The following is a 71,529-nucleotide window of genomic DNA, read 5'->3' as shown; positions in this document are numbered from 1 at the left end:
GAACGATCATCTCTCGGCTCACGCCTGGCATCTCGGCGGCTGAGTACGCGAAGAAGTCTTTGTTCTTTCTCAGCAGGTCCAAGAGGTCGGCTCTGAATTTTGGCTCCAGGCCAACACCGATAGTTACGGTGCGTCCTGGGTCAATTTCTATTTGTTCGGTCTCGGCCCCCTCGACCATGCTGACGTTGTTGGTGCTCATCGGATCACCCTCCTATCGTAAGGATGGGCTCTTCCCCTTCTCTGATTTCTTCGCCACTTTGACGGATTGCATGTTACACCCTCTGGCAGATATTTGGACATTGACAATTTCGTCTCTCTCGTCCTTTGAGACGAGCTTTTGTGCCTCCCCCCGGTCCGAGGCATACATCAATGTCAGGGCCCGGATGGACATTACAGCATCGGCCTCGCTCAAAGTAACCCGGCCTATTAGAACATTGTAGGCAGACGTACCATCAATGACCACGAACTCGGACCAAACGTTCTTGGCCGCATCGGCTTGACCAAACATCACCGGTAGTTTGATTGACCCCAGGGGAACTAGGCCGGCCCCAGAGAAGCTGTACAGTGGGTTGGTGCAGGGACTCAATCTTCAGACCGAGGTTGAGGAAGCATTCCCTGAACATGATGTTTGTGTAGGCGCCTGTATCAATTAGGCACCTCTTAACCAAGTGGTTGGATATGTCCAGGTGGACTACCGGCGGGTCATTGTCATTTGTGCGGGGCTACGACTCCTTCGTAGTCTTTCTTTCCGATGGTTATATCGGGGACGGTGGAAGCGGGGATTGCTGTGGTGGGCACAAAGTTGATGGCTTGGTAAAGCTCATTTAGGTGCCGTTTGTGCCCATTAGCCGATCCTCCGTTCTCGTTTCCTCCGATAACCACCTGGATCGCTCCCATCCTCGGAATACCGATTTCTGTTCGCCCCGTCGAAGCTCGTTTCGGGGCCCTGCCTACGTACTTTGCCGAGGGCCCCCTTCCGGATCGGCTCCTCGATGGCGTTCTTGATCGCCGATCGTCGGTCTTATGGCCGGGCTGGCCGTGGTAATCGCAAAATTGGTTTGCGTCGCCCTCCGCCCTCGTCTTGGGGGTCTTGCCCACTCTCGCCCTTCATTCTTGCTCGGGGCATAGACCTCGGCCGGTGATTTGACCGGGGGGTGAGACCGTGATACCTCTTTCCGGGTGTATGGTCCCGAACTCCCCGGCGCCCGCCGAGCTCATTTCTGTTAGATCTTTCAGGCCGTGACCTATTCATGTCACGGCGACCTTCATCGATATTCTCCCGGCGGCTCCTCCTTTCCCGGTGCCCGGACTTCACGTGGCCTACCAGGTCTTGTGGTAATCCTCCTCCTTACGGCTTGGTCCGCCATCTTTCTCGGCGGAGTCTAGGTTGAGGACCTCGCACTTGATCGGCTCATTTTTGAGCTCGCCTTTCGGGAGGCCTTTCATCAGTGCGAAGGCCGCCGGTTTGGTGTTCACTCACGGATCCGCGAGCTTTTTGCGTCGAACCTCTTCACATAGCTTCGTAGAGACTCGTCCTCCCCCGTCGGATAGTGAGCGGATCCGATGTCTCCACGGCCCTTCTCCGTTGCGGGCGTCTTGGGCTATGAAGTTATCCCTTAGGTCGGCGTAGCAAAGATACCGAACCATTAGGCAGCCCCTTGTACCAACTCGGGCCATCCCATGCGGGGTTGTTGGGAAGACTCGGCACCATACCTCATCAGGCTGTTCCCATACCGACATGTAAGACTCAAAAGCCTCGGCGTGGTCGGTAGGGTCACTGTCCCCTTTGTATGATAGGGACGACAGCTTCAGTTTGGTCGGCACGGAGACTCCGAGGACATAGGCACTGAGGGGCTGTCTGACCATGTGTCGAATGACACGCGGCGATCGGCTCCTCGCAACCCTTGTCCGGCTTCTCTCCCCGTGGCGGGAAGGGCTTCTTGTTGTCGAACTTTGGAGAGTCGGACTTCTTTCTTCATTTCTTCGGGGTGGCCTCGTTGTTTTTGTTGCGCGACGCTGTCCTCCCGCGAGGTGGGGAAGGACTTTGGTCTGCCACTGACACCACGGGCACCGCCGGTGTCCTTGCATGCTCAGCTCCTTGTATTGCTCCGGTCAAGTTGATCGGAGTCACTTTATGGGCCCTGGTTACCTGCGGGTGTGCTGCCGTCACCGTCGTTGCGGCGGGGGTGATCGGCGTATTACCCATCAGGTCCAGGAACAGTTTTTCGTTTAGCGCATCGACCACATGTCCCATGATGTGGTGACTTGGCGGTGGGCGGCGGTGTTTCTGGTAGTATGGGCATCCCGTACGCCGGTTGAATGACCCGGCCGGTGGGGGACTGCCCAATCTCAGAATTATGGACTGTGTCATCCTGATAGAATGCAGTTTCGTCGCTCACAATTACTTCTTATTGTTTTGACATCTTCTTAGCTTGTTGGGTGGGTTTTGTTTTGTGTAAGGGATTTGACTAGCTTTTAGTATTGATTCCCCACAGACGGCGCCAATTGTTCCGGGTGTAATTCCAGAGCAGATTTGTTACCACGTAAGCTTGTAGAATGATGCCTTTGCTTGACTCTTCCTTTCGGCCTCTCCTGAAACAATGAACAAACTGAGGGCTCGGCTTGGTACCGAGCGAACTCACTCCGACGCTCAAGTCAGTAAACTTAAAAGGGATTAAGTTGTGTGTTACTTGGCACAAAGTATATTGTAGAGAGATAAGAGAGTTTATACCAGATTAGTGTGTTTAACTGATTCTTTTCGGATCCTTTACTCAATGAGGGTTGAGGAGTATTTATAGACTTTCACCTTTTGTCACGTAGTGGCCAAGTGGCCAAGTGGCTTTAGCAGGTGGAAAGACTGTTCTATCCTCGGCCGAGGGACCCATGCCGGGCCGGCTATCAGAGTTGACTCCATGCCGAGGGGACTGGATGTGAGTACGCGGATATGTCTCCCGGCTGGCTGGTTTACCTAGCCGAGGCCCAAGTGACAGGCCGACAGGCTGCGTCGGTTAGGCTGTCTAAGACGTTGACTTGTTGTGGATATCTTTGACCTTGCTCAATATGTTGACTCGGTCAGCGGGTGCAGAATATGCCCCATCACTACTACTATTATAATAATATATATTGTGGTTAGATATTTACTATTGGGATAATTTTAATGTGTTGGCAAGATAAGTATTAAAAAGGAATTCTTACCCATTTACAAGACAAAACCCATTTGACTACCCTATACTCACCTCATTTGCATGATTGTTTAACCGACTTTAAAGGCTATAAATAGCCATCTCAAGTAACAAATTATGGTGCACACCAACATATAAGAAAGGTCAACGGACACCTTCCTAAGTATTTGCCATTCATAACTACCTATATTAGTACTATAAGGTATGATTTCGGGATCCTTCATCGTAGAAATAAATAATAATATTGTGTTTATTGTATAGTATTATCGACCATATAATGTTATATTATCACTATGTTACTCACATGTTATATTAACTGTCTTTATATGAAAATGTGACTGTCATGTCAGTACTTATATTATAATGTACTATTGGCCAATGGTATCATTCGGGATACGATTACGGAGAGGGAAGACATTACAAATTTATCCTGTGTACATGAAAGGGGGCACGTCCCCATGTGAACTACGGTTCTGATTATTACTGGTGAAAGTGTCAGGGGGTTTACACGGGTCTTAGACCTGGGATCCTGTGTACATGGAGGAGGGCTTAGCCTAGGGGAGTTTATACCCCGTACGTAATGTGTCTCACTTCAGTAATGGTAGACCGGTATAAGAGTGGAATGAGTGTTGCATGATGAAATAAGAACCTGATAGCTTACTTCGACTGTATATAATTATCCGAATGTGTTCATATGATCTATTTTTTCTATACTTGTGAGATGTGATTTGAGTAAATTACTAAAAGCAGGTAAGTAGGGCCGGTGGAGGTGATCGGAGTCATACTCAGTCTGTGGTTGGTTGATTCTGTTACTTTCATTCTTTTTCAGGTACAAGTCTTGGAGAAGGTCAAGTGTGAGGAATTTTAGATAGGATGAATGACCTAATAGGATGAATATGTAAAAGAGTTATTAGTTTTTAACTTTAACAAGTGTATTTATCTTTATTCTTGTAAAAAACCTTGTATTCTTCGAAGGGGGAATACGGCGGTAACGCCTTGTAATTTCGCTGCTGTCTATTAATAAAAAGAGCTATTTTGAGCTGAATGTCTGCTTTATCCGGGGTGTTACAATAAATAGCTTGTATATCCCTCTCAATGTACATTCATATACATCAATACAATATATCTTACAAAAGGTACTTTGGGTAGGCGAATAGCCAACAAAGATACACGGTTTAGAGCGGCGGGGTTCAAGTTTGTTGGTTGTATAGGGACGAAGCCATGGGTAGCAAAGACAGCAAAAACTTCATAGTTTGGTGTAATTTAGAGGTTGGTCGAATAATTTGAGGAAAGGCGAGGAGTAGTCGAGTGTCGGTGTAGGTAAGCGATTAATGAGATAGGTTGCGGTGGTAAAGACACGGGGCCAAGATGTTGGTGGTAAACGAGCATGTGTAAGGACAAGCCCGGTTTCAACAATGTGACGGTGTCTTCGTTCAGCGTACCTATTTAATTCAAGGGTGTGAGCCATCGAGAAATTTGAAGAGGTCGTATCCATGAAGAAGCGACGATACTTGGTCTTGCCATTGCATGTATGTCAATGGAGTGAGTTTGTCGACAATTGAGAGATTGACGACATAGAGAGGTACATTGGGTTGATGAGTGTTGGTGTTGTTGGAGCCCGACATTGGAGGCGGTGGGTTGGAACGAAGGATCTTCGTGGTGGTTTGTTGCTAGGATTTTCGAGAAGTATTAGGATCGAGAAATTCTTTATACCATGTAAAATATATATATGTGAATGGTTATGATTATTATTGATATGAAATTACAAGGGTTACATATGTTTATACTTTATATAGTAATTACAAGAAAGATCTAGAAACAATATTTACCTAAACTCGCTAAGCTAGAAATATGAAAATTACAATAAGATGGAATATTAACAAAGATGTATTAACAAAGTTATAGAAAGCCGAATATTAGGAAATAGTCTTAACATAATCAAAACTTGCTCATCCTTAATGACTAATGAGATGTGTAAAATCCATGGCTATCGAGCGCACTTCGATTAATAAAAAGTTTAGTTAACATAATTAATGATATCTAATTCGGAGTATAATTTTTTCTGAAGATAACAATGTCCCTAAATTCAGAAGTAAAAGTAAACAAACTCTTTATAAAGATTAGGAGCATCTGTATTGAAAAAGATTGACTATCTTCTTAGATGAAAGAGTACTAAACGAACATTAAAATGTTCGTGTAGAATTTTAAACAACACAAATTCTTATTTCAGACCGCCATATCCGTCTGAAATTGTCAGACGGATACCATTTCCTCTCATAAAAAACCCATTTACGGTGTGAGTGGGAAAGCACATGGGGTGTCCCACCACCTATGTGCTTATCACTTGTAAGAGGTTTTATTGCGGTCTGAAATAAGGCGGTCTGAAGCAAGACGGACTGTTTAAACAAAGGTTAAAATGAAAAAAACGTGTACACGCTAATCACGAAAGTTTGTTGACAACTTGACGTCTTCACACCAAGGTCACCAACAATTTGTACAAATGTAGGTGAACAAATTTATAAGAGTGTGTACTATGCTTGGTTATATTGAGTATCTTTATATTGTTTGGCCTCAATAATCTTGGCTCATATATATAGCTCCGTGCTTGCACTTCACTGACAATGATCCATCATTACGTGGTAGTTGTAGGAAAATTATATTCTAGCACAAAATTATTTGTATATTCAATCAATTCTCAATTTAGCAATCATATTGTAATATGATAATAATGTCAATACAAATGTGTACTGACAAGTGACAATGTAGTCATTTAATTGAAACTCAATCAACATAAAAATCATGAAATTAACAATAAAATATACTCCTTATTTAAGAGATTTAAGGATGAGTGTATCCTTTGAATAAGGATACTCTCTATTTTTGAGAAAAATGAAGCCTTTATTTGCTTTGAATGATCTAGATTTAATTTTGTGGTGATTTACGTTTTAATTACTTGAAAATTAATAGAAAGAGAAAAATAATATAAAATTGTCCGTGAGATATAATTAATCAGTTCACTTCTTTCAGGAAATGGAGAGAATCCAATTTCGATGGAAACATGATTCTAGCATATCAATTTTTCATATAGAAGGTGCACCTTTGACATAAGTGTTTGATATTGATAAATGATAACATACCAGGTACAACAATTCATCAAAGACAATGTTATAATACAAAATACTCCCTCCAATTTTCTTATATCTTCTCCTTTCTTTTGGGCACAAAAATTAAGGAAGGGGAAGAAAGAAGGAATAAAGTAAAATAAAGTATTATAAATTGTGAAATTTATAGGGGAGAGAAAATAATAAAGAATGAATAATGAATAAATAATAGATAAAGTAATGAGAGTTGTTGATTTTTTAGGAGAGAGAAATTAATAAAAAATGAATGAAACTTACCAAAAAAAGAAAGTTGGAAGATAATCAAACTTGTGTGAAAAAGGAAAGAGGGAAGATAATAAGAAATTGGAGGGAGTACGTGATTAGAGTAAAATTTCAGATATATTATACTTTATTTTCCCAAAAATGGAAAAAATGTGTATGAATAAGACAGATTATTTATAAATTATACTACATAAGACTACTTGTTAAAGGTAACTATTTTATACTTGGAACGTTTTAGTATAATATACTCCGTAATATAAATAATATAATTATACTGATAGCTTAAAAGTTTAAGCTACTCTCAAGTAGTATAACATAATTACGTTTACTTTTAAGTGATCTCATGATAAAGACGATTCTACGCTCTAACGTTCCTACAATAAAATTTGTAAAATCTTTCTTTGGCCAAATTGACAAATTGGTAAAAAAAGCAAGGGTTAGTGGACAAATTGGTAAAAAAAGTTTCTTTTTGGACAAATTGGTAAAAAAAATGGAGGATTGGACAAATACACAAAAAAAAAAAAAAAAAAAATAAATAAATTGTAATCCAATTAATTAGCACAAATTATCATTTAAGACGGGTATGTCCGTATTAAGTTTAATACGGGTCAAATAGTACGAACAAAACAAAAACAAAATGCATGAGAAAAACGCAACAAATTTGTCTTATATGCACACGTGAGATATACTCGACCCGTTTTAATCTTAAGACGGATATAGTTGTTCATGGGTTCGGGCCGAGTCGGTTAGGGTCGAGTCAATTTCGGACTCGTTGGTTTCGGATCGGGTTATTTCGATTCAGGTAATTTTCGGGCCAACTATTATCAAGTTATTCGTGGATAATAACCCGTTTGACTCGACTCGGTGTGAAAATGACCCAAATTTTCTTGACGAGTAAATGACCCGACCCGAAATGACCCGATCTAAGATCACCCAACCTAAAAAATGAGCCGACAAAATCTAACTTTAATTTAACCAAAAAAAACTTAAAATGACTTTTTTTATCTTAATCATTGACCCGAAAATGGGCCGAAAAATATATCGCACATACCCGAAACCAAAAATGACTCGACACGAATTAACCCAAAAAAAATGCGAAACCGAACAAACTTGACCTGCGCTGGCCTGACCCGTTTGCCAGATGTACCGAATAAACCCAACCCGAACTCGACCCGTCACCCGAACTCAAGCCCCGAAACCCGAATTAACCCAACCCACCGTAACCCGACTCGAATATTTATTGTTGCAAACCGGTTGGCCCGAAAAGGACCTCAACCCGAGATAACCCGGCCCGATCCGAAACTAGTAAACTCGAAAGTGACTCGATCTGAACCCTTAAAAACGGGTCGAATATATCTTATTGCATTTTTCTCATGCATTTTGTTTTTGTTTTATTCCGACTACTCGACCCATATTAAACGTAATACGGATATACCCGCCTTAAATGATCATTTGTGCTAATTATTTGGACAATCATTTCTTTTTTGGTGTATTTGTCCATCCCTCCATTTTTTTTTACCAATTTGTCCAAAATGAAACTTTTTTTACCAAATTGTCCATTACCTCTTACTTTTTTTACCATTTTGTCAATTTGGCCTCTTTAGGTAAAATAGATCCTCAAAATATTTTCAGCTTGTGTTTTTTCCCACTTGACCAAACAAGTTTTTTAAATTATAAAATTTGATGAACACGTTATGAAACACTCACATTATTAGACATAAAAATTAGGACAAAAATAATTGGAGGGTAAAATCGCGTGCAATACGTGTTAGACTATTGGTATGAATTCTGATCCTTTTCTGGCCCATCCTCCTCCTACTAAAATAATCAAATAAATCATCGTATTTTATCAAATGAGGAGGATGAAAATGTATTGTTCAAAAATGAGTTTATGTAAAATGTTTGTTTTCTTATGTTTGGAGCAAAGTCGATAATTAGAGGCAATTCGCTACAGAAAGAATTAATTATACAAAGGCCGGGTCTAAGTGTCCTCAGGAACAATTTTGTGCAAGTTATCACATATAATTTTTTTATACATATTTAAAAGATTTACTCACACTTATTTGCGCACCAAAAATAGCGATTACGAGTATTAATCATTGAAAAAAATTATACAGATGTCACTACTCAGCAGGGAGAGCAAGAATTGGTTACATCGTACGTGAGTGCGTCCGTACCATCCTTAGTTGGTACTACTACTTGGTAGGCTTAGTACAAATATGGATTAATTTTGGGTGAAGGAAATGGTGGGTTTTGGGGATTTATTATTGTTTAAATATGGTATGTGTCATGGACTCATGGTTGGTGGGTGAGGGTGAAAAATGAGTAAAATTAACTTATTTTTTTGAGAATTAATTTCTCTTTTCTACTTTTTTTTTTTTTTTTTTTTTTTACCTTCTTCTCTCACAACCGATTAAAATATCGGTTATTTTGCGTTATTCACTTATTTTCCGACCCCACGCAATATATACTAAATTAATCGATTATGAGAGGGTAAAAGGAGAAGGTTGGAGGAAAAAGACGTCTGAAATATAATGTGAGAACTTACGTTCATAGGAATTTTTCATTTCCCGTGTTTTTTCAATGGTCTTTTTATACAATGTTTAAGTTTAATTTTAATAATCTTTAATTATGGAATAAAATCAAAATATCTATATAATGGACGGATGGAACTTGATCGTTTTAAAGGTCCTATTTTCCTTTACTTGATCGTAGTAAAAGTCTTATTTAAAAATCAAAACATATAAGCTCAATTAAATTTTAATTTTTGACATTACAAAATCAAAATATAAATAAAAAATTATAAAAACTTAAAAAAAAAAATACATATAAACTCAGTTAAATTGGTTTTGGTTATACAATGCTCTAGTACAACCAGTTGTATAATAGTATTTGTGATTTTTATATATTTTGGAAAAATAAAACTTTTTACGAGTAGGTTTTTATATCACAGACGAATCAGATGAAGTTTTTAAAGTGGTGGACAGATGTTGGTATTAAAGCTTAACTCGATGGAACTCGATACTTATTATCCCTACTTGTCATTCTTGGGTGGCTCACCTAGAGGTGGCAATCGGGTCATTTGGGTCGGTTACGGGTCGGTTCGGTTCATGTCGGTTCATCTTCGGGCCGGGTCATCAACGGATGACAAGTCGGGTCGGGTCATTAGCGGGTCAAAGTCGGGTCGGGTTCTTCGGGTCGGGTCAGCATTTGCCAGCTCTAGGCTCACCCGATGTACTGGTTTGTAGGCTATTATGTACTTGAACATCCCCTTAAACTAAAAGAATAAGAGATTCTCAAATTTTTCCGCCTAAATGAGTTGTTTTATATTGGGTTTTGGGCTTTATTATATCCCACCTTGTCCCCTCTCCTTTTTTGTGAGAAGTCACAAGCTTGTGACGGGAAGGTGTAATCATATAACAACATAACTAGTTTTGGAGCCCGTGAAAATCACGGGATCGTTAATAATTGATTGTGTTTAAGTGTTTAATTTGTGAATAACTTATATGGAGTAGTCCCCCTCTCAATCATTTGTTTAATTTTAATTAAAAAACCACACACAAATAATTAAAAAAAAAAAGTAAATAAATAAACACGACTGGGGGAACGGTATTTTAAAACAAAAGTTTAATACACCAAATTTTTGATTCTGGATGGTACGCAAACCAAAATGTGAATAACTTGGTTGTTTTGAAGTGAGGACACAATCCGTCAAATTGAATTTTCGAGTACTTCTGGTCTTATGGACAATCTTGACGCCATAGAAGTATTGGAACATGAAATTGCGCTCCATTGTCGTCCCTTGTTTTCAAAGGACGGGTAATGTTGGTTTCGACAACCTGGTATCAAATAAGACAATATGAATTGGTATTTTGATGAGATTTTATAGAAAGAAAATCAATGACTCTCAATTTTCTCGTTTTAGTTGCTAATGATTCTTCAATTGTCTGTTCAATTAATGGTTCTTCAATTGTCTCTTTAATTAGCGATTCTTCAATTGTCTCTTTATTATTTAACCATTGATTTGACCGGCTTAAAGATTATAAAATATGAATGGTTTTTTTTCACCAACAAACATTGCATTTTGCCTCTTTATTGCTTGAATGAAGATACTGTTTTTATTGTCGTTTTGGTGCATTTTAAAGTACTTGGCCCTATGTTTATCTTGCAAAGAAACGGCCGTGAACTTTTTATGTGAGCAACTTTAACAACTATTCCAAATAATTCCAAGGAAAGATTACATATATTTAAAATATCCCATTTTGTGTTATAATAATATACTCCGTAGTATATATAAGATTAGATATGGGACAAAAAGTAAGAGAGTAAAGTAAGGATCAAAACTTTATAGGTGAACTCTAATAATTATTATTATTAGTATAAGATGAGCAAAACTAATTACACATTGAAATTAAAACAATGAATTGGAGAATAAGAATCGTTTTCTAACTAATTACTATTTATGCATATTATAACACTATGATAAGATCAAATTGACATGTGTATCGTAATTTGGCTAAACAATTTGATTTGTAACCTGTTTGACAAAGTAAAAATAAAACATAAGTGTTACAAAGGAGACTAAAGTGTATGATAGAGTGAAGGACAATAATGCAACAACATGTCAACAACTTATTAAAGATTTTTGCTACCATTCGATATTTCTAATACACCATTGTAGAAAAATGAAAAACTGACAAAAATGAAAGAGTCATCCAAACCAAGAAAAAAAATCTGTAAAGAAGATCCATAGCCATTATTTCGAATCTCGTGCATTGTTATTGATATGTGAGTATGTCATCCTCTTATAATATTAATACAAACACACATAAAAAAATAACTAATAAAATTCTAATTAATTCAAAACATAATAAAAATAAAAAGTGCAACAATTAATTTAGTTCTCATTCTATAGTTTACCTACCAATTTTTTGAATAAAGTTGAAAATTCATTCTCCTGCAATATTAATATAAACACAAAAAAGTAACTAATAAGATTCTAATTAATTCAAAACATAATAAAAATAAAAAGCGAAATAATTAATTTAGTTCTTTAGCTATACCTTACCTACCAATTTTTTGAATAAAGTTGGAAATTCATTCTCCTGCAATATTAATACAAACACAAAAAATAATAACAAATTAATACAAAACATAAGAAAAATAAAAAATGAAACAATTAGTTTACTTTTCTATGTATACTTTAGGTGCTATTTTTTGAATAAAATTGAAAATTAGGGTGAATATAATAGTTATATATATGAAAAATTCTATTACAAATTCTCTCAAAATTTTATGAATGAAAGAAAAATAAAAAAATATGGTACATAAATAGGAGTATATATAGTAATGATGAAAGGAAAGTTAAAAGGTCATTTCATTAAATAAAGGAAATAAGGGTTATTAAATAAATAAGGTAAATAAATAAATAAAAATTATGAGAGGAGATCAATGGTTTACAATTTTTTTTTTTGTGTGTGTTTATCCCTTATATTTTTTTTAACTTTTTTTACCTTATATTTTTAATTTTCTTAAATTGGTAATCCATATCACTTTTTTTTTACCATGTCACATTAAAAGTTGTCACATCACAATTAAACTTGCAATGTCACATTTTTTTGTTAGCCTTTTAATAAAATTTTATAGATAGAAACTATTATAGGTTTTATAGCCATTATACAACCATAAAATCCAATATATTAATTTTATTTTTAATTTATTTTATGGTATTATTTAATTAGATAATTGATTGTCGAGAAACTCAAGAGGTGAATTAAATAGGAAAAAATATTAATGAAAATTATTGGTGTTAACTGTTAAGTAATATAAAGAGTTTCAGTCAGTTGATTAACATATTATATTATAAAAATTGATTAAATAGAAAAAAAAATTAATTAATTTGGTGGGTGTTAAGTATTATGAAGAGTTTTAATCAATTTATTTCCGTGTTTAATTAAAAAAAATGAATTAAATAGGAAAAAAATGTTAATAAAAATGGTGGGTGGTAAGTAATATGAAGAGTTTTAATTAATAAGTTTTAATTAATTTATTAACATGTTTTATTATAAAAATTTCAATTTTAATTATAAATTATAAATTTTATTAACATGTTTTATCACAAAAATTTCAATTAAAATGTCAATATTAACTATAAATTATGAAATTTTGATGTAATTTCTAAGGTTACATAAATTTGGGAAAACAATATATTTAATATACAAAAATCATTTAAGAATATAGATAATATCTTTTAATATTATAGATAAGTGAACTAAATTAATTTATAGATAAATGAATTAAATTAATGCCATGTAAATAAATTAATGCCGGTTAACAAAATGAGCGGAAAAAGGGGGATTGTCGTTGTCGGTAGGAACAGTGATGATAAGAGACGGGGTAATTGGGTATGAATGTGTATGTGGCATTTGGGTTATGGGGTGCGAGGTGGGCTTCAAATGTCTGCGCGCTTTTTTATCCTACGCGTGGCGTTTCACGTGGGACTTAATTGAACATTTTAGGTTAGCCTTTTAATAGTATTTATAGATAGAATAAAAGGCACACGAAATAATTTAACCCGTGAGTCATGATATAAATCCTTAAATTAGTTTAGACCTAGAAAAAACGTTGGAATGCAGGCGAAAGAAGCCACCCATGACCCACCCCATATAAAAATTAAAAACACCCTTCCAAATTTCTGTTACTCTGTGTCTCTACCACAAGTGTGTGTATATTAATACACTTGAACGTCAACATTTGTGTGTCTTCTGATAGTATAAAGTTGAACCACGCCTCTTCTTCCTTTGTTTACTACTCTTCCTTGCCCTTTCTTACTTGGAGCTTTCTATTTTCTTTTGGTAAAATCTTCCTTCCTCACCAAATCTTCTTGTTTCTTTGATTTTTATACATTATTTCATACTATATATGTCTATAGTTTGATACTTCATACATCTCATTCATTTGTTTGTGGGCGGTATTTAATTAAAGGTAAACAAATGATTTTGACGAATAGAATACTCTTTATGCCATTGTTTCATACTCAATGTTTCATACTTTTTATATGTGTCATAACTTTGGTAGTGCATGTAACTTTGTAGAGAAATTCTTGTGTGGGTCTGGTGTATCACGTCATCGTATAACCTTAGTCAATAAGAAAATTGAAATTAACCAACATTGCCTAAAAATAACTAGGCATAATCTAAGTAAAATAAAAAATAAAGGAGATTTTTTGTTGGTTACGGTGTACGGTGACATGGTAAATTGGAATACCCCTTTTTGCATCCATGATTACTTTGTGGAATGAGAATTGAAGTTTTAGTTAATGCTGCAAAAGAAGGTGTTTTGGGTGTTTTGAATCTGTTCATAAAACTTTGTATTAATTGAGAAACGGGTGTCTTTTTATGTGTAGTTATGAATGTATTTAATTACCTTTGATTATACTCCTCCGTCCCCATCATTTATTTGCCTATTTTATTTTTTGGTATCTCAGTAAATTGTTTAATATATTAATGGGAACGCGCTAAATTGCTGATCTTGCTTTAGTAGGTAACCTGTGATTTGTCTGTGTATACATTATTTGTATATGGGAATTTATATTTGTTTTGAATTATACCTTTTTCTGTGATTTGATCCGGTTTGTTTTAGTGGAATAAATTCTGTAGATTTCCCCAGTTGTAAAAAAAGATCATTGCTAAGAAAAAGTTGATTCCCTTTTTATTGTGTTTTGGGTGCTTTAATGAAGTGTCAATCATTTCTTTGAATTCTCGACACAATTTTCATTAAGGTCGTCCCCAGACAACGCTTTTTGTATGTTCAACAGTTGAGTAAGGTTGCCTATATCCAACCCTTTGATACCGATGTTGAGTTGTTGATGATGTAGATAGCGCTTTAATATTTTCATGAACTTTTAGTTCTATTTTATTTGCAATCAAACATTCCATTAATTAATTGGTTCTTTAGTCTTTAATCTTGATCTGTTTTATGTGAGTAAATCTTCAATTTATTTACACGAATCGAAACAAAAACATAGTATTGGCTGATTGCAGTTGAGTGGTTGATCTAAAAACTTTTAAATGGGAATTTTGTTTGTCTTCTAATTTGTGTGTTCTTTTTATAATTATCTTAAAGGTGTGTGGAGCTTTCTGGAGATTTCTTCTGCTCACATCACTCTGGCCGAGATTTTATCGACCTCTCCTCAGTGGAGGGTCTATAGCGCTGGGATTACACTAGGCTGTTGCTTTACATTTGTCTGCAAAACATTGGTTTCCCGCTTGCCCATCGATTATGGCTAATGTCCCTACATTACCGTCTTCTTAAAGTATTAGAGATGTGAACTTCTATTGTGCTAGTGAATGAAGTGAGGTATTACAATTTACAAAGGAAAAAAAAAGAGAAAAAGAGAAAAAAAAAAAAAAAGTCTGTCATCTACATTTGGAAGTCGTCTTATATTCGTGATTTGAGTATTGGATTAAAAGCAGCTTGTCGATATGGCATTATTCTATTGCTTTGGGATGAATAAGAAGAAAACCAAGGTAAGGATTTGTTATTCTGTGATGTTTTTCCTGTTTTGCAACATGGCCGACTAATATGTAATAACATTTTCTCGTACGGGATGAGTAGTATTTTATTGAATTAGTACATTTGGTATTTGTAAAATTTGAGGCCTGCGCTTGATCTTACGTTTTGATTAGCGACTATCAAATCTATTAGTCGGCCCTGTTTGACAAGATGCATACTTCTGGTCGTTCTGGAGTATATCTAAGCAAATGATGTGCTTTTATGTAGGTTGATGTGAAACCTTTACCCGATGTTGAGAAGAACAATGTGATGAGAACTTTTGAAGTGAAACTGGAGAATCCTGTGAAGGCTTCAGAGCAGCCAAACTCCTTAAGTCTACCAGTGCTATTCAATTTCCCGGAGAATTCTAAGTGCAAGGTCAAATTGTTGAGCCCTAACATTTCGGCTGAGAAAGAGTCTTTCGAGGTGGCATATGAAGGTGAAGATGAGCGTGATGACAAATCGCCAATCAGCCGAGATAACTCTGACTGCAACCTTCAAGCCCAAGATATTGACTCCTTTGGAAGTGCGGTAAATGTCGAAAGTAAAACCAAATATGGAGAAGCTACTGATGAAAGGGTGACTGATTTTGCCATGGTCCAATGTGGGCATGTTAGTGACCCTGGAATGGCTCGGGAAGAGCGATGGGCCCCACCACAGCTCACACGCTCTTGTTCTGCCCTGGATACGAGAGAACTAGCTGAGAAAGTAAAGGGCGCTGATGTTTTTAAAGGATCTCCGTGTAGAAGCCAGTCGTCGGTATTAACTCACAGGAGTGCTGATAAAGTAATGTTAAAGAAGCATTCTTCCAGCCAAATTCTTCCTTCTAGAAGCAGGAAACTCTGGTGGAAATTATTTCTTTGGAGTCACAGAAACTTACAGAAACCACTTAATGCTGATAAAACTAGGGTCTCTCATCTGGTTTCCCTTAATCAGCAGGGCGGCTACTCATCGGACCCCCTTGAACCCAGTAGGGTCCACCAGCTAAGGAAACAGGAATCAGCTGGCTCATCTTCAGAAATATGCAGCTATAAAAGTCGGGATAAGGACAATACTGATGGATTTGAGGGAAGAGTTTCAGGGTTATGGCCTCAAAATCAGTGGGTGGCTTTCTCTAGGGTAGAAGACTGGGTTAAGGATATTGACATCCAACCTGATGCACCGTCGTTTGAAGAACAGAAGGATGAAGAACATATTGAGTTCCCACCTTCTCCCGAGGCAAGCTGTTCGTTCTTAAAAGACGCTACCCATGTGTCTAGATACAACAAAATCAACTTGTCAGAGGAGCTCTTGTATGCTAATAGTGTTGTCCAGTCTCTGAATTCCTCCTCGACTGTGGCTCACATATCAGGATTGGGCTTGAAAGCTATCCCGATGATCGCACAATTCTCAAGTCTCCGAACTGTGAATTTATCAAACAACTCCATAGGTATACACACCTGTTTTTTTTATTGTCATTCTAAGGAGCCTTGTATCAACTGTCACTTATCGGGTATTATTTGTAGACCTGCCAAACGGGTCATATGGTTCTCTGGTTTTTGTGGGTGTCTTGCTATTGAGTCATTTCAGATTGGGGTCAGTTAGTGTCATTTTTGTTTGTTGTTTACACTTTACATTGGGTCTATGGCTCATTTTCGGGTTGTGGATAATAAGTTTTTTCGATTCAAATTAGCAACTTCTGCTAGTTTCAGGGCCTTTAAGGGTTGGCTCATTTTTGGGCAGAGTTATATCGAACGGATCAGTTTGTGTTCTGGTCTATTTTGGTTTTTCTTTACGGGTTGGATTAAGTTTGAGAGCCGTACTTACCTGCCACAGAATAAGTCATTATCTGACAAATCTGTGTCGTGTTTTCTGTTTTACTGTGCAGTCCAAATAACATCTGGATCACTTCCAAGGGGCCTTCACGTTCTGGACTTGTCTAAGAACAGAATCAACTCCATCGATGGACTGAGGGAATTAACCAGATTACGTATTGTTGATTTGAGCTACAACAAAATTTCACGACTTGGACACGGTACTTCCCTTCTGTTCTTTTGCTTCAAAACTCTCGAAACCTAAAATTGTACTAGTTGAAATGTTTTTAAAAAGTCCACACACATCTTGGCGATGCCTTCCTTCTTTTCTACCCATCTTTGAACTACGTTTAACCAAATATGAACCAGTCCGCCAGTCGGTTGGGTTTGAATATCTCTGATCGAGTTCAGGGAAAGATCTCCTTCTAATTTCTGCATGTTACTTGAAAACTATCAGGACTTTCAAATTGCTCACTTCTTAAGGAACTATACTTAGCTGGCAATAAAATCAGTGAAGTTGAGGGGCTCCACAGGCTGTTGAAACTTACTGTTTTGGACATTAGCTTCAACAAGATCACCACGACAAAAGCGTTGGGGCAGCTTGTGGCAAACTACCATTCGTTACTGGGGTTGAACCTGTTGGGAAACCCCATCCAAGGCAACCTAGGCGAGGACCAGCTTCGTAGAGCAGTTTGTGGGCTTCTGCCAAAGCTGGCTTACCTAAACAAGCAGCCCGTCAATCAGCAGAAAGCGCGAGACCTATCCATTGATATTGTCAATAAAGCTTCTTCTAGAAGCAGCAGCTATGGCGCCCGTAGGAAGGTAATCAAGAGAGGAGCTCAAAGCGGAGCTCCTGCTAAGAGCAGTGCGAGTGTGGGGCCTAGAACCAGGAAAAGTTTGAAAAGCCGAGGTAATAAACAGTCCAGCTTGAAAACAAGAGCATAGGAGGAAGCTTCTAATGCAACCGGAAATGTGCTGCTGAAAATTTGAGAGCTTTATTTTAGTTCATATGAATTGTTACCTTGTTATTTACTTTATGAATTGTGAGCATTGAACATTTACTTGATTTCCAACCAGCAATTGAAGATTTATGATTGAATAAAATCATTTCCAATTTTTTGAGTCAAAGATGAAACACAAGCTGGTACTGCAAGAAGAACATAGTTTCACAGGATATTAATAGATAAAATCGCGATACATTACTAAGAATAACACACGAGTTAAAATAAAGGTTACAATCATACATCCTTCTAAACTTAAAACATAATACTACAAAGGAGAAACATAACTACTAGGAATATTAGGATCTGATCACGAACAAGCTACAGTCGAAGAACATGTTAGCATACATACTAAAAACCTCATTAATGCCGCACTTCTGTCTAGTATGACAGAAATTACTAAACCACTGATATGTGGAACCTTGCCAGAAAACCCTGCATTACATGTGTCGAGAATTGTACTGAGCATAAACTTCCCAAGGCGCAAACTTCATATCCTAGAAATGTTTGGTGGCCTTCCTCTGCTTCTCTTGCAACCTCTCTCGGAATTGAATCCCTTGTTCAAATTCTTTGGCGGCCTGCCTCTGCTTCTCTTGTTACCTGTCTCAGAATCAAATTCCTTGTTCAAATTCTTTGGCGGCCTGCCTCTGCTTCTCTTGTTAACTGTCTCAGAATCAAATTCCTTGTTCCAATTCTTTGGCGGCCTGCCTCTTTTTCCATACCAGCCATTCTTAGGCAGCCTGCCTCTTTGTTGATGGCCGTAATTCTCAGGCTCGGAGGCTACTCCCATATTCATTCTCTTTGGCGGCCTCCCTCGTTTGCTATTGCCACCATTCTCACACTTAACAGATAACTCAAGGTTACGAAGCCATTCCATATACAGTTCATCATCACCATCTTGGATATCTGCAAACTGAGACAGCGTGCCGCTTTCTCTATTGCCACGATTCTCAAATTTTCCAAATTCCCCAAATATGTTATTCTCTGACTCTGACTCGGCTTCTACTATGGTCTTCTTAGGCGGCCTGCCTCTTTTTCGGTAGCCACTCATAGGCTTAAGCTCATTCTCAGTCTCAAAGTCTGCACCCACCTTGCCTCTTTCTCTATTGCCACCGTTCTCAAATTTTTCAAAATCCCAAACCAGGTCTTTCTCTGACTCAGACTCGGTTTCAAAAATGTTCTTAGGTGGTCTGCCTCTTTTTCGATAGCCGCCATTCATAGGCTTAAGCTCATTCCCAGGCTCGGAGTCTGCTCCCACATTTATTCCCTTTGGCGGCCTTCCTGGTTTTCTATTTCCAGCATTCCTACATTTGCCGGATAACTCAAGGCTACGAAGCCATTTCAAATACTGTTCATCTCCATCGGTGATTCCCTCAAAGTAAGGCAGCCTTCCTCTTTTTCTATAGCCACCATTCTCAGATTTGGCAAATACTCCAATGGGGTCATTCTCAGACTCGGACTCAGACTCAGACCTGATTATTTCACATGTGTTCTTACGCGGCCTCCCTCTTTTTTTGGTAGCACCATCCTTGGAGCTTGAGTGATAGGGCACTGGTGATGATTGAATGAATGAACCATTCTTGGAACAATCGTAGTTATCAGACATAGCACTATCCTCCGCCTCATACTCAATTACCGGACTCCTATTCTTTGGTGGCCGGCCTCTTTTTCTTTTGCCACCATTCACAGAGCTGCCGAAAATCCCAGCTTTATCCCCTTGGTTGCTTCTGCTACCAATACCATAGTTGCACTTAAGCGATTGCAAATAATCCTCATCGAATTCATCACTAGTTTGGATTTTTTCATCGAGTCCAGCGTTACTTTGGATATCCTCCTCCAAAAACCTATCATTTATCTTCTTAGCACTAGTCTTCCTTTTCCACTTTCCTTCCTTCTCCGAGGCATATCCGCTATGATACTGAGAAGACTCTGAACTATAAGCAGTATGCATTTCAGCCTCGTCCACTAGAAAATCTTCATCACTCACCTTATCATCACTCTCCAAAGATTCCAAGGGGCCATCACTAGCAGCACCACTATCTTCAGAAGCAACACCATGGTCACTACAACCTTTGGAACTAGCTTTAGACGGACCAGGTTGGAAGTCAGTAGCAGCACCATCAGCATCATCTCCGTCTTCATTATTGTCAAAACCAGCACCTAATGGGTTCCATCTTTCCCCCACTACTTGGACAGAATCATCGCTACTTTCCTCAAAACTCACATCAACATTTCGGGTACTCTCCTTTTCTCCCACCACAGAAGTTCGCTTCAAATACGTGGATTCATCCACAACAACGACATTCTCTTCATCATTATCATCACCACCACCACGACTAGGATTTCTCATTTTCGCTGCATTCTTCTTCCAGTGTTCATTCCTAGCAGCTAGACGAGCCCTCTTGTTTTTCTCTCTCAGCTCCTTCTCCCTTCGCTCTCTTTGTTTTCGAGACCTACTTGCTACTGGCATTGACTCCATTTTCTCGCATCAAATCAAGCAACAATTGCTACAAAGTATGGGGTTTTTTTAGTATTAGGAAACAATTACACAAATTCTGCAACATGTATCTTCAACACAATGTAATTTGCTCAATATGGCAGCCTAAAACTCAAGAACATGTAAATTTACTGAAAAAATCTTGGGTCCTCTCGGAGAATCGTACTCCTTCACCTAAATTAAGTTTACCAAAGAATTTTTCAAATTTACTCATGTGATAGTACATTAGTCATACATCAACATAATTCTACGTACCCTCCGTCTTAATCATTTGTTTACCACATTTATTATAATACCACTTACAAACAACAAGAAAAAGGTAGATAAATAATTGGGACGGAAAAAATATTCGTCATGACAAAAATGAAATTCAAAGATAAGGATATAATTTAAGAAGAAAACTAAAAAAAATTACTTGAAGGGTAATTACCCTCAATTATCAGTAAAAATGACAGACTAGCAACATTTTATAAGATTTAAACAGAGAAATTTGGGAAAATCACAAACATGAAACAACCCATATGCCATAACAAATTTACAATTTACTCAAATTTACTCATGTGATGGTGCATTACTCATACATCAACATAATTCTACATACTCTCCGTCTTAATCATTTGTTTAACTTTTATTAAAATATCACTTACAAACGATAAAAAAAGGTAGATAAATTATTGGGACAGAGAGAATATGCGTCAGGACAAAAATGAAATTCAAAGATAAGGACATAATTTAAGAAGAAAACTAAAAAAAAATTACTTGAAGGGTAATTTACCATCAATTATCAGTAAAAATCACAGACTAGCAACATTTAGTAGGAATCTAAACAGTGAAATTTGGCAAAATCACAAACATGAAACTACCCATATGCCATAACAGAATTTAACAGAAGTAGGAAGAAATTCATACCAAGGTTATGCAGAAGATTGGGTAAGATTTGTTGATGAAAATGAGAGGAAGAAAGAGATTTGGTAAAGTGCATTTAGGTTTAATGAATAAAACAGTAGAAAGAGAAAAATGGATACTATTTTGATTTTTAGACTGAGAGCATTCATTAGATGCCAACAGCCATTGTACTTTCATACTGTTACACACGCAACACAACACATAATGCATGCTGTACTTGTAGTCTTGACGTCTTGTACGTAAACATGTACCGGCCTTGGAAGTGTAGAACGGGTCAATCGGGTCGAGTTAGAGGTGGATTAGTTTAAATTTGGGTTTGTGTTATTTATGAGTTTGTTTAAGTTATTTACGAATAATGATTAGTTTGTAATAATAGGCATTCGGGTTTCGGTTCAGGTCAAGCTCGTCCATAGTTTGGATATCGGTTCGGGATATTCGGGTTGGGTCACTCAAGTCATGTTAAAACAACAACCTCAAACACAATGGCCCTTATGGATCAATCAATACTCATCTTACCAGTAGCTACCTAGCTTAGATTTATCGTTTTATTTACCTATATCAGTCTTTCTTACTCCCGATGTTTAAATTGACAACATTTCTAAATTATAGGCGTAAAATTTGGAAAATGGATAATAGGACATTACATGGAAACGGGAATGAATTCTCTCCATTTCATCTCATAATCTCTTTAAATAATAATTTCTCCTTTCACCCTAATTTTTCTTTATTTTTATGCGTAAATTTAGAATCGTTAGATGTTGTCAAAATGCAATCCAGACCATTAATAGGAACTTGTCCCTCCATTTCTTTTTAGGAAATGGAGAGAAAAAGGATTGTACATCACTATTACTTCCCACTTAATGAGTTTTTGTGTATTTTTTTAGTTCTATAGTGTATACAAATTGCATTTTAGTTTTATTGCGTTAAAAGTCAAATTTTTATGAGTTTATATGTGGAGTTATAATGTAACTTTTTTAAATTAATGTTTAAGTAAATGAACTCAAAAAATTTATAATAAAATTCAATTTTTTAAAAATAAACTCAAAAACTTTATCTTAATACTCAAAAATTATACAATCAGATGTATTACATCAGATGTATAATCCACTTACTGGAGTTCAGTTCATTTTAGATTAGTTCGGTATAATTTGTATTGTATATAAGTTCAGTTTAAACCCAATAAATTCAGTTCAATTTAGTCTATTTTAGTCCAAAAAAACGGTGTCTAACACTTTTTCTTTTATTCTTTAAAATATTATGCCAACACTTAAAATTTAGACAATCACTATAACTAGTGGCTGACATTATCTTATTGCAGAATTATATGAAAAACAAGTGCTTTTCTTAATTAACCATACATGTAAGCTATAGTCCGGAGAAATAAGCTATAGCCTTGCCCTTGCTGGATCCTCGTGCTCACTGAATGGGTCAGATTGATCTAGTTTCAATTTATAGCATCCCAATCAACTCGCCCCAGTCGGCCCTGTCTCTACATAAACCTGTTAAATAAAATATTTTTTCTGCAAAAAGATAGCTCATTTATTATTAACAATAAATGAATACTTTTTTTATAAAATAGACTATCTCATAGTTATGGTGTGAGACCATCTTATTCTAAATTTGTGTAAGTTGTATAGTGTTTGAATGTTTGAGACTCGTATTATCATTCGCAAACTTGGGCATGGTGATTCTCACTCATACCCCGCTCCACTGACATCCACGACTCTAAAACTGGTGTAGTAAATATTGGGAATTTTTTGGCAAATTGGAGTTAATTAGCAAAATAATTATGAAATTGGGGTTCCTTTGAAACGTCATCACTTTCATTTTTTTTTCCAATTTTTAGGCAAAGTCGCTAAGTTTCTTAGCGGCTTTGTCCCCTTGTCATTTTTCAGATGACAGATGCCATAAGTTTATGAAAAATAAAGAAATAGGGAAGCCGCTAACTTTCTTAGCGGATAAAGTGGTTGTTCATTTCTAGAATAGACTGCCATCAGTGTTTGAAGGTGACAGTTTTTTTTTTTTTAAAAACAAAAAGGTGAATAGTGAAACCCCTAGGTTTCATAGCAGCTTTACTATTCACTTAATGGCTTACTATAAAAACTGATGACGTGGACATCATTGGGCAAAATAGTTTCAAAGGAACCCAATTCCCTAATTATTTTGCTAATCAACATCTATTTGCCAAAAAATTCAAATATTGGAGCAGGAAACTATTTCCATCTTGGTTTGCATGCGGTCAAAAGTAACGGTCCATTTACGAGCTGTGGTGTCATCAGCATCGCCATCATGATCAAATACATTATGTTACCATGCTATGCAGTAATGCAGATTCTATAAACATGAAACACAAGCTGGCACTGCATAAAGTACATAGTTTCACAGGATATTCCGTAGCCAAAACCACGAATCGTTACTAAGATTAATAACCACACAAGTAAAATAAAGGTTACAGTCATACAGTCATTGAACAAGTTAGCATACATACTAAAAACATCACTAGTGCCACAATTCCGTCTAGTATGACAGATTAAATTATTAAAACACTGATTTGCGCAACTTTGTGCAGAAACCCTGCATTACATATCTCGAAATTGTACTGAACATAAAAGTCCAAAGGCGCAAACTTCATTTCCTGGACATCGTTTGTAGCCTTCTGCTTCTCCTGCAACATCTCTCAGAATCAAATCCCTTTTTCCAATTCTTTGGCGGCCTGCCTCTTTTTCCATAGCCACCATTCTTAGGCAGCCTGCCTCTTTGTCGATGGCTGTCAATCTTAGGCTCGGAGCCTACTCCCACATTCATTCCCTTCAGCGGCCTCCCTCGTTTTCTCTTTCCCGCACTCCCACATCCGCTGGATAACCCATGGCTACGAAGCCATTCCAAATACAGTTCATCCCCATCGTTGATATCCTCAAAGTGAGACAGCATTCCTCCTTTTCTACCGCCACCATTCTCAGATTTGCCAAATTCTCCAATCGAGTCTTTGTCTGCCTCCGAATCAAAGCTGATTACTTCAATTTTATTCTTAGGCGGCCTACCTCTTTTTTGGTAGCACCACTCTTAGAATTCAGGTGAAATGAATTCCCTGGACTCCTATTCTTTCGCGGCCAGCCTCTTTTTCTTTTGCCACCATTCACAGAACTGCAGAAAATCTCAGCATTCTCCCCTTGGATGCTGTTGCTGCTGCTACCATGGTGGCAGCTAAGAAATTGCAAATAATTGTCATTAAATTCATCCAAAAACCTCTCATTTATCTTTTTAGCTTTAGCCTTCTTTTTCGACTTGACTTCATTCTCCGAGACATACGAGGACTCTGAAGAGTCTGAACTACAAACAGTATGCATTTCAGCCTCGTCCACCCTAAAATCATCACTCACATTATCATCATCCGAAGAAGATTGCACGGGAGATGAGCACTGCCCATCAGTACTATAACCACCACTACCTTGAGAACTGTTTTAGCAGGATTTTCCTGAAGGGATCCGGCTTAGTTATATAGTGATCAGGGTATCTAGTTCTATAAGATTAGAATGGTATGAATAAATGACAAAGAAAGAAATAAGTATAAAGAATAACGTTTTTATTATTTTGATAGACCGGGCACAATGTTGTATGAATATCTGAATGCTCAAGAGTGAAAAAAAAGATAAAGTATAGATAAAATTAACTAACAATGAATATCTTTACAATTGTTAAATTCTCCTATTTATAGTTCTATCCCTCCTTAACGTTATAATGAGCAACGTTTATAATCAGCAACCTCTTCCCCAAATTGTAGGAGTCATTTAGGAATAATAGGGCACGCTTCCTATTAGCTCGCTTGACCCGTTCTCAACTCAACCAATCCTTAGCTTTTTCTCTTCTTTCCGTCCAGATTCATGGATTAAATAGTTTTAGGTTTGGACTTGGTCTTCCTTGAGAATAGGGCACGGTTATTTGGCTTATACAATCGCATTTCTTGTTTATCTGCTCAATCCAGGCTATTTTTAGTAATCCGCCAAGCTATGATATCGACTATCGAGGCTTCTCTTCCAGGATTTAGTAGTCTTCTTGCCATAATATTCTTCACCAGCTAGATAGTAGTTAGTCTTGTCCGGTCTTCGTCTCAATCAATCGACTTTATTGAGTCGGACCAGGTTATGGTCGACCAGGTTAAACTGGGCCTAACAATTGCCCCTTGACATTTTACCCGTCTTTGGGTCGGGCCCGGGGTGAAATGTCAATTTTTACGGGCTAAACAATAAAGAGACTTACACTTAATCAATGACTCTTAGACTCCTAGTTACCGTTGGACACTATAACGGCTAGGTGATGTCATCTTTGAGAGTTTTGCAATCCCTAGGGTTTTCACACCGTTATAGATTTTCTATAAATACGGTATTTAGGGCAAGATTATCTTTCACCAAATTTCCTCCACTTTCTTTGCTAAATATTCTTCTAAAATTCTTCTGGAATTCTTCCATACTTCTCAAGTAATCATTCGTATTTTCTCAACAATTTCTATAATAAATCAAACACTTAAGAACATGGGAGCAAAGAAACGCCCTACATCCGAGAAAGTTCTTTGCTGCGAGCCCGAACCTATAAACGTCCGGGAAGAAGAAGTGATGGAGATTGATCCTCGCTCTTTCATTTGTTGCTTTTAAGTACCAGGATTCATTTTTTTTCACCGCCCTTCAATCTTTGGATCCTTACTTTCTGAAGAGAACTTGTTGAAAACAAATTATGACAAGATACTAAGGGAGAAGAAAATAATTCCTGAATCGACCGAGGTATGGATTCTCGAGTCTTGTCCGATTAGGGCTAACGGGTATCACCTGGTTGGTTTGTATTTTCGAATGGGCATTCAAAGCAGTGTAAGTTACCTTTTACTCCCTTAATGATTGACACCATCCGTGCTATGGAAGTGTCACCTTTTCAGATTATGCCGATGGTTTGGAAACTTGTTCATTCCATAGAAAATTTATGCGCTAAACACAATCTTGTGATTACTCTCAATGATATTAAGGCAGTATATCATTTTAAAAATCCTTCTGTTGGTCGTTTTAATTTGAGAATTAAGTCAAAGATGACTCCATTAATTACTAACCTGGATTCTGGAGACGACAAGAGTTGGGCAAAGACTTTCTGTTTATCCGGATGAGACTCGGGATCGGGCTTTGATTACGAGATATCCTCCTTTGGAGAGTGGTAGGTTTCTGTACTTTTATTTTGTAGTTATATTGAATGAGAGTGAGGTACATAAATCTTACCTGTATATTTTGTTTTTGTAATGTTTGTAGCTCCTGATTGGAATCACGATCCTCTAGATGAAGAGGCTATTGCAAGGATAGATGCTTTCCTTGCCATTCCTGAGGAAGAGAGGACTGGCCGGCTTGCTTGGGCGGGGAATTGTTGCCCCGGTATATGAAGACCAAGCCGATCGGGGTTAAAGTACCCAAAGGCAAGCCTAGTTCTCCGCTCTTTCTGTACGTCTTCGCTTGCTTTTATGTTGGTTTGTTGTCTTTTGTCACTTTTTGGTTTGGTATTTACGTATATTTTTTATATATCCAGTGTTTAGATCTTCTCGCTAGGTGGCTAGCTTTTTCGCAAAGGATTTGAAGGTGGGGTGGCTAGGATTCTTTGAGCGGTCCAAGAGCCAGAAACTAGTGGGAGTGACAAGACTTTGGATATCCCGATTTCGATGTCCAGCCTCCTCAAGATCCGCCCAGGATAGTGTCACCAGAGGTCATCCAGGCTCAAAAAAGAAAGAGGGAGGATGATATTCTGGAAGAGGAGGAAGGAGGGAAATGACCTATCCCGGCTCAGCCACTCAGGAGTATAAGGCAAGTGCCTGCTAGGATTGATGACATGGATGATGCCCGGGCTCGGATAGATGAGTTTTCTGCAAAGATGAGCGACCAACTATTGTCTGCTAGTACCCTTGATTCGTCTACCAGGGTGGTTTCTATTCTGACTTCTCTTGTAACAAGGGTCTTGAACTCGCTTCCCGTGCTAGAGAGGTTAGTTGTAGAGGGATATTTTTTATTGTTTATGTGCTTTTTGTTTTACCTTGTATTTGCCTAATTGATTTTGTATGTACGCAGGGGTTGGATCTTTGGTCAAGCTCGCTTGTCGGCTTAGGGACGCCTGTGCCAAGGTTACCGATTTGGAGGAAAAGCTGGATAGGCTAAACCGTGACCGCACTCATCCGGGGTAATGAAGTGGTGCTCCAATCTCGGTTAGCGGACTAAGGAGTCAACCAGGGCTGCTATAGTTTGTGAGGTGGTGCGAAAAATGCCGAGAAGGTGTCAGTGGAGTTGGAGGCCGAGAAGCAGGCAATGCGGGATCGGTTGAAAAAGAATGAGGAGCTGCTGTGAAAAGGAGTTAGTGGAGGCGAGGTTGGGCGATGCTCAAGACTTCTTCGGAAAAGGTCGGGTTGATGCTATGAGGGACCCGAGAATCGACCGGGCTGATTGGAATCCGGACCGAGATGAGACATGACTCTGGATGCTCGTATCCCGACTTGGCCAACATGGGTCAAGAAGAAGAAGTGGATTCTCCTCCTTCCAAGGCAAAGTCTGGTGATCAGGAGATGGTGGATGGTTGTGAGTCGGTTACTGGCTCAAAAATAACTTAGTTTTTTCTTTTGGGTTTTGGTCTATCCAGGGGGAATGTCCCTGGAATGAATATTTAGAGTATATCAGAAACTTTTTTGGCTCATCCAGGGGGGATGTCCCTGGAATGGATGGTTATTAGGTAGGGCCAATTATTTTGGGTGAATAAATATTTGGTCTTTGTTTTGCTTCTTTTTGTGTTTTGACAAAGTACTTTTGTGATGTTAGACGTGTACTGGATCTGGCCAGTTATACGACTGGATCAGCCAATTTTTTTCGACTGGATCAGGCCAGTTATTCGACTGGATCAGGCCAGTTTAATGTGTTATGGGTGGGGTTGTTGCCTGTCTGGAGGGCTTATGTCCCATTTATGTCATACAGTCTAGGAATAGATTTTCCAGGTTTGTATGTTATGTTGAGCTCAATATTTAAAGGCCTATTTTGCAACTGAATTTTGGATATCAGTTGGATATTTGGTGGGGGTGGCCCCCAATCTTTAAGATTTGTTTTTAAATAAGATGCAATATGTAAAACAAGTGTTGAAGATTTCACTAAGTAAATATGAGAGTATAGGTAAGTACTTGGGCACATAATTTGAAGAAATCATATACGGCATTTATTCATATAATTGCAAGTATCATACATGTAGTTTTCAGGCAAGAAGTGTTTAAAGTAAAAAGTTATACCTGGATTGTGCAAATATATTCTATATGTGAAATAGTTTTAAGTGTGTAATATTCCAAGCTCTTGGGATCATTTCTCCGTCCGGGGTTTGCGATCTATAAGCTCCCTGGCCGACTATTGAATCAATCAGATAGGGGCCTTCCCAGGTTGGGGCCAATTTGCCAGCATTCTTCTCTTTTGTGTTTTGGAATACTTTCCTGAGAACGAGGTCTCCTACCCTGAACACCCTGGCTTTGTGGTCTTGTTGTAGCTTCTCGCAACTCTTTCTTTGGTATGTCGCTAATCGATGCTTCTTTGCATCTCTTAGCTCTTCTGTTAAGTCCAGGCTATCCTCCATTAGAGGTATGTTGTTTGTTGTTGTGTTCAGGCTACATCTGGCTGATGGAATGTCCACCTCGGCAGGTATCGCTTCACATCCATAGACCAAGGAGTAGGGGTTTGGCCGGTGGATGTTTTAGGCGTGGTTCTGTCAGCCCAAAGGACCGGGGGAGCTCTTCAGCCCATCTACCTTTTCTTCTTTCCAACTTTTTCTTTATGCGGTGATCACCACTTTGTTCTTGGATTCGCCTGACCGTTGGCTTTTGGATATCCTGGCGTGGATGTTACCAGATTGATGTTCCATTGAGCACAGAAGGCTGCTGTTCTTTTTCCCACAAATTGTGTGCCATTGTCGCATACTATTTCAGAGGGGATGCCATATCTACATATGATATTATGTTTGATGAATGCTATGACATCTTTCTCCTTGACTTGCCTGTATGATTCAGCTTCTATCCACTTGGAGAAGTAGTCAGTCATTGCTAGCATGAAAACTTTCTGTCCGGGTGCTTGAGGTAGTTTTCCTACTATATCCATGCCCCACTTCATAAATGGCCAGGGTGCGGATATGGAATGTAGTTCTTCGGATGGTGATGGATATATGGTCCGTGAATCGACGGGCTTTGCATTTAGAGCTAAAATCCAGGCAATCGGCTCTTAAGGTGGGCCAATAATATCCCGTTTCGAGTACTTTGCTTGCCAGGCTTCTTCCACCTTTGTGATTTCCACAGTATCCTTCATGGATTTACGATAATATCGCTCGACTTCCCGTGGTTCCAGGCATCCGAGGTAAGGTCCGCCTGCGATTTCTTAAAAAGCACGTTGTCAATAATAGTATACGGCGACTTTTATTTTCGGTGCTCGGCGTCTTGCTTATTTAAGGGTAGGATTCCTGTCAGAGCTTGATCATAGTAAGGTTTCGTCCAAGAATTAGCAATGTAGATTGGGAAACTTTCATCTTGTTTGTTTATTGCAGGTTCTAATAAATGCACAATGGGTATTTTGTCAAAATCAAGGGGACTAAAGTTGGATCCTAGGCCGGCTAAGGCATCGGCCTGGGTATTTAAGTCCCTGGAAATTTGGTCAATATTAAAGTTTTTAAACTTTGATTTTAGCATTTGAACAACATCTAGATAAAGCATCATTTTGGGGTCTTTTGCAGTATATATGCCATTTACCTGGTTGGAGATGAGAAGGGAATCAGTGCGTACCTTTAAATTTTGCACACCAAGATCAATACATACCTTTAACCCGGCTATCAGGGCTTCATATTCTGCCTCATTGTTGGTGGCCTCAAATGCACGCTGACTTATAGCCTGTACTATCTTATCCCCCTGTGGTGATTTTAGTACTACACCTAGGCTTGTGCCCCTTGTGTTGGTCGCTCCATCGACAAATAGGGTCCATTCTAGGTCCTGTTTGGTCATTTGGTCGGTTTATTTACTTCTTTTATTAGGTCGGGTTCTAGGGTCGGACTAAAATCAGCCACAAAATCTGCTAGTGCTTGTGACTTAATTTCTTGTCCTTGGTTCAAACGTTATATTGTATGTGCTTAGCCATTTGGATGACCATTTGCACATTCGTCCAGGACAATTTGGTCTCCTAAGTACGGACTTAATAGGAAGATTTGTTCTGACTATTATAGGGTGACTTTCAAAATATGGTCTTAATTTTGTGCAACTCATTATTAAAGCTAAAACATATTTTTCTAGTAGGCCATACCTGATCTCTGCATCCAGTAGACTTTTACTTACATAATAGATGTGGGTCTTTGTTGTCCGTCGCTTCTTTGACCAGGATCGCATGACAAGATTCTGTGGATCGATGTATATCTTGTCGGGGTTCATCTTTGACCGGTTTAGCCAGCAAGGGTGGAGAGGATAGGTATATTTTCAGGTCTTCAAAGGCGACTGATGATGATCGGGGTCCATTGAAAGTCCTTGTTCTTCCTTAAGTGAGGTTATAAAACGATTTGCATCTTTCGATGATCTTGAAATGAATCTATTCAGGTTGCTATTCTCCCCGTCGGCTTTTGTATGTCTTTGACTGTCTTTGGTGGTTCTAGTTCCAGGATAGCTTTGATCTGCTCAGGGCTGGCTTCTATTCCTCTCTTTGTCACCATGTAGCCCAAGAATTTTTTCTTTGAGACTCGAAGTGGCATTTTTGTGGGTTGAGCTTCATATTGAATTTTTCCAATATTTGAAAGGCTACTTCCAGGTCTTTGACATGGTCTTCTGCCTTTTTTGATTTGACTACCATGTCATCTATATAGACTTCCATGGTGTCTCCTATCTGATCTTTGAACATCATGTTGACTAGCCTTTGGTAGGTTGCACCTGCATTTTTTAATCCAAAGGGCATAGCAGTATAACAATATATACCTCTTTCAGTGATGAAAGTTGTGCTTTCTGGTCTGCTGGATGCATTTTTATCCGATTGAATCCATTTGGAGGCATCCATGAATGTCAACATTTCGTGGCTGCGCAGTGGCATCTACCATTGCATCGATGTGTGGTAGGGAAATGGATCTTTTGGGCAGGCTTTGTTTAAGTCAAGTATAATCTACGCTGTGAGACTCTCCATTTGCCATTTTTTTTGGACGACTACCACGTTTGCAAGCCGGTCAGGGTACATTACTTCCCCGATCATTCCCATGTCCGTAGCTTGTCAACTTCTTGGTTGATAATTTCGTGCCTTTCTGCAGCAAATTTTCTTCTCTTTTTTTACTGAGCTTAAAGGATTTGTCAATGTTCAACTTATGAGTAATAACATCAGCATCTATACCAGTCATATCAAAATGTGACCAAGCAAAACAAGACATTTTAGTTTTAAGAAAGCTGACCAGATTTGGTCTGATTGAGTCGGGTGCATCTGACCCTACAAGTACTTTCTGTCGAGGGAATGCGGGTCTAATATGACTTCTCTGTTTCCATCTGTGTTTGTGCTATGTATTCTTCCCCGACAGGTGACTTTAATTGCTATGCAAGGGACTTACCTGACTTTGAGGGTTTCAAAGCCCGAGTGTAACATTCCGAGCAATCCTTTGTTCTCTCTCGATGGTGGTTATCCCCATTCGTTGGAATTTTCACGCATTGATGGTATGTTGATGGGATTGCTTTGACATTGTGGATCCATGGTCTGCCCAGGATTACATTATACGAGGATAAGCAATCCATTACTCCAAATCTCTCATATGAAGCCACGCCCTCCACATAGGTAGGCAAGCTGATTTCTCCCAGGGTGTTTTTTGTTTCTCCACTGAATCCAACCAGGACGCTGGATTTCTTTATGATCTTGCTTTCGTCTATCTTCATAGCTTTAAGGACGTCAAGCATCACCAGGTTGATTGAGCTTCCTCCATCTATCAGGATTCTTGATACTTTGGCTGTGCCGATTTGCATTGTGATTACCAGGCTGTCATGGTGTAGACCTGATATTCCTTGCAGATCCGAGTCATCAAAGGTAATAGCAGGCAATGACTCGGGCCTGGAAGGAGGTTGGAGTCTGGATTCCCTGGATATTCTCTTGGCTGCAGAGCTGGTCAGACCACAGATTTCTGATCCTCCATTTATGAATTTGACTTCATAGATGGGAGGAGGAGGAGGAGGATCTCTGCCGCTTCCTGGGTCTCTCTTATTTTGTCCTTCATCTTTATTCTTTGGCTGCCGGATTATATCTTTCAAGTAGCCTTTCTTTAGAAGATATGCCACTTGTTTCCTGAGCTGAATGCATTCTTCTGTGGTGTGTCCGATGTCCTGATGGAAGTCACACCATCTTGTTGGATCTTTCCTGGGGTTGTCGGATTTCTTTGGCCATCTGACTGTATCTCCCAGGTTTTCCAGGCGTTTGATTAATCCTGCAGTATTAATAGAGAAGTTATATTCAGGAATAGTTGGGAGGCTAGAGAGGTTACCTTTATGTTCTTGTGCCATATTGACTTCGGATCGTTCGGGCCCTGGAATAGGGTCCGATCCGGGATTCCCTCCTTTCGGTAGGAGCTTTTCTGTTAGTATGTCCATAGCCCCGCTTTCCTCCGGATGAGTTCGTCCTGAAGTTGAGGTCTTCTTCTAATCTGACATGCTCTAAGGCGATGGATTGAACAGTGGCAAAGGTTGGACATGCTTTCTTGGTCGATCCGCATAAATATCACTTTGTCAGCGGGACTCCTTGCTCGAATGCTTCTCTGCTTTGTTTCTTCATCGCATCTTGGAATGGCCACCTTTTCTTTGACAAATCTGGCCAGGAATTCCTTGAGAGATTCTTCAGGAAGCTGCTTTATCCTGAACAGGTTGCTTGGTCTCTTGGCCATATCTCTGCTACTTGCGAATTGTTGATTGAAGGCATTGATCAATTCTGCAAAATTCTTGATACCTCCATTTGGGAGATTGATGAACCATTGTAATGCGCCCAGATCGGGGTTGTGCCAAAGCCTTTGCACATGCAGACTTGCCTGAGTTCACTGGGTATTGAGGCAGCCAACATTTTTTGTTTGAATATGGCAACATGATTTTGTGAATCAGAAGTTCCATCATAAGTTCTCATGGATGGGACAGTAAATTTCTTGGGTAGATCAATCTTTGCAATTTCATCTGCAAAGGGTGAATCCGCAAAGCTGTCAATTTCTACTTCAGCCACAGGGTCTGGTACTCCGGGTATATTTTCTATTTTGTTGTGGAGTTTTTGGATTTCCTGAAGCATAGCCATCATTATTGCGGCTTCAGTTTTGTTTGTCTCATCATTGGGAATGGTTGGAGTGCCGGATAATGTATCCTTCTCCGGGGTTCCAAAATTAGAGAAGTCTATGTTTTTGATGATGGATGAGAATGGGGTTCTGGTTCGAACTGGTCTTGGAGCCCGAAGCCCGATTTTCCAATTTCTTCTTCAGGCTAGACTCGATTCCTTGACCTATTGATTTTGCTTCACTGAGTTGCTTTCTCTTGGATTGTTTCCAATTCCTTGATTTTGGCCAGAGCAGCCGCTAATTGTTGTTTCGGCGGTGAGTTCCACCATTTTTGTGTGTGAATATTAATTGAAAGATAATAAGGAGAATTTTATTGGTTGAAGAACTAGATGCCCCACGGTGGGCGCCAATTGTTTTAGCAGGATTTTCTGAAGGGATCCGGCTTAGTTATATAGTGATCGGGGTATCTAGTTCAATAAGATTAGAATGGTATGAATAAATGACAAAGAAAGAAATAAGTATAAAGAATAACGTTTTTATTATTTTGATAGACCGGGCACAATGTTGTATGAATATCTGAATGCTCAAGAGTGAAAAAAAAGATAAAGTATAGATAAAATTAACTAACAATGAATATCTTTACAATTGTTAAATTCTCCTATTTATAGTTCTATCCCTCCTTAACGTTATAATGAGCAACGTTTATAATCAGCAACCTCTTCCCCAAATTGTAGGAGCTGTTGCCGAAATAATAGGGCACGCTTCCTATTAGCTCGCTTGACCCGTTCTCAACTCAACCAATCCTTAGCTTTTTCTCTTCTTTCCGTCCAGATTCATGGATTAAATAGTTTTAGGTTTGGACTTGGTCTTCCTTGAGAATAGGGCACGGTTATTTGGCTTATACAATCGCATTTCTTGTTTATCTGCTCAATCCAGGCTATTTTTAGTAATCCGCCAAGCTATGATATACTGACTATCAGGCTTCTCTTCCAGGATTTAGTAGTCTTCTTGCCATAATATTCTTCACCAGCTAGATAGTAGTTAGTCTTGTCCGGTCTTCGTCTCAATCAATCAGCTTTATTGAGTCGGACCAGGTTATGGTCAGACCAGGTTAAACTGGGCCTAACAAGAACCAACGTGCATCGACGAAGATTGGTTATCCGCAAAGACACCCATAAATGAAATACGTAAAGAATTCACTGGATGATAATATCCTAGATCTCACTCTAGTTTACTAAGTTCTACTAGCACAAAATTTCAAAGTTAAGTACTGAGATGAAAATAATTTAAGCTTAAAGAAATCATACCAAGGTTATGCCATAAACTGAAGTTTGCCCATGATTTCTTGGTGTTTGCAAGAGGAAGAAAGAGCTTTGTTGAAGTAAAATGTATAAGAAAGGTTTATTGATTGTATTATCAAATGTACAACTTATGCTAAACTATTCATAGTTTATATAGTGATTGAGGAAGGGCTAATTAGGTTAGTAAATAAACTAATTTACAAGAAAACAATATTTACTATATTTGTAGATGTGAATGAATCAGTGTGACGAGATTTTCGATATTGTTGCTTTGTTTGGGAGATATGCAGATATTCTTCAAATATGGTTAATACGTCCCCTCAAGATGGACTTCGGAGAGAGAAGACCAATCTTGTCTCGTAGTTCTTGGAATCGAGGTGTGTGGAGTGGCTTGGTGAGTGTGTCAGCTAGTTGATCTTTACCGGTAATATGTTGAATGCGAATCTGACCAAGCTGGAGTTGCTCACAGACAAAGTGGAAGAAGAGTGCCATATGCTTCATTCTGGAGTGGAAGACCGGGTTTTTTGCATAAAGCGTGCCGGACATGTTGTCGCAGTAGATGGCAGGAGCTTTGGCAGTAGCTATATTTAGTTCTGTGAGCAAGTTACGAAGCCACATTATTTCAGTGGTAACGGCCGCAAGAGCCCGAAATTCTGCTTCAGTCGTTGAAAGGGCGAGACCTCGCTGCTTTTTCGAGGACCAGGCTATTGGATTGCAGCCAAGGTAAATAATGTACCCAATCGTAGAGATGTAGTTGTCTTTGTCTCCTACAAAATCGGCATCACAAAAGGCGTGAAGACAGAGTGGGGAGTTGCGATGTAGCTGAAGACCATGGTTTTGGGTGCCTTGAAGATAGCGAAGGAGGCGTTTTAAGGCTTGCCAGTGTGTGGCAGTAGGGTGGTGAAGGAATTGAGCGAGTCGATTGACGGTGAAGGCAATATCTGGGCGAGTTAAGGAGAGGTATTGGAGGCTCCCAACAATGGCCCGATAAGTGTGATGGTCCTGAATTGGTTTGTCATCAGTTCGAGTGAGGTGAGTGTCGGCGGCCATTGGTGTATGGTTGGGTTTAGTGTTTGACATGTTGTATTTAACTAGTAAATCGTGTATGTATTTTGATTTATTGAGGTGGAGTCCGAGGTTATTGGGTGTGACTTCAATACCAAGGAAATAAGATAGAGGTCCTAGGTCTTTAAGTGAAAAACGGTGAGCTAAGTTGTTAATGAATTGTTGTAAACGATCTGAATTTGGGCCGGTGATGATAATATCGTCCACATAGACGAGCATATAAATACAGGTGTGTTTGGTGCGTAAAATGAATAGCGAAGAATCCGAAATTGATTGTTTAAAACCGTAGGTAACAAGGTGGGTTTTTAGCTCGGTGTACCAAGCTCGAGGAGCTTGTTTTAAGCCATAAATAGCCTTGTTTAATTTGCATACAAAATCAGGTTTTGCGGTGTCTACGAAACCTTGAGGTTGGGCCATGTATACGTCATCAGTTAACGTTCCTTGTAAAAAGACATTGTTAATATCGAGTTGACGGAGTGGCCAAGCTTGGGTTACCGCGAGAGAAAGGATGAGTCGAATAAAGTGATGAGTTTGACAACGGATCGAATGTTTCGGTAAAGTCAATTCCCGGTCGTTGGTGAAATCCTTTTGCAACTAATCGTGCTTTGTGTTGTTTAAGGGAGCCATCGGGATTATATTTGATGCGATAGACCCATTTACAACCAATTATATTTTGTGAGGTGTGACGAGGCACCAAGGTCCAGGTTTTATTTCGTTCAAGGGCCTGGAATTCGTCTTGCATAACATTTCTCCATTGAGGAACGATGAGAGCTTGCTTAACGGTATTGGGTAAGGAGTCAGTTGTGGTAGATGTATGGGCGATTTTGGCATACTTGGGGTTGGGTTTGCGAATGTTGTTGGTAAGTCGGGTTGTAACAGTACGAGTTGTTGCGGTGGAGTGATGAGTATTAGTGGCACTAGAGGAGGTTGGAGATGGAATAGCGGAAGCAGAGGGTTCAGAGGAGGGAGTGACAGCAGGTTCCGAGGAGGGTTCGGTGGAGGGAGTGACAGCAGGTTCCGAGGAGGGTTCGGTGGAGGGAGGGGGTTGGCGTCGAGTGTAGACGTGGTGGATGGGATGGCGAGTGTCGTGGGTAGGTGCTGAGGTCGATGTCATGTCTGGTGTGGGCAGAATGGGAAGCATGAGGGTGCACCAATCATCAGGATTGGTGTTGGGAGAGGGTAGTGGCGTGGTTTGAAGGAGACGATAATAGGAAAATTCATTTTCAATAAATTTAACGTGACGTGATGTATATAGACGGTTGGTCTTTGGGTCAAGACAGTGGAAGGCGCTTTGGGTGGAGGAGTATCCAACGAAGATACATGGAACGGAGCGATAATCGAGTTTGTGCTTTGTATATGGACGGAGCCATGGGTAACAAAGACAACCAAAGTTGTGTAATTTTGAGTAATTGGGTTGAGAATTATGTAATGTGAAATATGGGGTGTTACCTTTTAATGTTTTGGTGGGAAGTCGGTTGATAAGGTATGTAGCCGTACAGAAAGCAAAGGGCCAAAATGAAGTAGGCATATTGGCGTGAGACAGTAGGGCTAAGCCGGTTTCAACAATATGGCGGTGTCGCCTTTCAGCATACCCATTATGTTCGGGTGTGTGAGACGGAGATGTGAAGTGACTAATACCATTATCAAGTAACGAAGGGGTTAATTTCTGAAACTCTCCTCCATTGTCGGAGAAGAATTGACGAATCGGTTTCTTAAAATATTTTTCTACAAGGGCTTTGAACCGTAGAAAGACTTGCGCGGTTTCAGATTTTTGCTTGAGTGGAAATAGCCATATATACTTGCTAAAATGGTCGACAAAAATTACATAGTATTTATATTTTTCGCGAGAGAGTATTGGACTAGTTCATAGATCGGAATAAATAAGGTCTAGGGGTGCGTTGGTTTTGATTGTCGAGGTTGCAAATGGTAACTTTGTGCTTTTACTAATATGACATGATTCACAATAAGAATAATCAGAAATCGGAAATGGTGCTTTTTTATTAATTTCTTTCATTACATCAAAAGAAGGATGGCCCAATTTGTGATGCCATGAAAGTGGTGTTGAGCTTTTGTGCGATGTATTTGCGCTTGGTTTGCTCGAGCTCAACTCATAGACGCCTTGTTTAACCCTGCCCTGGAGGAGCGTTGCACCCGTCGAGATTGCCTTAACAACAAAAGAATTTGATGAGAAAATAACATACGCATTGTTATCGCTACATAATTTCGAGATTGACACAATGTTTCTCGAAATTTGTGGCACATGTAATACATCATTTAATTTTATATTAGAAAAAGGTAATTGAGATGAACCTATATTGGCAATGTCGAGCGCAGAACCGTCTCCAATTAGAAGGTCATCAGGGCCGAGATAGGGAGAGTGAAGAGCCAATGTGTCGAGGTCATGGGTGACATGGTGAGAGGCTCCACTGTCTAGAAGGTAATTGGGGTTTGGAGTGGGATTGTCGTGGGTGACAGTGTGTGCTTGTGGTTGTGTTTGGTAGTTACGGGTGGGTGGTTCTGGGAAAACAATGGTAGGGAAAAGCTTGCGGAAGTAAGGGCAGTTGGCAATAACATGACCAACTTGACGGCACCACTGGCAGCGCCCCTTAAAGGGGCGTGGAGTAGAACCGGCAGAGGAGGAGGCAGGGACGTTGGCCTGGTTGAACTGGGTTGGTGATGATGCATGGGTATTATTGTACTGTCGGTAATTACCACGCTGATTGTTGTTGTGGCGATAAGACGGGTTTGCCGTGGGTTGAAAAATATCGGCAGAGGGTTGTCTCTGTAGAAGCAATTCATGGTGTAATAATTTTTCATGGAGCAATTCGAAAGAAATGGGGTTATCACGGTTGCGGACAATGTCCATTACTGGTTTATACAGGTTATAATCGAGGCCCTTTAGCACCTTCGATATGATATCATCCGGGTCAACGGTTTTACCCAATAAAGTGAGTTGGTCTATGCATACTTTAAACGTATTCATATACTCACTGATGGTTTGGTCGGTGGTTTTTACGATCGAATCAAGTCGATCTTTAAGTTGGAGGATGTGTGCCCGAGACGGATTTGCATAAGTGCTTGCAAGTATGTCTCAGGCTTCCTTAGAAGATGTGGCTCGGACTATTAAAGCCTGAACCGTGGCACTTAGAGTCCCCATGAGGGCTCCAAGAATCAAGCCATCTTGCTTTAACCAAGTAAGATAGGCCGGATTTGATTTTTCCTGTTTATCGTTACCGGTGATTGTCTGTGGTGGTGCAGGGTGTGAGCCATCCAGGAAGCCAAATAGGCTATATCCAAATAGGATATTCATAAGTTGAAAACGCCAGGAGACGTAATTCATGTTGGTTAGTTTCACGCAGTGGTTGAGATTTAGCGAGATGAGTGGTGTTTGGCTGTCGTGTGGGTTAGGGATTGTATTTTCTGGGTTCGTCATTGTGGTGGTAGGGTTTGGAAAGGTGATAGGAACTGGTGTAGAGCGCTTGAAGGTGATGGCGTGGCGGGTTGAAAGAGGGTTGTTGTTGGATCGCTTGTGACTACGTGATACCATATAAGAAAGGTTTATTGATTGTATTATCAAATGCAATTGGTCTCCCTTGTGACGGGTTACCATTTGTGACGGATATTTTGTGAGATAAAATGGTAACAAAATGGGTTAGTGGAGAAAGGGGACCACATGAATAGTGTTGCAGAGAGAGAAAAAGTGGATACATTGTGAGGTAAAATGGTATCCGTCTTCAGCTTGTGACGGATATGTCATGTCTTCAATGAGAATTTGTGTATCAAATGTACAACTTATGCTAAACTATTCATAGTTTATATAGTGATTGAGGAAGGGCTAATTAGGTTAGTAAATAAACTAATTTACAAGAAAACAATATTTACTATATTTGTAGATGTGAATGAATCAGTGTGACGAGATTTTCGATAGGGACGTGCTAAATCCCGCACATCATTTTGCTTAATCCCGCACACTTTTCCCCCTTATTCCGAATATGTCCTTCTCATTTCTCAACCCCTAGCAAGAGTGAAACCAGAGAGAGAAACAAGAGAACTGTTACCCTAATAAATCAATTGCACAGGCACACTCTCCCACCACAGTCCCTGCTCCGGCATCCTCCCTCACCACCCTCCAGCGCCGGCGACTACCCCTCCTCATACCCATGCCCGCGCCGACCCGTGTGCCTGTGACACTAACGGTCGACACTAGCACTACCCTCCGTGCAAGCGACACCGCCACAACCCTTCCCTGCACAAGGACGACGCACTCAACCCTTCCCTACACTAGGACGCCGCCACTCAAGCCGCCCCACCAGAAAACCGACGACGATTTAGAGGAAGGTCAACGACGACAGTAAGGGGTTGGGTAGACGGCGACGGTTAAGGGGTTGAGGTGATGGTGGTCGTGGGTGATGAGCGGGGAAGAGCTTGAATTGACGGCGGATATAGGGGTAGACGGCACGGTGGTGGTGGAGTTGGTCGGCGCTTGGGTGGGCAGAGAGTAGTCGGAGTAGTCGGGGTTGGGATTTGGGGCATTTGGGGATTTTTTTAATTTTTTTTAGTTATTTTGTATTCTTTAATTTTTTTTAAAGTGAATGGTAATATGGGAAAAAAGAGGCAAAATGTGTAAGATTAAGTAAATTAGTGTGTAGGATTTAGCATATACGTTTTGATATTGTTGCTTTGTTTGGGAGATATGCAGATATTCTTCAAATATGGTTAATAAAATGTTGTGAATATAAACATAGAAAGAGAAACATGGATACTCCTAGTCTCCTACTACTAACTACTTTGACCAAGTACAGATAAACTTAGAGCATTCACTAAAGGCAAATTCTTACTGACATAGTACCACTGTACTATCATGCATTCATGCTATACAAATGCAACGGCTAATGCATGTTATACCTAAACTCCTAAAGTTCTCATACTTGGGCTTTAATTCATTTTAGTTCTATTCAATTCAGTTCAACTTTATTTAGTTTAGTTCAGTTTTGTTCGGCTCATTTCTTCACAAATTAACTCTTAATTTAGTTCAATTCAGCTCCATTTAGTTTAAGTTCACTTGAGCTCTTTTTAGCCGAAAAGTAAAAGGACCTACGTTTTGGACTTGGAAGTGGGTGGCAAATATTACGTTTAGCTAGCAGTAAGGCCCTGTTCTTTCTGGTTAATTTCAACTCATTTCAGTTCAGCTCAACTCTATTAAGTTTCAGTTTAGCTCGTCTATTCACAAATTAACTCTTACTTTAGTTTCATTCAGTTCAGCTCCTTTCATTCGAATCTGTATTGCTCTATTAATAATGATAACCATATAATTAAGTTTGGAACGAGAAACTAGGGAGTTGTCTAATAACATAGATTAGTAGAAACTTAATAAAAGGGAGTATCTAAATATGAGAGTATGAGACTAAAGAAGTTAAATCCGATGAGAGGAATGCGATCTGAACTGTCTGAATACCGACCCAATAAAACCCAAAAATTGGATGAACCGAGACTAACCCAAAGGATTTTGGATTTTTGTCCATACTCCAAAGTCTAACCCGATCCTCACTCATGACTTCATGAGTACATAAGCCCTTCTTTTAAAGACCATATCAAGGAACTCCAAATACGAAAGATAAGTTCAGCATAACAAATGCGAAATTAATTAAGCACGCATTTGATAAGTGGAAAATAAAAATGGAAAACAATTAAAAAATCCGACCTACCGGATTCGAACCAGTGACCTAAGGATATCTGCACCTACTACAGTCCTCCGCTCTACCAACTGAGCTAAGGTCGGTTATTGATAGCTCTGCCATGATGTGATTATTATACTGATTAATAGTAGGTGTTTCATTTTTGCTAACACCATTTCTATTTTTCTAACAGCGATAAATTTTTTTTGTGACAAATTAATTTAGGCAGTTCATTTTGTGACGTTTAGTTCATCAATATCGAATTATTTCGTATACGTCATATGTGTCTACGAAAATAATTGAGTTATTCAACTTATAAATTAATAGAGTAATATCTATAAGTACTTAAATTAACTGAAAAAATTGTTTTAACTTAACCATAGATTTTAATTTTGAGCTCTGTATATGCAATAATGTCAAAACTCATTTACACGCTTATGGCCTTATGTTACTAGTACACTTGGCTCGAATTCAAATAAAACTGAATGCTATAAATCAAAAAAATGTGTAATTACCAGATTTGTGTAGTAAGTACTCCCTCCTATTCTGTATGATCTTCCATATTGATTTTGGACCAATATTTAATGGAGTGGTAGTATGTGGAGGAAAATGAAAGTAGGATAGAGAATGTGGGGTTACATATTATATCAACCACAAATGATAGACAAATAAGGAAAGTGGAAAATCTTTGTGAAATTTCCGCTTTAGGAAATGTGGAAGATGTCAGTGAATAGGAGGGAGTACTAAGTAGTACTTTCTCCATTCAACTCCACTCTACCAGTTGGAGTTTTGCACTACAATTAAGAAAAATTAAAGAAAGAATAGAAGTACATTTGGAATTGTGCATATTACTTTATTAATTGATAAAATGTGGCTCTAAACCTGATTTGATTTATGGGATAATCTTCCCACCAAAATGTTCAACATTTTAAAAACCCCACCAAAACTTATCTTTACATTTTCCCTCCACTTCCTGTCAACTCTATATTACTAAAACCAAGGAACTCCAGCATTATGACAGTACAGTCTTCACCATTATTTACACCAAATTTGTCCTTAAATTACATCTTTCTCTCCATTAAGTAACAACACAGCCAAAAAAAACCTTACAATCCATAAATTCTTACAGTCCATAACATAAAATTACAAACATAAAATTACAACAAAATGGGCTTCAAATGCATGACAGAAGATCAGCGGACAGACATCGCCATTTACTTGCTCGAAAAGTCGCAAAATGGTAAGCTTTCTCGTGGCACCATCAAAGAGGTAGCTGCAAGATACGGTTTGAGTGATAGAAGCATCTCTAACATATGGAGATTAGCCAAAAAAACCAAGGTTAGTAGGTGAGAAGTTAGATGTGAAGAGTGGTAGGATAGGCAACAAAAATAGGAAAAGAATCTTACCAAACATTGAGCACATAAAGTCACTAGATCATTCTCTAAGAGATACCATGATAAGAGTTTCAGAAAATTGTGGAGTTTCAGTTGGAACAGTCCATTCATGGGTTAAAGAGGGTTTACTTAAACCTCATTCAAGCCCATTACATCTTAAACTCACAGACTTACATAAGGATCAAAGGCTACTTTATTCACTTAGGTCATTAGTTGTCAAGCAAGTACTTCAAGAATTCTTTGATCACAATAATGTGCCACTAACTGAAATCTTATTTACTGAAATGAGCAACACAATACATATGGATGAGAAGTGGTTCTTCGTCACAGATGACAATGAGAAAGTATATGTTGTGGAGGGGGAGGAGCTGCCATATAGAAGTTGCCAATCAAAGAGGTACATCACAAAAGTTATGTTCATGTGTGCAGTGAGCAGGCCAATTTATTCAGCTGATGGGGAATGTCTATTTGATGAAAAAATAGGCATGTTTCCATTCACAAACCAAGTTCCAGCAGCAAGGGGAAGCAGAAATAGGCCTAGGGGTACTTTAGAGACTAAGCCAATTGAGTCTATCACAAAAGTGGTCATCAAAGAATGCTTAATACTGACAAGTCATTCCAAAGAATTAAGAGGGTTTGGCCAGAAGGTTTAAGCAAACACATATACATACAGCAAGACAATGCAAGGCCTCATATCAAGAATGATGATCCTGAGTTTATGGCAGCTGCAAACTCAGATGGATTTCACATTGAGTTGGTATTTCAGCCACCTAACTCACCAGACCTCAACTATAATGACTTAGGTTATTTCAGAGCTTTACAATCATTACAAAAAAAACATGCAGCAAAGACAGTGGATGATTTAGTGAATGAGGTAATGCAAGCATTTGTTGATTATAGTCCAAGTAAACTGAATAATATATTTCTATCATTACAAGCAGTAATGGTTGAGATTATGAAATGCAAGGGTCATAACAATTTCTCTCTTCCACATATGGGGAAGGGGCATCTGGCTGCCATTGGTATGTTACCAAGGAATTTAGAGGTCAATGTGGAGTTGGTCAAGGAATGCATTGAGTATTTGCAAGGTATTGGTAAAACAGAAGGGTTAGAATATCTTATGAACGAACTAGGTTACAATGTTGAAGGTATAGTTGATCAGCTAAATGGGATGTAATGGTTAGTTTAATGTTAACTTTAATCCTTCAATGTAATGTTAAGTTTAAAGTTCATTTGAAAAAACCTACTCAAATGACAATTAAACTTCATTTTGAAATGTAATGGAATGTGAAATGCAAAGTTCAGTTCAGTTATATGCATAAAGTGAAATGCAAAGTTCAGTTCAGTTTTATTTATACAAAATGTGAAATGCAAAGTTCAGTTCAGTTTTATGCATACAAAATCTGAAATGCAAAGTTCAGTTCAGTTTTATGCATACAAAATGTGAAATGCAAAGTTCAGTTCAATTTTATGCATACAAAATGTGAAATGCAAAGTACAGTTGCAAAATGCATAGACTAACTCTCAGGCTAAGTTTGCCCTCATCATTGAGTTGTCCCAAATATTTTTGCCTCCGACACTTAACAAAATGAAGGTAGACCATGCTCAACAAGCAAAAAACAGTATTGACATCCAAACTAATCTCTCAAACCAATTAGGTATAGTCATCATTGAGTTATCATATTGCAGTTACTATGATTAAGCACACACACCCTTTCATTAATATAACATGTGGTGGCAAAAATACTTGTAAGTAATGGGCAATAAAACGTACATATACTTCCTCCATTCAACTCCCCCTAAAACCATGTATAGCTCTCAAACCATTAAGGTATAATCATCATAGAGCAATTTTGGTTTATACAACTCTCAGGCCAAAGTGGCCTCATCATTGAGTTGTTTGAAGTTGTAAAGCCTCCTACACAGAAATAATGAAGGTAGACCATGTCATCTCCATTCAACAAGAGTACTAAATCAGCCCTCAAACCATGAAGGTAGAGTAATCATTGAGATGTCAAAGTACTCCTAATTAAATGGTTAGACACACACACACCCATTCATTCATTTTTAATGTGGTGGCTGAACAACTAAACATATTGGCCACTTAACTAGACTCCACCAAAACCATGTATAGCTCTCAAACCATTAAGGTATAATCATCATAGAGCAACTATGATAAAGAATAATAATAAAGATGATGTTACCCCTCAGTCCAGGAAGGACCATCATCGAGGTTAATGACAATAAACCTTGCATCCTAACAGAAAAAATTCAACACATTAAGTCAGACGGATACACCCATTTATGCCCTTAATAATCATTTTAAACTTACAGTCAGACAGACAAAAGAAGATTTCAAACTGACAAAACCAAACAGACTCACAAAACCAAACAGACAGACAAAAGAAGATTCAACACAAAAGAAGATTTTGATCGACAAAACCAAACCAAACTTACAAATGACGATGACAAAATCGTTTATGAACTATACCAAACGACCAAACAACCCAAAGACAATACAAAGAATTTCAATTTTTCAAATTTAACAAACAAAAACCTCCGTAAACAACATTTTTCAGTTTTAACCCAAACAGAACATCCTAAGAATCGTAGAAATAATCGTTTATCAACTATACGAAACAGATAATTATACAGCCAAGCAGACAAGCACACTTAAACAAAATCGTACAAAAATTCCTAACAAAATATCCTACCAGCAGTTAACCCAGCAGTTCAATAAATTTTTGAAATAATAAACGAATAAATAAAATAAAATTACAAAATAAAGTTAGGGTGTGAGAAAATATACCAACACCTTGAAGTAATTAGCGCTTGGATAAGAATCTTTCAACATACGCATTGAATTTCACAGAATCAACCACGGCTTTTTCAACATACTCGGTTGTTTTCTCAGGCGTTTTAGGACGCTTAGCAGCCATCCGCTTCAAATATCGATTATAGTACTTTGTGCAAGGTGATTCAGACTCTCCAGATCCACCACCCACTTCGATTAAAGTGGTTTTCTCAGGCGTTGCAGGCTCCTTTGAAGGAGCGACGTTCTCAGGCGTTTCAGGCGACTTTGGAATGCAAACGCCACCATCATCGAACTCCGTCTCTTCAACTTCAGTGCCCAAATCATCAGGATCTAACGAATCAGGTACGATATGGTTTGGAGGAGGCGATTCAGGAGCAGATTCATCAAATTCATCATCGCCTTCATCGTCTTGTAAACCAACACGATTACGATAAAAAACACACGGAATACACTCATTACCACAGTTTGGATGAGGAGGTTTCATGATAGGACGGATGTATAGATATAAAGACGAGAAGAGAAAGACGAATTAATGAAGTGATGAAGACAAAGACGAAGTAATGAAGTGATGAAGACAAAGACGAAGTAATGAAGTGATGAAGTGAAGAGACGGATTTACAGATCTAGGGTTACTGAGAAGATGAAGTGAAGAAGGAGGATGTAGAGAGAGAAGGGAGAGATTAGGGTTTTAGAATTGTGTAGAAGGTTTGAGAGAATGAGGGATTGTTAGGGTTGAGGATGAAATGGACGGAATAAGAGGAGGGATTGAATTGGGTTTGGGTAAAATGAAGGAGACGGATTGATCCAGTCCAAAATCCCTTCACAAATTTGAATGGGTTTATTGGGTATATTAGGTTTGGGTCATTAATATTTGGAGGGAACGGTTAGTGTATTAAGATGGATTAGGTAGTGTTAATTGGGCTAGGATTAGTTTAGGGTGTATTTTGTGGGTAAAAGTAAGTGGGCCATTTAGTGGCATTCTTTGTAAATAAAATGTTCTTATAAGGATACTATGGTCATTTTACTTCCTTTTTTTAATAAGTGGTAGGTAGAGTGGAGTTGAATGGATGAAAATGGAAAGGTGGTAGAGTGGAGTTGAATGGAGGAAGTAAGTATCACCACACATAGTAATAACAATTTACTTCATTTACGCCTTTGTAATTGAAGATTTTTATGAAAATAACGAGTATAAAATGAGCACCGTAAACCGAACCCAAATCAATTCGGGCTTTGCCGTCTAACCTTGCTTTACTCGTGGTGAATACTACTGAATCCCAACGAAATTTGTCCATCTAGAACGGCAATTTCATCAATTAAGGTACTGCTGCTTTTAACAATCGTCTGCTTCCATATTTATCCTATCAAAATTGGCCATATTTCCCTTCATTTTTGTACCTTGTATTTATCTGACCATTATTTTTGACACCCCAGCTAATGTTCTTCATTCATCTACTTTCTGCTGATTTACTTCAAGCACAATTGTGGACAAGGGATTTAAAATTCTCAATCTCAGGTACTAATTTCATTATTTTTGTAATAACTGGGTAATGTTCAATTATTAATTCTGCAATTGAATTTCTAATTGATTGTTAAATTATCGTTGTTTAGGATGTTTAGTTATTCCAGTTATGTTGTTTGATTACTGGGTTCTCTTAGTTTAGACTGCCATGCTACCCCTTTTACCGAATTTGTATTACTCCCTCCGTCCCAATTATTTGCTTACCTTTTTTATTCTTTCCGAGGGAGGGGTATTTTAAACAAATGATTGGGACGAAGTGAGTACTCCCTTTGTCCCGGTTATTTGTTCTCCTTTTCCATTTTGGTCTTAGTCATTTATTGTCCTTTCTATTTTAAGAATGAATTTGATGAGTAATTTGATCATCCCCTTTCCTTGGTCTTTGTGCCAAAAGCAAATGACAACAAATAACCGGGAGGGAGGGAGTATATTATAAGGGTAATTTTTAATTAATGACATTTGGTGAGTTTTATGGTTACTTGTGGGTTAAATGAAATTTTGATCTTTTCTTTTCATTTGTATTTATGGGTTTAGACTTTAGATATTTTGAGTGACTAGTAGTATCGAACTAGTGACGTTCATAGATATCATGTTCGCATCCCCAATGCCTCGTAGCAAAGGAATTAGCAAAGATTTTGAAAGGCGTAATCTTTTCCAAGAAAGCCAGGGTGTATAGGTTATAGTAATTTCAGAATTTCAAATTATAGTGTATAAGTATGTTTTTTGGGGAAATGAGTATGTTCCCTTTCTCTTTGGCTTAATGGATAAGCATGTGATTGTTATCGCAATATGTGGTAGAGTTGTGGAGGTACTTAGAGGCGTGTGCAAGGAAAGTTGATATTCGGATGTTTGACCATTTATTTGGATACAAAAAAGAGGGAAGGGGAAGGGGAGTGGAGTAGTGTTATTTCCTTCCAAATCTTTCTCGAATTGAAAGAATTTTGATGGTGGCTTGTATGGTTCAGTTTTTGTAATGTAACAAGGAAATTGTTTCTCAGTCCAAACAAAGGGTTCGAGTTTCGTTGGGAAAGATTGAGGATATTATTACATGTCGAGTGTGGTGAATGAAATACCCAGCGGTAACTCACAATACATAAAATCAGCAAAAAAAAGTCCATGAATTTGAGGGAGATGGTTTGTTCACAATTTGAGGTAGCTGGTTATAGGTTGATTGGTGGCGGACTTGCCGAGGAGGGGTCAATTTCTCTATGTAGGAAATAAAATGCTGAAATGCAAGCCACTAAATCTATTTAGCTTGTTGCCGTTGTCGCCTAGCTAAGTCATTGATTGGTGTACTCATGATCCATTATCAAAACTCGCCATCATGAAAACCTGTCTTCATGGGTCCTTTAACACAGAAAAATGTTAGCGTGTTGAGCATTTATGTTTGAAGTAAACCCATAATAGAAAATAAGGGTGCTGTAGCTAGAAACTATGCTTCCCAGTTCCCATTACTTAAGCAGCTAAGCCCATTAGCTTCAGCTATTTGCTCTTGTATTAGCTTGTATGAGCTTGACTTCAAGGTTGGTTGCCGATTGTCGGCGGGTGGTTCTATAGATGACGGTTCCTTCATGTGAGAACTGAAATGGGATTTCTCTGCAATTAGGGACTGGAGTGTCTCTCATCTTGTCAAGCAAAAACAAAGACTCTGAGCTTGCCTCTCGGAAGTTGTGGTTGGTGGATGTGGCTAATGGGTAAAACTATGTAGGTTCCCCCTGGAAACTCTAGAAATGCTTTATGTGAAAATAATTTGAAATTTACGTGATGCAATGGTAGAATGTCTGCAACTTTCCTACATGTGTACTCGTGTAGATACACAAATAATTTTAGAAGTTATTATTCTCAAACTTCTGCCCTAAAAATTAGACAATCCGTGTTCAAAAATCAAATAATGACTTCTTTCACCAATTGGTTTTTCTATTAAAGACCCATGAAGCGGGGATGCTACAAGATAATAGCAGTTGATTGTAAAGTGTGGAGGTTAGTTTAAAAAGTGCATCCTAGTTTGCGCTTAAGCCTAAACTTCACTGAGGCTCTTGCAAAAACGCCTCAGTGCGACTTGTAGATAAGACCCAGCTAGCAAGATGCACAAGTATGGATTTTTATCTCTTTCTGTCTTCTAGTATCTTTATTCTGTCTTCTAGCCCTCTTAAAAATTCAAAAACAATATTGTTCCACAGATTTATATTTTGGAAATACAAATTTGTCTGGGAAAAATAGTGCGTGTTGTGTTATGAGACGTTTGCCTTTATCTCGTGCTTCATTAGATCCTCGCCCTTTTATAGTAAGTTGTGGAGTGATCAGTAAAGATGTGGACATATTAGGCAAAACAACAGAAAAAGAATTATAAATTTGACAGAAATCCACTCTCATACCATGTTCTTCATTATTGAAAGACTTGAAACTTGAAAGGTTTCATGTGAAGTTATCTTAGTGGAAAGTGGAGATTTAATGAAGTAAGCATAACGTCTTTTTTATTGCTCCGAAATTTATGTTTTGAGAATCATTGGGTTGCCAATCATGTAAGAATGTACAAGCTATGAGGATGAGGAACAACCTGAGAGCCAAATACGTTATACTGGGTTTTGAAATTTTGATATATCACAAATTCTCAAAGAGATGTTCTTTAAACAAGTTTCTGTGAGGCGCTCTAATCTATAGTTCTTTTATGAGTTGTATATGCGTCAAATTTTTAATAAATGGTCGTGTCTCACAATTTGAATAGGCAAGTCCGTCATAAGAGGCTAATTAAAGACATACTGATACACAAGCTATGGTTGGATGTGGGCTTCTAGATTCTCTTCTATTTTCATGAATTCTTAGAGAAAACATATGTCCAAATTTCCTGCCTCAGTCTGCTACCTTTTTCCCTTAAGCGGCAACATTTTAACATCAGCTACATTGTAACTGTGTGGCATTTGTGTATTTGTAGTAAATGTGTGAGCTCTCAGTTGCTGAAGGATTTGTGGAGATTAATGAAAACCTGGGAGATATGATTAAGTACGTTGCCAACGAACCTTCCGTAGGTCTGTTCTACATCCAGCAACATGCTCAGAATGCAGTACCCAATGTTGTAAAGCTCAAGAACAACGTTACAGAGAAGTCAACTGAAGTGACTTTCCACACCGAAGATCTAGAAGATTCTATTGTGATGACTAGGACAATGAAAGAATGCGGATTCCCCATTATCAATGATATGATTCGAGATATAAAGACGTCTCTAACCCTAATATCATCTAAACAACCAGTACGAGGCGTGATTTCACAGAGGAGCTCCAGCTTTCAGGTCCGTGGGACCAGCCCTTGGGCCCCGATGCCCTGGGGACAGGGGACAAGTACTACTCGGGATGACAGTGTGAAGCCGGAAAGTTACTTTTCAAGCGTCTTGAAATCTGCCAAAGAAAAGGCAGTTAACCTGAATTGGGCTCATCCCCATCCCACTGAGGCGAGCGAAATCACAGAAGTATTGCCTCCAGATGAAGATGAGGAACTGCCATTATCGAGCCAGGTTGAAAATGAGATAGTTGAAGAAACTAATGTATCAACAGATGGAAAAACCCAACAATCAGCGCCAGTAGAGAGTGACTTTGAAGAGTTCAAGGCCGAAAGGGAAGCTTTCTTGGAAGAGTGGCTTACAAGTTCCGGTACCATCCTCTAGAAAGGGACCTTATGTTAAACACTAAATTAAGAGGGCGAAAACGAAGAGAGCAAGCAAGGTATCTAATATGTATGACACCCTGTAAAATCAATGCCTTGCATATGGTTTGCATTCTTTTCCTTGTGTATGTACAGTTTAGAATGTGCTTAGGTGATAGTAGTAGTACAGCCATTATCTGCATCTGTACCATTTTTTATCTTTAACCACCAACCCCTTGGATTAATAAAAGTATGGTTTTTTATACAACAATAACATTACCCCAGTGCCTCAATGGCTCCCGCAAATTGCGGAGTAAGGGGGGTCGGATGTACGCAGCCTTACCCTTGTGTTAGCAACACAAAGAGGCTGTTTCCGAATGACCCAAGATGGAAATTGCGTCGAGAACTGCATCGAAGGACCGCTACTTCACAAAAGAAAGTATGGTTTTTTTTTTTACTTTGCCAGAACCTACAATTACCCGCTCTCATTTTTTCATCGTCCGTTCAGCCAACATTCAAATTTCAAACATTACTGTCTTTTGCAATGAGGTATTTTCACACCGTATTGGCAGATAAGAGTATCATCTCTAATATCACAAATCTATATCTAATTAGTGAACCCTATAACTCGATAGAGATATATGACGAGCTCGTGTAGTCGGATAATAGGTTATTTTTTGCCAAACTTTCCAAAAAACAAAGACATAAAGACCTGTAGTCGGCAGTATAGATAATAGTTGAGATGGAACTAAAAATGAGGAAATGATGATATCTTGTGGGAAAGGGACCTAACCTAACACAGACTCTAACAGACACATAAAGCAAGGGAGTACAAGTGCAGAAGACAACCACTTTGTGTTGAATCACTCGTTTTGTTGTGTATGTTTATAGAGTTGGAAAGTTGACCAAACTATAAAGTTAGAGGAGCAATGTAGGGTTCAATTCCAACTATAGATGTCCACCTGTGGTTGGAACTTGGAAGCCGCTATAGCAAAGCAGTCCCCATCTGTTTGGTATTTCCATGACGTCGCCACTACATTCTCATTATATGTTCTGATTTGGGTTTTTCAAATGTCACCAAATAATGCTCTGTGTTTTTTATATCATGTGCCAAAAATGTGTGGTGGTACATTATAAGAGTAGATACATGTCTAATTATGCCCCTATAATGAATCTATTTTGTATCGGGTCAAGTTCTATCCAAATTTCACGAGTTTAAATCTAGATCTAGAATTGTTGGGGATAAATTTTCAGAATGTGATTAGACCTTAATTTGTGTCGCAGAAAGATTAAGAGTAACTCGGTTTTTATAAGCATGGGATATGAAGCATGTAGTAGATAACCGAGATAGGAGCTAAGAAGGTCTTCAGATTCCACAACTCTTAAATTCATTCTAAAGATGAGTAACATTTTTATTCAAACTATTTTGATAATATTGTTCAGGATACTGTTAAGTTAGGTAGATGTTCGTTTTGATTGAATTCAGGTATAGTCTATGTTACTTTGATTTGAGTATGAATCAGACACATATAAATATCCAACTATTCTCAAATGGACTAAATTTTTTGATACATTTAAAAATAAGGATACATGTGTAATTTTTCAAAGAAAAAAAGAATACATTTTAAGCCTGAAATCTTCCTCTACTTTTGTGGTGTGAGGTTCACTAGTTCAAATGTCTTACTATAAATGTTACATTAAAAAATGTCAGGTACATAATTCATACCTGCATGTCATGTCATATCTCATCGCAGTTTCTAAAAGTGAAAAGTTTGGTGGCGGTGGAGGTGAAGGAAGGGAGGGCATAGTGTGGAGACGTGGGCGACATTGATGTTATGCCATGGACGATGGTGGTGTATTGGCGGTAGGCGCTATGTGTCACGATCCGATACTTTTGCCAGATCGGGTGCGCACCATTGCCTAAGGCAAGAATGCAAGCAACAAAAGGGGTTGCCCTAATGAGGGATCATCCATTAGAACGCTTCGTAGGACTTGGGTTGTGTGTCGTTAATCCTACTCACGATCGTCTACGGGCGACACATAAGTGCAATAAAAGTAAAATGATTCGACTGTTCGATGTAAGAGAGAAGCACTAACAAGCTTACATGTAAGAAGCAGTAAAGACGCGTAATTCATAATGTATGACTTTTAGCTAGAAACATAAAATGTGCAGAATAACAATACATTTTGTAAATATAAATAATGTAGTTACACTAGGAATCATAAATCAAGATCCGTCATATATAGTAAGTATTTTTGGAGTAAGTGTGTGGACCATCACAAGATGAAGGAGGCGGTGATTTTCTTTTTCATTATTTCAAAAGGAGAGTAGAGATGATAAGTTTGGAGAAAATTGATTGAAAACATCAAATGAGTCCATTTACAGGCAAATTCATGTTCAAAATTGTCTTAAATCGACGGTATTCAAAAAAATCACAATCTATGATTGTAAATATTGATTGAAAAATTAATTTAAAATATCAAAGGGGTTGATTTAAAGGAATTATGAGATATCTAAATTTAAAATATTTCTAAATAAAATCTATCATCAAAAAACGCCCCTACAAAAATTAAACCTTGAAAATATCGTATATCCAATTTGCCATCTTTTGTTTCGGTCGTACTCGTAAGTCGTAACTCGTACCAGCAGAACACCAACAACTCAAAAGGGAAAAAAATAACGGTAAAAAACAAACACAAAAATTAAACCTTGAAAATATCATCTAGAAAACGTCTCCTTTAATCATCCGTTTATCTTTAGTTTTATTGTAACCCCATTTCTCACTCTTTCTCTCTCCCTTAATTCAACTAATCCGTCACGAATCTCCCAATTCCAGGATCTGATCCTAAAACCCTTTCATTTATAATGCTCTTTTCCACCCTTTTTCCTCATTTACACCCATTTTCCTTACAAAAATCCCTTCTTTAGATCTCTGATCAATGCTCATTTCTGGCGGGAATTTGCTAATTTTTCCAATTAGGGTTTAATTCTCTGTTAATTGTTATAATTTGATGTGGGTTTCTTAAATTTTGGTCAATTATTGGAAAAAAGGTGGCAAATTTGGAAGATGTTTCTACTTCAAGTATGTTTGAGGAAACAGTGTTTTGAAGAATTGGGTTTAAAGATTACCCTTTGATTCATCAGATCATTGTTTTGTTGAGGTTATTTTGATTTCAAGGTTTTAATTTAAGGTATATCTATTTTTTTTTTTTTTTTTGAGTAATTTCATTGTATTTTGATTTTTGAGTAGTATGAGCTGGAAAAGAGTGTGACTTATTTACTATTGGATTAATAGTTAGTCTCGAATAAGACGGTTTTACATTAATATTGTGTAAAACGGAAAAAGAAGTTAGAAAAAACCCGTAAGACGAACTTAGACAAGAATTTACATTGGATTAATGATTTGTTGCTCAGAGCAAGTGTCAGATGATTTAATGATGTGATTGATTGATTTTACAAGTACTGTACTGATATTGTAGAATTTATGATGTTACTTTTAAAGTTAAAATTTTTGAATTATTAATTCCATTATTACATCAAGTGATCAAGTACATTTGATGTTCATTGAATCATTGATAAATGCAAATTAATGTCTCTTTTTAAAACATTTTTTTTTAATTAATTAAGAATTTTGTTGAAGGGTGTTTGTAAATTGTAATTCACTGTAGTGATGGATCATGATTTGTTGGTTTGTATGGGTTGCAGTGAATGGCGACGCCTGTCGAGCCTCCGAATGGGGTGAGATCCCCAGGGAAGCATTACTTTTCAATGTGGCAATCTCTGTTTGAGATTGACACAAAATATGTGCCAATTAAGCCGATTGGTCGTGGCGCATATGGAGTTGTTTGCTCCTCTATTAATAAGGAGAATAATGAGAAAGTTGCTATTAAGAAGATCAATAATGCTTTTGAAAATAAAGTTGATGCGTTGAGGACGTTGCGTGAATTGAAGCTCCTTCGACACCTCAGGCATGATAATGTGATCGCTTTGAAGGATGTCATGGTGCCTGCTCATCCTAGGGATTTTAAGGATGTGTATTTGGTGTATGAACTTATGGACACCGATCTTCATCAGATTATTAAGTCCTCTCAAGCTCTTACCAATGATCATTGCCAATATTTCTTGTTCCAGGTATAACTTGCTGTCTGTCCATCAAATCATTGTTTGTTTCCGTGTCAAATGGAGTAAAGACGCGTTCTTTTTTAGTTCTAGACTATTGTGAAATAAAACAAAATGACTACGGACTAGTAAATTGGTTGCCTTTTGATTGTGGGTCATCATGATTCATGAATCAGTCTTTTTCGGTATAAGGCTGCATATATATGCCCCCTTACCACACCATTTGTGGGAGCCTTTGAGGCAATAGGGTAATGTGGTTTGTTGTTGTCGTCATATTATTTATATTCTCGTCTTTGATACTTGATTTGTCGGTATGGACTATCAATGATGAACTTGATGTGTCTAATCAACCTTTGAGCTATCAAGTATTCTCGTAACGTATTGATATTGATTTTCGGGATGGACTATCAATGATGCATTAGATTTGTGTATGCCGAAAGTGAAACTTCATACTAACTGTAGATGTCTTACAGGCTACTGAGATAGTGCTATGTCTATTCTTTCGTTTGGAGAATCCTTTTGAACTACTGATTCTTCTAATGCAGTTAGAAAAGTGTAATATTTAATGTGAACACAATGAAATGATTTTTGAAATGCTACTTCCCTTACCCTTTTGGCTTAAATCAAGATGGACAAATTTTTTAATGCTGCTGTAGATGGACCGATAATATGTGTCGTTTTTCCTGGCTGGTTTTCTGTACAGAGTACTCTTTTCCCAGCTCCTCTGTTCCCTCAGATGATGTACAAGCATATTTGAGTGTCTTCTGTTCACCGTACAAGTTTGAGCTATTACCGATCCGCATACGGCCATACCACTCGTTTGACACACCCATGTGCCATCTTTTGCTAGACTAGGTCAACATTTCTCCAGTTTAAGTACCAACATTATTAGCCCCGGACTACCTAACATTTGAGTTTTTGTCAAGCACTACAAAAAATACAAAAAACCAGCGCGCACTTGCTAGAAGCATGTGAATATTATCTTGACAAAAAAATTGATCAGCTGTTATCCTTGTAGCATCTCCATCCTGCTTTGCTAAAAATAGTGCTCATATTTGTTCAATATGCTTGTCCTTGCTACATATTGTTTGTCTTTTAACATAACAGCGTAACCTTTCTAAAACGGTTGCGTGAATATTGCTTAATTTAGGTTTCCATTTCCAATAATGTTAGCAGGTATGTCTGGAGTCGTGTACTTGTATTTGGACTTATTTTCCTTATCATCACTACAGTGGTGCAGCATGATTCTGATTGCTACCTTATGTGTATATTAGATGAAAGAAAAACTAAATTAAATGATGACGCCGAAAACATGGTGATGTCGTGAAATGTTTGATCGTCAGATGTTCTCTTGCCTTGTTCTTCCGTAAGACATCACAAAAAGTATAAATTGCGTGATGTTTTCAAATATGCATTGATTTATCTTGCTGTAGTTTTTGAAGTTGGTAAACTAGTAAGAATATTAGCCATAAGCTAGTAGGAAATTTTCCTCTTTGGTGTCTTAAAATTTGACTTAAGTTTAACTTTAGTAATCACGGTCATGTATTTGGTTATTTTCCACGTTTCTAACCTAAAGTGTTCTATGACCAAATTTCATCCAATTCATAAATTGTTTTAAACATTACGACGTAAAATTTGTACAACATGTACAAGTTTACCTTTTATTTATATTTATGTATGTAAATTTCTGCTCATCGTTACGCTTAAAAAGTCACCAATATACTTTTGTTGTGTTATACTCCCTTACAACTGATCCATTATTTAGTATTTACCTATTTATTTTTAGGGTGTCTTAATTGTTGATTTAGCTGTAGTTTAAATCTGATTTTCCTTAATCCGTCAATTGCTATAACAAACTCGTTCACCAAGTCACAACTCTTGAAAGCTAACTAGACTGTTTTGATGCAGTTGCTTAGAGGCCTGAAATATCTCCACTCGGCAAATATCCTTCATCGAGACTTGAAGCCGGGTAATCTTCTTATAAATGCAAATTGTGATCTTAAAATTTGCGATTTCGGGTTAGCTCGAACAAGTAGCGGCAAGGGCCAATTCATGACGGAATACGTGGTTACACGATGGTATCGAGCCCCCGAACTTCTCTTATGCTGCGACAAGTACGGGACTTCTATTGACGTGTGGTCAGTCGGGTGCATTTTTGCCGAGCTTCTTGGCCGTAAACCCTTATTCCCGGGAACCGAGTGTCTTAACCAGTTGAAACTAATCATCAACATTCTTGGGAGCCAAAGAGATGCCGATCTCGAATTTATCGACAACCCAAAAGCCAAGAGGTTCATAAGATCACTACCTTATTCTGTTGGCACCTCTTTGTCCCGTCTTTACCCAGCTGCCCACCCCTTGGCTATCGATCTCTTGCAAAAGATGCTAGTTTTCGATCCAACAAAGAGAATTAGTGTTACTGAAGCACTTCAACATCCATACATGTCTCCTTTATTTGATCCTCGAGCTAATCCTCCCGCTCAATTCCCACTTGATCTTGAAATCGATGAAGATTTGGACGAAGACATGATTCGAGAAATGATGTGGATGGAGATTATGCATTACCATCCTGAAGCTACCCCTGTTACTTTATAGCGCGGTGATTGATATTTATTTTACTTCATCAAAATCACCATCTTAAGACTTCGAGCTTTTTTTTCCGTTTACTTGTACTATTATGTTGTTTGAAGCATTCATAAATAGTTTGTGCTATTGATGCTTTGGCCTAAGAGTTATCTTTAGTTTGTAGAGCTATTGTGTTTGCTGCTAAAATATTTACCCTTTACTCTCTAGCAGATAAATTGTACATATTTGTGTTATTTTTGTTCTAACCTAATACGCTTTCTTTTAGTGGCGGAGTTAGGAACTATAATATACGAGTAAAAAAAAATAGTGGAGACGGTGAATATGTTTTAGCAATTTTCACATTTCTTGTCAGGACTACTGCTCGGCTACTCCAACCCCTGGCATTTCATAGTAATTATTTACTCCTTCCTTTTATTTTCCTCCCATTTACTTACTCAGTTTCCAAGACGGAACTTTGATCGTATTTTCCACTTGAGGATGGTTTGATGATAGTAAATAATTAGTTTTATTTATTGATAATTTTTAATTTTTAAGTTAGGTTACGAAATAAAACAGTCTTTGACAAAGTTATAACGCAAATTCTTATTTATGACGGTAATTTTTCGTCACAAATTGTGAAGGACCTAAATGTGACCATTTTAATGAGAAAATGTGACCATTATTTAATAAAATACTCCCTCTGTTCCGGTCATTTGTTGTCCTTTCGTTTTGGCACAAAGATCAAGAAAAGAGGAGAGAGCCAATTACTAAATGACATGTGTTCTAAATTGAGTGTGAATGATCAAATTGTTCATCAAATGCATTCTTAAAATAGAAAGGACAACAAATGACTGGGGCACCCCAAAATAAAAAAGAACAACAAATGACCGGGACGGAGGGAATAAGTAACATTTTATAATTGATTGCTTTTTATCTTAAAGTGGTTATATTTGGAACTGTCATAATTTGTGACCGTCACAAAAGAGATCAACTAAAGTTACAAAGATAACGCAAGACTCTATAAAGCATTTACCTTTGCCGTCAACAGTTAACATCGAACTTGTTCTAACTAAAGGTGGATGGATGTGCGGGTAAAGTACTAAAGTGGAATGTAAGTTAAGATTTTCAATCAAGTTTGTTTGATCGCCAATATAAGCAAACACCATTTGTATGTGCTTGATTCAAAGAAAGTGGCTAACCTTCCATAAAGTCATCTAGTAAGGATCTTCTTCATTTTCAAAAATGGAGGGTTTATTTCTCTTAATTCTCCATTTTCAGAAATGGAGGGTTCATTTTTCTGAACATTTAATATTGTTTTTGGCATAAAAATTAAGGGAATAAATATGGTGAATTCAAACTATCAAGGATATCTCAACCAAGTCAACTCTACAATTAAGGAAATAATTATAAGATAATTATCTCCCAAACAAACTCCATATATCTCTTCTAATATCATGTTAATATATTGTAAATTTAGGTAGTTTGTTATTATCATTTATCTATGTTCATACGTAAGTAATATGCTATATATATTATACACCCTCTTTGCTAATGAATACAATTCATCGTTTACTTTAATTCTTCACATGGTATCATCTGCCTAAAGATCCTCACGATCGCCAAATTCTTTTCGTTCCTGCATTCTTCACGATCAAAACACGTCCCGATCAACCATTCCCATGGCTAACCAACTCCAACTTGCGAACCCCGATGAACCCACGAACCCCCTCACAATCGTCACCTTCGCCAATTGTATCCAACTAAAAGACTCCATTACGTTTCGCCAATGGAGGTTCCAAATCCGAGCCATCCTCAATGGTCTTGCCCTTTTCTCCTTTCTTGATGGGCCTGCTGCCACACCATCCAAAACCATCACTGTCGAACCCACCCCACCCGACACTCAAACCAAAATCCAACCCAATCCCGCATATACCACGTGGTACCGTCAAGACCAATTGATACTTGGCGCCCTCGCTGGTACACTTGCACCCCCGATTGCTGCTTTTATAGCCAATGACCAAACGTCCCAAGCTGCTTGGTCCACCCTCTCCAAAACTTTTGCCAACTCGTCCCGTGGTCATCGACTACAAATTAAAGATCGCTTAGAACATATATCTCACACCGATAACATGACCATCACCGACTATATGACGGCCATCAAATCTTGCACTGATGACCTTGCGCAGTTGGAACATCCTATGGACATTGATGATATCACTGCCAAGATCCTCAACGGTCTTAATTACAACAAATATCGCCCTGTTATTGAAGCCGTTCGAGCTCGCGATACACCCATCTCCTTTGAGGCTTTACATGAAAAACTCATACAACATGAGCTACGCCTCAAGAATGAACCCACCCCCGCTGTTTTCAACCCCTCCGCCAATGCTGCCAACTATCGATCCCAAAATCGCAACAATTACCAAAATCGAACCTCGACCTACCCTCCCAAAACCAATACCCCTGCCACCACTCAACCCGCCACCTCGAAACCCTTCAAAGGCCGCTGTCAATATTGTGATACCGTCGGTCATGTTGCCTCCGACTGTCCTGACCTTCAATCCAAGTACCCGTCCTTTGTGTTCCCAACTCGTAAGCCTCGTGGTCCTCCACCACAAGCCCATACAGCTTCCCATTCTAACCCGCAACCACCACGCTCTTGGACTGTCGATAGTGGTGCCTCGCACCACATCACCGATGACCTTAATACTCTCTCCCTCCATCAGCCCTATGACGGCCCGGATGACCTCGTCATAGGTGACGGTTCTGCCTTACAAATTACTCACTCCGCTTGTTGATGGTTCATACATCTGGACACCTCCTTCACCTCACGCCAATCTTGCTGCGTCCCCGAGCTCAGTTTCGTGGCATCACCGACTTGGCCACCCGTCATCGAAAATTTTAAAATTCATGAATTCCAAATTTCATTTGCGTATTTCTGATTTTGCTCCATGTATTCCTTGCAACTTGAATAAAAGCCATAAACTACCATTTGGCCAATCGACTTTGCACTCTACTGCTCCTTTAGACTTAATTTTCTCCGATGTTTGGACTTCCCCAATACTTTCTTCCGACTCATTCAAATATTATATTATCTTTGTCGACCATTACACCCATTACATTTGGCTATACCCTCTAAAAAGAAAATCCGACACTCAATTAACATTTAATAAATTTCGAGCTATTGTCGAAAAATACTTTAATAAACCGATCTGCCAATTTTACTCCGACAATGGTGGCGAATATACGACCCTCACGCCTCAACTTCATCTCGATGGCATTACACACCTTACATCGCCTCCTCATACCCCCGAACACAATGGGTTCGCTGAAAGACGGCATAGACACATTGTCGAAACAGGCTTGTCTTTACTTACCCATGCTCATCTTCCTCTTTCCTTATGGCCCTATGCTTTTTCTACCGCTGCCTAACTTATTAATCGCTTACCCACTCCGTCCCTTAACGATCAATCCCCATATTTTAAGCTATTTGCACAAGAACTGAATTACATGAAACTCCATAATTTCGGCTGCTTGTGCTTCCCTTGGTTGCGTCCTTACAATGCTCACAAACTGCAATCTCGCTCACTTGAATGTGTCTTTGTTGGATATTCACCCACCCAAAGTGCCTATCTTTGTCTCGACCCGACTACCTCTCGAGTCTATACTTCCCGACATGTTAAATTTATTGAAGACCAATTCCCGTACTCCCGACTAATCAATATCGCATCTACACCCATATCCATGACACCCATTGATTGGTGTTAATTTTCCATTCAAATTTTACCCATTACCTCACCTACTGCCACTCCCTCCCCTGAACCAACCTTCACGCCATCTTCCAACACTTCCTCCGTTGAACCGTCCATCACCCCTAACACTCCCGTCACCACTGCCTCCCCGTCCTCTTCCCCAAATTCACCACCACCGCCACCACCTCCCCCTCCTCCCCCACCTCACCATGCCACCCGTCTCTCCCACAATATTCGCAAACCAAACTCGAAATATGCAAAACTAGCGGCTGTCCCTACATCATACAGTACCCCCACAACCATTAAGCAAGCCCTAGTCGAACCTCTTTGGCGGGCAGCCATGCAAGCTGAATACGATGCCCTATCTCGCAACAATACCTGGACCCTTGTCTCCCCTGACTCCATCCCAAATACTATTGGTTGCAAGTGGGTTTTCCGTCTCAAATACAATCCCGATGGCAGCTTAAAGCAACATAAAGCTCGTCTTGTTGCTAAAGGCTTTCATCAACGACCCGGTCTCGACTATTCCGAAACATTTAGCCCCGTTATTAAGCCAACTACCATCCGTCTTATCCTATCCATTGCCTCTACGAATGGTTGGTCGCTTCGTCAAATTGATGTGAATAATGCTTTCCTACAAGGTACTTTACATGATTCGGTTTATATGGTTCAACCGCCCGGGTTCGTTGATCCTACCAAGCCTGCTTACGTATGCAAACTAAATAAAGCGATTTACGGTCTAAAACAAGCCCCTCGTGCTTGGTATACGGAATTACAAAATTATCTGCTCAATTATGGCTTTCGAAAGTCTATCTCTGATTCCTCACTCTTTATTTTTAATCACACTAATGTTAAATTGTTTGTCCTAGTTTATGTGGATGACATAATAATTACAGGTCCGTCCATCACCGAAGTTGACAAGTTTATTGCTGCCATTTCTCATCGCTTCTCGATTAAAGACCTTGGCCCGCTTTCTTACTTCCTCGGCATGGAAGTCACTCCGACAACCAAAGGCATTCATCTCAATTAAACAAAGTATATTTCTGATCTGTTAACTCGCCACAACATGTCAGACTGCCGTCCTTCCACCACGCCTATGCTGCATCATCCACCATTGTCTCGTCTTCTTGATCAACCTGCTCAAGATGAAACGACCTACCGTGCTATTGTGGGCAGCCTACAATATCTGTCCTTAACACGCCCCGACATTGCATACTCGGTGAACAAACTTGCTCAGTTTCTCACACACCCGACAGCTGCCCATTGGATTGCTCTCAAAAGGCTGCTTCGCTATCTAAGTGGCACGCTTCATCTAGGTATTACCTTACTCAAAGATACTCCTCTCAATCTTCATGCCTATTGCGATGCCGATTTGGGTGGAGATACGGACAACTACGTCTCAACAACCGGCTATATTGTCTTCCTCGGAAAAAACCCGATCTCATGATCCTCTAAGAAACAACGGGCTTTATCACGCTCCTCCACCGAAGCCGAATACCGTGCCATAGCTGACACTACTGCCGAGGTGCTTTGGTTACGGTCTTTATTATCCGAGCTTGATATTCATCCTACTATAGCTCCGGTGCTCTTCTGTGATAATTTAGGTGCTGCCAACTACTCTGCAAATCCTATATTCCACTCACGAATGAAACATCTGGCCCTCGCCTTCCATTTTGTTCGAGAACAAGTTCAGCTTGGAACCATTAGAGTTCAGCATATTAATGGAGACGATCAATTAGCGGACTCATTAACCAAGCCCCTTCCCAGGCCACGCCACTCTCTACTTACATCCAAGATTGGTCTAACTCTTCGACCGTCCATCTTGAGGGAGCGTATCAAGGATATCTCAACCAAGTCAACTCTACAATTAAGGGAATAATTATAAGATAATTATCTCCCAAACAAACTCCATATATCTCTCCTAATATCATGTTAATATATTGTAAATTAGGTAGTTTGTTATTATCTTTTATCTATGTTCATACGTAAGTAATATGCTATATATATTGTACACCCTCTTTGCTAATGAATACAATTCATCGTTTACTTTAATTCTTCACACAAACCACACAAATCACTTAACCCCACATATACATGAGAAATGGCCCATAAAAGATTATCAATAATGGAAATAGATAACTATTCATTGAAAGACCCCAAAATGGAAATAGATAACTATAGATTGGCACGGAGAAATAATAAAGGGATGGAAAGAGAGATGTAATATTATATTGTCTTGTGACTTTGTGAGAGGGAAATGGGAGGATCTAAACTCTTAAGTGGTCTTATTTTGTTTTGATAATCCTTTGTTTTTATACTAAAAATAACTTGTTGGCACATAAAATCCCCCCTTATATAAAAGTGTGCAAGGGGGAGTTAAGGGTGTGCATTTTTTGGCAAAAATTGGTGGGATGAATAGTTCAACATTTCTTGTCTTTTTGTGGTGTAATTGGGCCTAGCTTGTTAGTCTTGCATATTGTTTGACAATCCACAAACATTTAGCTTTGTTTTTTGGGCCTGACATGTCTCTTACCGGGGTGCTTTATTGGTCGCGCATGCTTCGGCGTGACTTTTCGTATGCAGTATTGTTATGGTTCGCTATAATGACACCTTTTCCTCCCGTCGTTCCTTTTCCCTGCGCAATGTTGCATACAACTAAAGTAATATTGCATTGTTGCCGTTTATTTGATGACTTAATTAAATTAATTAAAATTGAATTAAGAATCTTTTATTGTATAGCCTTATGCAGAAACCTGTTCCTAGCAATCTCGTACCGGGGTGCCTTATTGCCCGCGCCTTATTCGGCTAACCTTTCCGTTTGTTGTATTGTTATGGTTTAGCATAATGACCCCTTCTTCTCCAGCCATTTTTATTCCATGCGCATTGTATAGCCTCCTGCGTAAACCTTATCAGAGTTATCTCATATCGGGCTGCTTAATTGGCCGCACATTATATAGCGTGGCTTGTCGTATGCCGTATTGTTATGGTTCAGTATAATGACACTTTTTCCTCCCACCATTTTGTCCCCTCATTTTAACACTCATAGACTGTTTCTGAATGATTTCTACTGAAAATTGTGTTGGTAATTGCATCTACTGTGTGCACGATTGCTACCTCATAATATAAAAAAAAACAGGTAGTTTAGTGGATCATTTTGCTTATGTACATCGTATTCCATAGCCAAGTAAGGGAATAAGGCATTATTTTTTTGAGGGTTGCGGGTAGGCTCGTTTGTGTTTCCAAATGGGGTTTGCTTTTAGAGAGACTGTAGCATATAGGTGCCCCAAGTAGATCAGGTAGCCATAAAGCAGTAACATCTTAATTCCTAAATGACCTTTTGTTTTAAACTATTAAATTGTTTGCCAAATTTTATGGGTAAAAGAAAGTTTTAAGGCATAATTTACATCTAGTAGCAAAGAAACAACTTCCAACCATTCTTCATATTTTCTACAACCTTTACTGACAAGCTTCACTTCACCACATGCACCAGCAACACTGACGACACCTCCTTTTCCAACCCAACTTTGCTAATCTTTCTGTGTGGGAACGGCCCCAGCTTTGAAAATTTTAAAAACTATAAGAAAACTCCACTTAAAAAATGAAATTTATTAAATATGTCGAATTTCGTTTTCATTCGTGTATCAATTAATAGAGGCAATCGTAAATAGAATGTCATTTTCTACGACTAAGCATAGAGAGATTAGACATAAGAGGAGGTAGGGGGAGGAGGACTAGAAAAGGAGACATGCAGGATGAGAAGAGGGAGGAGGATGGGGATTAGAAGGCGGCGGCAACGTTAAAGAGAAAAAAAAGGGAAAAGAAGAGAACAGTGGGAAGAGAAGGAGGAAGTGTTTTGGGGAGTAGGACAAATAGTTGGAGGAGAAGAGAAAGAAGGAGAATATAAATGGGGGGAAGGGGAGAGGGATGGAGGTCGACAAAGAGAACACGGGGAAAGAATAGGATGCAGAGACAAGAAAATGAAGAATGTGAAGGATAAGAGAAAAGAAAAAGAGGAAGGGAGAGGGAGAAGGAGAGGGAGAGGGAGAGGGAGCAAGGGAGGAGAAAGAGGAATATATGGAGGAGTAGTACGGGGAAAAATTGGAGAATTAATAATATGAGAGCGAGTGGAGGAGTGAAAATGGAAGGTATACAGGAGGATCAAGGGGAGAGGGATGGCGGTCGCGAAAGAGAGTAAGGTGAAAGAAGAAGCGGAGACGAAAATTGAAGGATGCGAACAATAAGAGGAAAGGGAAAGAGGAAGGAAGGAGGAGGAGGAGGACTAGAAAAATAGGAAGAGTAATATGAGAACAAGTGGAACTAATGTACGTGGAAATAAGCATCAATGGGAAGTCCACTCGAGCTATGATAGATACATGGGCCTCCCACAATTTCGTTACCCCCGACGAGGCGAAAAGACTTGAGATGAAGTTGAACCGAGAAAGTGGTAGCATGAAAGACGTCCATTCCAGTGCCAAGCCGATTCAGGGTGTAGCTAAAGAAGTGGCGATCAAGATGGGCGATTGGACTGGAAAACTTGACTTCACCAGCGTTCCGATGGATAATTTCAATATCGTCCTTGGAATGGATTTCTTAAAGCGAACCCCGGCCTTCTTGGCATCCCACAATGGATCTCTAATGATGATCGGGTCAAAACCATGTCTTGTGAAAGCCGTAGAAGGCGAGAGAAAGCTGAAGGGACTTCTCCTCTCAGCGATGCAATTGAAGAGGGGACTCCAAAAGGGAGAACCGACGTACCTGTGTACCGTGTCCATGAAGGAGGACACTTACGTTGTATCCGTGGAACCACAAGTAAAGGAAGTGTTGGAGGACAACAAGGACGTGATGCCAGATCAGTTGCCTATGACTCTACCGCCACGGCGGTTGGTGGACCATCAAATTGAGTTAATTCCAGGGACAAGACCTCCCGCTCGAGGGCCATACCGGATGGCACCCCCATAGTTAGCTGAACTACGAAAGCAGCTAGACGATCTACTTCGCTCAAGGTCGATTTTACCTTCTAAAGCTCCATATGGGGCTCCCGTGCTCTTTCAAAAGAAACAGGACGGTAGTCTGAGATTATATATCGACTATCGCGCCTTGAACAAGCTGACGGTAAGAAACCGTTATCCCATCCCTTTGGTAGCTGACTTGTTCGATCAGTTACAAGGCGCCGTGTACTTCACCAAGTTAGATCTAAGGTCCGGGTATCATCAAGTTCGAATTGCCGAAGGAGATGAGCCAAAGATTGCTTGTGTGACGAGATACGGGTCATTTGAATGGTTTGTCATGTCTTTTGGCTTGACTAATGCTCTTGCGATGTTTTGCACGTTGATGAATCATGTGTTTCACGAGTACTTGGACAAATTCGTAGTGGTGTACCTGGACGATATTGTTGTGTATAGCCACTCATTGACCGAACACTTGAGGCTTGTGTTCGCGAAGCTCCGAGACAACCACTTATTTGTCAAAAGAGAAAAGTGTGAATTTGCCCAACCCAAAGTCAATTTCCTCGGTCATATCGTGGGAAAAGGGAGACTTAAAATGGATCCGAAGAAGATTACAGCCATCAAGGATTGGGGAACTCCAAGAAACGTGTTCGAGCTCCGCTCTTTCTTGGGGCTAGCGAACTATTATCGGAGATTCATTCGGGAATATTCGAAGATTGCCACACCACTAACCGATTTGTTGAAGAAAGATGTCAAGTGGGAGTGGTCTATCGACAGGAGAAGAGCCTTTGAGAGGCTCAAGGAAGCGGTGGTACAAGAACCGGTGTTGGCGTTACCAGATATCACGAAACCTTTCGAAGTCGAGACAAATGCGTCAGACTTTGCCCTGGGAGGGGTGCTCCTCCAAGGGGGCCACCCCGTGGCCTTTGAGACCAGAAAGTTGAATGGGGCCGAGACTCGGTATGTTGTCCAAGAGAAGGAACTCCTAGCCATTGTTCATTGCCTACGGGGTTGGAGGCACTCTCTCTTAGGGTCGAAGTTCGTCGTCAAGACTGACAATACCGCAGCATCCCACTTTCTAACCCAGCCCAAGCTCAATAGCCGACAAGTAAGATGGCAGGAGTTGTTGGCCGAGTTTGATGTGGAATTCGTGTACCGACCAGGAGCATTAAATAGGGTCGCTGATGCCCTAAGTCGAAGGTGCGACCTGTCTACGTTGCTCACGATTGCCCATTTATCTACCACCACGATAGCCGCAAATATTCGAGATCAGGCGAAGGAGCACCTCGATCAAGACCCAGTACCGAGGACTCTGAAACAATTAGCCCTCAAAGGAAAGACTCGCAAGTTCTGGATGGAGGATGGACTTCTATTTACGAAGGGACATCGGATTTTTGTTCCAAAGGCGGCAGGTTTGCGGAAGATTCTCTTACAGGAGTGCCATGATACATTGTGGGCGGGTCATTCGGGATGGAAAAGAACCTTATGCCTACTGAAGCGGAGCTTCTACTGGCCACAGATGAAGGATGATGTGATGGAGTACACTAAGATCTGCCTTATTTGCCAACAAGATAAGAGAGGGAAATAGAAGCCGGGAGGGCTGCTAAATCCGTTACCAGTGCCAACTCGGCCATGAGAAAGCATCTCGATGAACTTCATATCTGGGTTGCCGAAGGTGGAGGCGTTGAGTGTAATCCTTGTCATTGTGGACCGATTCTCGAAGTATGCAACCTTCATTCCTCTTCCGAAGGCTTGTAGCGCTGAAGAAACAGCCACGATGTTCTTCAGGCACGTCGTGAAATATTAGGTGCTACCTCAAAATATACTCAGTGACCGAGACTCTCGCTTCACGGGACTATTTTGGGGAGAGTTGTTCAAGCTCTTAGTTTCCAGTCTCCGGATGTCATCAAGTTACCATCCCCAAACGGATGGCCAGACCGAACGGTTTAACAGCATGCTAGAAGAATACCTGCGACACTTTGTGGGAGCAACTCAAATGGAGTGGGTGTGACTCCTTAATGTTGCTCAATTCTGCTTTAATGTCCAAACGAGCTCCTCTTCCAATAAGATCCCGTTTGAACTTGTTACAGGTCAACAACCTTTATTGTCTCCCACAGTTGCAGATGTCTATGGCGGTCGCACAAAGAAAGCTCACGAGTTCGCCAAAGAATGGAATGTGAATGCAGAGATTGTCGAGCTTATCTGGAGAAGGCGTTGCGCCGCATGAAGAAATGGGCAGATGAGAACCGAAGACCAAGGGAGTTCCAAGTAGGCGACATGGTCATGGTGAAGTTGAATAAAGAACAGATGAGATTTCTCAGGGGACGAGACAAGTGGCTGGTTCGAAAGTATGAAGGCCCAATCCAAGTGAGCAAGCGGATTAGGAAAGTGGCATACAAGTTAGAGCGCCCTACCTGGATGAAGTGTCACCCGGTGTTCCATGTGAGTTGCTTGAAGTCGTACCATCCAGATCTAGCAGATCCTACCCGCAACAAAAGCAAGCGTGCAAACATCCGTTCCAACCAACTTCCAGCAGCATCAGCCGACTAATCCAGCCTTTAAGACTTCCAGCGTTGCCGAGGACGGCAACAGATTAGGTGGGGGAGAGTGTAACGAGCCGCCAATTCCTAAAAAAATTGCGCGCGCGATCCGTTCACTTCGAACCCTTAGATTTTATGTTTCTACTTATGTATTTTCATTTTTGTTTTTATAGTCATGTAGTACTCCAAGATTACTTGCTGCGTGTCGAATCTTAGAGCTAGCTTTTTAGTTTAATTTACGTTTTTAGGCGTTTAGAAAACGTATCGCTATTCTTCACTTTCAATGTTTCTTGCTACAAGACTTGTAAAATCAAATTTCCCTCTTTGGGGAGTACTAGTCAATCAATCTACGTCCCACCCAATTGCCTTCTTATTGCTTGTTGCTTGCATTCTTATGAACGACTCTTGCCTTCATTACTTACTAACAAGCATGTGTGTGTCGAGCGTTGATGATCGAGACTAAGATCCTGACACACGCAAACCGAGACCGATTACGAATGCTTTAGTGCTTGACAAACACTAGTGCTTGACGCTCTCGCTAGCATTCTTGTCGTGAGTTTAGACAAGGGGGGCGCTCCACGACCCGACTCAAAGTTCGGACCGTGACACAGGGGCACTGGAGCTAAAAGAGGGAGAGAAAGAGTAAGACGAGGTAGAGGGTGAGTAAGGTGGGGGGGAGGGGGGAGGAGAAGTAAGAAGTGCTGAGGAGAGAAGAGCGATTAGTATGAGAAGGAGGGGGAAGAGGAGGAGTGATGTTACGTTATTTCACAAGCTACAACATAGTACTAATGTCTTATGTAATCTATATAATTGTGTTATTTGACAATTAATCATCTGAGTAAAAGACGTAGTTATATTCGAATATTCATGCTCTTAACAAAGTTAAATACGAATTATTTATGAATGTCTGTAATTTTTTTTTTTTTTTGCAATCGATTCAACCATCAAAATACTATAACAACACTAGTTTCATTGTGATCAACACTCAACATGTACACACAGTGACACAACTGAACCAAATAAAGATGCACTAATTAATATACATAAGAGGTCAACGATCAAAATATCTTGGGGGACCGCGCACTCATAAGGAAGTGGCGGGGGGCGGGGGGGAGGGGGGGGAGATTGGGTGAAGAGAAGGATGAAGAGATCACGAGAGGAGGACAAGTAGTAGGGGATGAAGAGGAAGGCGGAGAATGCGGGTGTGGGGAAGGGAAAAGTGATAAGCCTATAATTATATATGTTTTTACCCAATATTCGTATATTGTTAGTGTCGTCTTTCGCATTATTTGAGCTAAATTATTATATATTCGTTAGTTTCGATATTTAATTACTGTTATTATTATTTTTAAAATGCAAATGAGCTTATTTAGTGTGTTTTGGTATAGCAGATTACAAGACATAAGAAAATGGGCCGAATGACGCGCTTAATGGATCAAAAGTATAACGCGAGTATGTGTAAAATGGACCAAGGAACAAAATAAGAAGCGAAGCATAGAAAATAAAGAAGCACGCAAGCAGGCACATACGTAATCTTTAATTAATCACATTGGAAAATAAAGGACTCTGAAAAGCAATTGAGCCCAACTAGTATACACAAGACAAATGAGGACGTTTATTTGGGAGAAGCTACTGGAAAATGAGAAAAAATACAGTAATAGAGACCGTCTCAATTCCAGTCTCGTCTCAAATTCAGTTCTAACTCCGTCTTGGATTCTCCAAATTTTATCTTCTTCATATTTTAATCCACAAAAGTTTATCCCCAATCTTTCTGAATTTGTATCTCAAGATGAGTATAAATACTCATGCCGTCAAGGAGGCGAGGGAAGCTGAATACCCGGATATTTTCTAGATATTGAGCAATATAGAGTGAGGATTTGAGACCTAATGGGTCGTGAGAGCAGCAGGAGACGTACTCGGTCGGAGTCTTAGCACACGGTCGAGTAAGGGCGAATTTGAGGCGGTTCCTGAGGTGCGACAATCCAAAGTTCCGACTACAAATTCCGGGCGGAAATTAAGTTCTCTCTACCTCTCTACTATTCAATTTATGGTTTATTTTCGTTGATTAATTTTAGTATTGAAAACGGTTGAATGTTTATTGTTAATCTTTCAGTTATTTGTATTCGAAATTTTACTCGTTCTTAATTGAAAGTTGCAATTTCAATTTATAATTTGTTATCTTATTATGGCCTGAGATTGTTAACTATGCTAATTGTGTGATTCTGGCTTCGAGTTACATAATCCGAGTAGCAACTAGTTTAGATTAATCTCTGTGAATTGGGGTTAGCTTAAATTAGGAGTAAAGTTTGGTCAATTAATCTTTAGGTAGTGACGACACTGAAGGGATTAATTGGATTAATGATGTCTTCTTGGTTCGATAATGCTTCTAATCGGTCTTTAGTAGGGTACGACAAACTTATATCGGTTGGTTAGTTAAGAATCGGTCTAGGCTTAGTTTAGGTCGGTTGTAATCTAAGAGAGGATATGGAGTTATTGTTATCTTTAATTCCACAGTTAATTTATAAATATACTTGAGATTTGACGTAAACAATAACCGGTTGACAAACTAGAATTACGAGTAGAATATGTGCTTAATGGGGTAATTGATTT

General features: G+C 39.1%; 6 protein-coding genes and 1 non-coding gene across 9 annotated transcripts; 4 read left to right on the top strand and 3 right to left on the bottom strand.

Moving 5' to 3' along the window:
• The first annotated feature begins 13,153 nt into the window (after positions 1-13,153).
• LOC141605320 (uncharacterized) lies at positions 13,154-18,030 on the top strand. Of its 3 annotated transcripts, none has more exons than XM_074424030.1 (5): positions 13,154-13,419; positions 14,690-15,093; positions 15,347-16,547; positions 16,986-17,132; positions 17,369-18,030. In XM_074424030.1, exons 2-5 carry the CDS (start codon positions 15,049-15,051, stop codon positions 17,854-17,856), a joined length of 1,881 nt encoding a protein of 626 aa, XP_074280131.1. In that variant the 5' UTR covers positions 13,154-13,419; positions 14,690-15,048; the 3' UTR covers positions 17,857-18,030. The 3 variants fall into 3 exon arrangements, with proteins under 3 accessions (XP_074280131.1, XP_074280132.1, XP_074280133.1); XM_074424031.1 differs by having other exon boundaries at positions 13,368-13,549; XM_074424032.1 differs by lacking the exon at positions 13,154-13,419 and adding an exon at positions 13,752-13,898.
• A 34-nt stretch (positions 18,031-18,064) lies between these two features.
• Positions 18,065-21,504, bottom strand: LOC141605319 (uncharacterized). Its single transcript, XM_074424029.1, has 2 exons — positions 21,319-21,504; positions 18,065-20,419 (listed from the first exon to the last, which is right to left on the bottom strand). The coding sequence occupies exon 2, from the start codon at positions 20,389-20,391 to the stop codon at positions 18,403-18,405; it is 1,989 nt and encodes a 662-aa protein (XP_074280130.1). The 5' UTR covers positions 20,392-20,419; positions 21,319-21,504; the 3' UTR covers positions 18,065-18,402.
• A 2,171-nt stretch (positions 21,505-23,675) lies between these two features.
• On the bottom strand, positions 23,676-24,772 carry LOC141605318 (uncharacterized). Its single transcript, XM_074424028.1, has 2 exons — positions 24,431-24,772; positions 23,676-24,356 (listed from the first exon to the last, which is right to left on the bottom strand). The coding sequence occupies exons 1-2, from the start codon at positions 24,660-24,662 to the stop codon at positions 23,944-23,946; spliced, it is 645 nt and encodes a 214-aa protein (XP_074280129.1). The 5' UTR covers positions 24,663-24,772; the 3' UTR covers positions 23,676-23,943.
• A 16,886-nt stretch (positions 24,773-41,658) lies between these two features.
• TRNAY-GUA (transfer RNA tyrosine (anticodon GUA)) lies at positions 41,659-41,742 on the bottom strand. The gene is given in 2 exon segments: positions 41,659-41,694; positions 41,706-41,742. It is a non-coding gene; the product is annotated as a tRNA-Tyr (tRNA).
• Positions 41,743-47,075: 5,333 nt separating this feature from the next.
• LOC141605317 (uncharacterized) lies at positions 47,076-51,267 on the top strand. Its single transcript, XM_074424026.1, has 3 exons — positions 47,076-47,165; positions 47,279-47,360; positions 50,296-51,267. The coding sequence occupies exon 3, from the start codon at positions 50,299-50,301 to the stop codon at positions 51,019-51,021; it is 723 nt and encodes a 240-aa protein (XP_074280127.1). The 5' UTR covers positions 47,076-47,165; positions 47,279-47,360; positions 50,296-50,298; the 3' UTR covers positions 51,022-51,267.
• A 2,473-nt stretch (positions 51,268-53,740) lies between these two features.
• On the top strand, positions 53,741-57,964 carry LOC141605316 (mitogen-activated protein kinase homolog NTF3). Its single transcript, XM_074424025.1, has 3 exons — positions 53,741-54,191; positions 54,706-55,131; positions 57,028-57,964. Exons 2-3 carry the CDS (start codon positions 54,709-54,711, stop codon positions 57,709-57,711), a joined length of 1,107 nt encoding a protein of 368 aa, XP_074280126.1. The 5' UTR covers positions 53,741-54,191; positions 54,706-54,708; the 3' UTR covers positions 57,712-57,964.
• Positions 57,965-65,753: 7,789 nt separating this feature from the next.
• LOC141607243 (uncharacterized) lies at positions 65,754-66,392 on the top strand. The gene has a single exon (XM_074426604.1). The coding sequence runs from the start codon at positions 65,754-65,756 to the stop codon at positions 66,390-66,392; it is 639 nt and encodes a 212-aa protein (XP_074282705.1).
• The last annotated feature ends 5,137 nt before the right edge of the window (positions 66,393-71,529 follow it).

The sequence above is a fragment of the Silene latifolia genome, chromosome 10 (assembly GCF_048544455.1).
Source record: "Silene latifolia isolate original U9 population chromosome 10, ASM4854445v1, whole genome shotgun sequence".
NCBI lineage: Eukaryota > Viridiplantae > Streptophyta > Magnoliopsida > Caryophyllales > Caryophyllaceae > Silene > Silene latifolia.
Note: the sequence above shows the minus strand (reverse complement) of the source record. Positions and strands in the feature narration are given on the sequence as shown.

Coding starts and splice junctions, on each gene's coding strand:
- LOC141607243 (XM_074426604.1), top strand. CDS start 65,754: ATGTACGTGGAAATAAGCATCAATGGGAAGTCCACTCGAGCTATGATA.
- LOC141605318 (XM_074424028.1), bottom strand. CDS start 24,662: ATGCATACTGTTTGTAGTTCAGACTCTTCAGAGTCCTCGTATGTCTCG. Junction 24,357..24,430: donor TGGTGGCAAAAGAAAAAGAG/GCTGGCCGCGAA, acceptor ACCAAAAAAGAG/GTAGGCCGCCTAAGAATAAA.
- LOC141605319 (XM_074424029.1), bottom strand. CDS start 20,391: ATGGAGTCAATGCCAGTAGCAAGTAGGTCTCGAAAACAAAGAGAGCGA.
- LOC141605317 (XM_074424026.1), top strand. CDS start 50,299: ATGTGTGAGCTCTCAGTTGCTGAAGGATTTGTGGAGATTAATGAAAAC.
- LOC141605316 (XM_074424025.1), top strand. CDS start 54,709: ATGGCGACGCCTGTCGAGCCTCCGAATGGGGTGAGATCCCCAGGGAAG. Junction 55,132..57,027: donor GCCAATATTTCTTGTTCCAG/GTATAACTTGCT, acceptor GTTTTGATGCAG/TTGCTTAGAGGCCTGAAATA.
- LOC141605320 (XM_074424030.1), top strand. CDS start 15,049: ATGGCATTATTCTATTGCTTTGGGATGAATAAGAAGAAAACCAAG. Junction 15,094..15,346: donor TGAATAAGAAGAAAACCAAG/GTAAGGATTTGT, acceptor GCTTTTATGTAG/GTTGATGTGAAACCTTTACC. Junction 16,548..16,985: donor TTTATCAAACAACTCCATAG/GTATACACACCT, acceptor TTTACTGTGCAG/TCCAAATAACATCTGGATCA.